The sequence below is a fragment of the Eleutherodactylus coqui genome, chromosome 3, assembly GCF_035609145.1.
Source record: "Eleutherodactylus coqui strain aEleCoq1 chromosome 3, aEleCoq1.hap1, whole genome shotgun sequence".
Classification (NCBI taxonomy): Eukaryota; Metazoa; Chordata; class Amphibia; order Anura; family Eleutherodactylidae; genus Eleutherodactylus; species Eleutherodactylus coqui.
In genome coordinates, this window is record NC_089839.1 from 219489983 (window position 1) to 219562071 (window position 72089).

Consider the following 72089-nt stretch of genomic DNA (forward strand, 5'->3'; position numbering starts at 1 on the left):
ATATTAACACATGTTCCTGTATTTCCTATAAACAGGCAATAAATCATCTAAAGGGAAGGAAAAGGATGATAATAAAGGGGAAAATACAAGCATTAACATCAATGAAGAGAGAGAAGAGTGTAGATTGGAGGAGTCAAGCAGTGAGAGCGGTTCTCTAGAAGAGGAGCTCCACAAAACCATCAAAACCTCCCAAAGCGGCAGTAGTGACAAAAGATCTAATTTCTGCTTGCAAGATGAGGAGACACCAGAGGAGCTCCACAAATCTACTAACACCTCTCAGAGCGGCAGTAGCCATGATGAGGAACCCTCCACAAGCAACATGTGTATGGAGAAAACCAAACAACCTGGCCAGGAAACACCTGCCACGGTACCCCTAACATTACAGTCCTTTACTTTCCATCGGAAACTGGGAAAAGGAGGCTTTGGAGAAGCATATTTGGCAAGAGATATAATCCGCAAGGAATGTGTTGCCATTAAAGTGATGAAGAAACAGTATTTCACGAGGCGTGGGCGCAATTTCGTGGAGCGCAATATCTTAGAACTATCCCACGAGAGCCCTCACCTGATTCACGGCCTGGGTGCCTTCCACACAAAAAAATGTGTCTATTATGTGATGGAATTGGCCACCAGAGGGGACCTGCATGATTTCATGCGCAACAACTATCGTCTTTATCACCCCTCAATTCAATTCATCATATCAGAAGTTATCTGTGGCACACAGTTCCTGCACAAAAAAGGCATCATACACCGGGACCTGAAACCAGGAAACATCCTTGTGTGTACAGATGGCCATGTCAAAATAGCAGACTTCGGTCTTGCTACAATGGATGTAAATGAAAGGAACAAAAGACGATGTGTAGGTACAGTTGACTATATGGCCCCAGAAATGGTGAGGCGCCAGAAACATGGAGAAGGGGTAGATTATTTTGCCATAGGCGTGATACTGTATGAGATGTACACATCTAAGCTTCCTTTTACTGGACAAAATGCCAATGATGTTAAGCTTGCCATCCTCCTCTATACTCCACAATACTCAGAGTTCCTGACTCGTGACACAGTGAACATCTTACGAGGACTGCTGCATAAAAATCAACACCATCGGCTGGGAGTAGAAGGAGATGTGAGGAAACATCCATATTTTTCCAATGTCAATTGGGAAGATGTAGAAGCCAGGAGAGTCATACCCCCGCCAGTCATGACAGCAGCTTCTGTTGACCAGAATATGGACCAAACTCTGGACTATGTAGAAAAAGCAAACAAAATAAGATCTAAACACGAACATATATTCAAAGAATTCAGTTTTATATGTCCGGAATGGTCTCATCAATATCATCCTATTGACAACATCGAGACCAGATCTTGGATGGCCAAATTGTTTTCCAGGAGCCATTCAAGAAAAAAGCAAACTAAGTGCTTAATTTAGTGGTATATAGGATTTTCCTATATACCGGACTTCACAACACCATCGACCTGAACGTAACATCCAGGTAGATTCGAGCGTCAACAACCCAGGGACTCAAACCGATCGCCAAATTTGGGGTCAGGGAGGAATTTTCTCCCCCAATATGAGGACAAAATAACAATCCTCAGGGTTTTTTTTCGCCTTCCTCTGGGACAAAACAGCAAGTAATTACAGGTTGAAATCGAAGGACTTCTTTCAACCTTACTTGTTATGTAACCATCTGGACATCTCATCTACAATGTGGTGATGACAACAGAAGGAAGCTGCTAAGGAAGAAAGTAGCTCCTTCACCCACTGGACATGACAAATAGAAGGCCCAAAGGCTGAACATGGCATATTGTAGAAATCCAGGAATGCGTCACCTATGTGTGATCCAGACCTGCATTTCCAAAAACACAAAAGTAAGCCAAGGCTTCACCCACTGGACATGACAAATAGAAGGCCCAAAGGCTGAACATGGCATATTGTAGAAATCCAGGAATGCGTCGCCTATGTGTGATCCAGACCTGCATTTCCAAAAACACAAAAGTAAGCCAAGGCTTCACCCACTGGACATGACAAATAGAAGGCCCAAAGGCTGAACATGGCATATTGTAGAAATCCAGGAATGCGTCACCTATGTGTGATCCAGACCTGCATTTCCAAAAACACAAAAGTAAGCCAAGGCCTGAAGAGCAGAATCACCATCATCTGCTCCTTTCTAATTGCTGTATGATAATGACATCTATCATGCATTAATAATAAATATCTAAAAACATCTATAGAGAATTTGTCTTAATTATTTCCCTATACAGTTAGAGAGGTTTGGTTGGAAACATATCTTGTCTTTATTATTTCCCCTATACAGTTAGATATGTTTGGTTGGACGCATATCTAAAGGCTCAGGGGCTCGGGGTGCAAAGGTTTAGCTCGGGCGTCCTCTCCCACCTTTTACATGAAAAGTAGTTTGTAGCACTTTAGGAAAGGCTCCTAAAAATGTATTACACATGTGCTATACACGCTTGTGATACGCAGGCAATCAAATACATTGCCATATGCAGTGCTCCTCACATTTGTGAGTAAGAATTGTGTAATATGCGAGCGCAAAAAAAGAATGCAGCATGTTCTATGTTACATTGTATTACGCGCAACAGAGCCCATTGTTCTCTGTGGGCGCGTGTAATCAACGCCGCCCATACCCAAAATTGCATATGGGCAGTGTATATATGCGCCACTGTAAAATACAGACAACAAAACAGTACAATTTTGCTGTCATACAGGTTGATAGACCGACTCACTAGCTGCTCTACAGCGGTAAAAGAGAATGATCAACTTTGAATAAAGGATTATGCTTTGCATGAATTGCAAAAATTATTGATTATCTTAATTACGATACATTAATCTATGAACCAGTAAAAGGGTGGGGGAAAGGTTCATCATCTTGGTTAGATTTGAAGAGTTTCTAATCTGGAGACTTGTTATTTATTAATTGTGGGCATATGTTTCAAAGACTGTTTGAAAGGCCTCAAGTGTTTGGGTGGGAACTATGTTAGATGGTGAGGGAGATTGAGTCTAGATAGTGTATATTGCCGTCATTCATAGAATTCAATGAATGGCCAAGCCCTGCCTGTGATTGGCTTAGTGCTGTGACCAATCACAGGCAGCACTTGGCTGTCATTCAATGAATGACTGAGAGCTGCCTGTGATTATCTGAGCGCTCAGCCAATCAGATGCAGCCCTTTTAGCAGGCGGGGATTTTAAATCCTCACCTGCTGAAAGAGCTTCAGAGCAGTGCAGGGAGAAGACAGGGTAGACACGCCTGAGCCCCGGAAGTTGAGGAGAGGTGAGTATATATATATATATATATATATATATATATTTTTAACACATTCTAGGGATGATTTTTAGGGAAGGGCTTATATTTAAGGCCCTTCCCCGAAAATCCCTGCAGTGCTTGCCAGCAACCCATTGCTTTCAATGGGACTGCAGAAGTGCCGGTCCCATTGAAAGCAATGGGCGAACATTGCGATCCTCTGTCACAGCTGTCACACCTGTTACAGCTGTGGCAGGGGACTCTTTTCTCCTCGCAGGGATGAAGAAATTCTTTGCCGTAGCTGTGACAGCTGTGACAGCTGTGGTGAGGGATTCTTTACTCCCCGCAGAAATGAAGAAATGCTCTGCCACAGCTGTGTCAGGTGATTCTTTACTCCCTGCGGGGAGTTCTTTCAGTGTTCAGTGTTCAGTGACAAGGGAACTCAACGTGGGGAATTTTTACAGGGCAGCGGTGGAGAGGTGAGTGTATGTATATATATTTTTTTTGTTTGTTTTCTTTTGTTTTTTTATTTTACACAAACAGGGATGATTTTCAGGGAAGGGCTTATATTGAAAGCCCTTCTCTGAAAATCACTGCAGGGGTTGCTGCCATCCCATTGTTTGCAATTGGGCTGTCGACAGCAGCAGCAGCCCTACATTCACGTGTGTTTGAGCACTTGCCTGGGTCACACTTTTGTGCGCACCTATGTACGACATACGCACATGCTTGTGTGAAGCCACCCTTAAGAGTGATTTGTATAGTTTTAAGGCTTCTAAGAAGTTAGGCTTATGGCAAGTGAGAAGGGGTTCAATTTGCTCTAATTTGGTGATTTTGGGGCCTTTTAGGATGTCCTGAATTGTCATAGACAATTTATTCCAGATGTGGGAGGCTGGTGAAGATTTTTTTCCCACGAGGAAAGGTATTAGGGAAGTTGGAGTGAGAGAGAAAAGTTTATCAGACTCTGTTCCCTTTTGACGTAATTCTTTTATTACTTTGATTGTAGCATAAGTAGCTGGGCTTATTAGCTTGTTACGTGTTTGTATTTTTTGGTTAGACCAGATGAGGTAGTGGTCATCTATGTTTAGGAGGTCGCTTTCCATGCGGAACGACTAGAGGTTTGTGCTTGGATCAACCAAGAAGATCTATCTAGCGATATGTATTGATACTTGATCCCAGAGGTGGGCCAATTAAAGGGTGAAAGATGTTTCATTGTGTGTAGGAGTCGTGTAGGAACGCTTCCATTTAGTGCTTCTGATTTGTTATCATTCATTTAAAATTAGAAAGTTTACCATAGTTGTTAAAGATATCTAAAATTGCTCGAAAAGCTCTCCTGAGATTGGTTGCTATTAGAAGTAGATCATCTGCAAATGCTGCGGTTGTGTGTGTGGTGCCTCCTGTTTTCAGGCCTTTTATGTCAGGCGAGTATCTAATTCCTTGGAGAAGTGTCTCCATCACCAAGGCAAATAAAGAGAGCTGGGGAGAGGGGGAACCCCTGTCTAGTGCCATTGCTAATTAAAAAATGTTTTGAGAATGTGCCATTTATTAAAATTCTTGCTGTGGGAGTGGAATAAAGTGTGAGGATGGCTGCTGTGATTTGTGGTGGAAATTCGAATCTGCATAGAACTGCTTCCATATACAATGGTACCGTGGGATGCGAACACCTCAGCTTGCGACAATTTTGACTTGCGAGCAGGCTCTCTCCCGAATTTTTACTCTGATTTACGAGCAAAAACGTGGGTTACGAGCCTGCTTGCAAGCCAAAACACTCGCAAGCTGAGGCTCAGGGGACGTCTATATTCACCTATCGGCGGTGTTTTGTCCTTGCGATGGTCTGCGGCGCTGCTGCAGGCTGTCGCACCCTCCTCCACACCGACAGAGCATTGCTTTCTGGATGCGGGGCTTGAATGCCCTACCCTTCAGCAAGCTTATCCTCTGATTGGTTAACTCAGCCATTGAATGGCTGTGATTGGTTAACCCAGCGCCAGCTTTCATTGGGTGATGTGGCACTGAGTTAATGAATCAGAGCATTAGCTTGCTAGAGGCAGGGCATTCAAGCCCAGCATCCACCAGAAAGCAAAGCTCTGTCAGCGTGGAGGAGGATGCGACAGCCTGCTGCAGCACCGCAGACCACAGCGGAACGCTGGAGGTAGGTGATCATTTATTTATTTAATTTTTTAATTAGTTTCCCCTTTGAAATGAATTGTAACGCATTAAAGCCATTTGAAATTCATTTCAATGGGGAAAAGTGCTTTGACATATAAGATTTTCGGCTTAAGAGCTCTGTCTCCTGAACAGATTCAACTCATATGTCAAGGCACCACTGTAAATCCAATTAACCCTATCAAATGCCTTTTTGGCATCAGTGCCAAGGAGGATGAGTGGTAGATTTTTAATCTATGTGTAGTGGATTGCATGGATGAAATGGGAGGTGTTATGTTTCCCTTCTCTTCCAGCAATGAATTCCACTTGGTCGAGGTGTATCCGTTTATCCGTTTGGGTTGGAGGGGGACATGCAGTGGGAAATAAGTTTTGCCCATGGCTTGAGATCTGTATTTAATAGAGATATGGGGAGATAATTACTACATTGTTCATGGTCTTTCTCTTCTTTCAGGATCAGTGTTATATAGGCTTCTGGGGCTTGATTGGACAGGTGGCATCCTTCCATTAATGAGTTGCAAAGATTAACAAAATGTGGTAGTAGGATTTCTGGGAATTTTTGTAGTAATTCGCAGGGAATCCATCCAGACCAGGGCTTTTGCCATTGGGTATAGATGTGAGTACTTGAGTCACTTCTCGAATTGTGAATGGTTTTATTAGTTGTGCTCTTTCCTCTATGGCAATTGAAGTGCCACTTGAGGCCAAGGTATATGTGCTATGAAACCATTTGTTATAATTGTATAATGGTAGCTTGGAGATGTGGTTGTATCTAAAGTGAGCTTCCTGGAGAAATATTATGTACGATTTAAGTTTCTTCATGATATTAAAAGTGGTGTCTTTTTGGGCAGTGTTCATCCCTATCGCATTGAAGGACGTGCATTAAATGTTGGCTATAATAATCATGAAAATGCGGATTGCAAAGTAGTTTGTCTCCAGATAGGCCTAGAAGAGTGAGGACTAGTAGGAAGAGAGTGGGGGAAGAACGTATATACAAACCCCATAGGCCTCTGAAGCAGCTTCGGGCTGCAAATGTCGGGGCTTGGGTTTGTTGCATTTTTGAACCACAATTTTTTTTAAAACACACCAAAAAACTGCAGCCAGTATTCAAAAACCCCATACGTGAAGAATCTGCAAACACTATTAAAAACCGCATGTGGATTTAAATAATACATGCAGGTTTTTGATGCATTTTTTAAATTTTGTAGAAAGTGTGCAATTATACACAGGAGATACCCAGGTTATAGCAGCACGGTCTATACCACTATATACAGGGAGGTGCATATACATCTTCTGTATATCGTGATAATGACCATGTTGGTGTAAGGTCGGGGGTTCCGTTATAGATGTGGCTCAAAATACTGGAAAAAATGCTCTGCATGCAACGCTTTTTCTTCTTTCCAAAAGCTGGGCAGATATCTGACGAACCCCATTATAGTCATTTGGATATGTTCGGCACTGTTTGGTTCCGTCCGGAGACATTCATCCACAGGGATTCCCAATCTGGGTATTGCCTGAATATAATTCTATATGTATAGCTGGTATAAGCTATACATCCTGTATATAGTGATATACAAGGTTATACCAGCATGACGACATCACTACATATAGGGGATGTATAGCTTATACCAGTAGAACATATATAATTATATACAGGAGATATCAAGGTCATGATATCAACATGGTCCATATCACTATGTACAGGAGATGCATAAATTATACTAGCTGTACATATAGAAAGCGCTGCGGAATAAGTTGACGCTATACAAATAAAGATATATATATATATATATATATATATATATATATATATATGATACCCAGGTTATACCAGCATGGTCCATAACACTATAAACAGGAGATGTATACCTTACACCAGCATTGTAAATATCACTATATACAGTATATGCATCTCCCTGCATATAGCTATATATTCCATGCTGGTATAACCTGGGTATCTACTGTATTTTTCAGAAACCTTCCTAGAAGAGATTTAATCATCTCTAAGCCAAACCTTGTGCTAGGGATGTAAGATTCCAGGTCACTGTCTTTGGCTGGGACATTTGGTGAGGACTACAAGTACGCTGTACACACAGCTCCGCTCTTTCTATATTCTGCGGGGAAAAGCAAAGGAAAGGGTGCATTAGATACAGCGAGTATCGGGCTGGAACACGCTATGCACAATTCTATAGGAATTTACACAAGATCATCATACAACCGGCTGTCACGGCTTTTTGCGCAACTCTTACAAAACTTTTTTTCGTTATGGAGGCGGCATCTTTGCCATTCTTCTGATTCTACATGGGGCAATATTTTTAAGTCCAAACTGTCGACTTCCTATTTGTACCAGGAACAGAAGTCGAGGGTGAGAGTAGGTAACAGAGAACCTGGAAGGTACACAAGTTGCAAATACCTACAGCAGACTGGAGATCAGTAGCAACAGAGATCACTGTAGAAGCAGCAGTCACAAGCTGTCATACTATTCTGAGCTAGTCCTGGTGGATCATCTTCTGCCCATACTCCTAGCAGCTTCATTACTAGGTCTGGGGTGGGACATGTGTGATCTGGCTCATGAATGACAGCAAACAATCTCCATTCCTCCTCCTGAGGCACTGTGAGTGAGAGGATATGGGCGGGAGTTGGAACATCTTTTTCAAGTTGTAAAGGTATCAGTCCGTCCGATTCGAAGGACACTTGGGCCTATAGTTTTCCCATCATATGCTGTCCCAATTTTGGTATTGAACAGTCCGGTGAATACAGGAATTGCTGAGTGACTTTGTCTCCCAAGGTGCATTGCTGTGGCACAATAATGTGATGCTTCCCGCCTTTTTCCAGTAGCTCCCACAATCTGGGCTGTTCTGTGTGAAAAAACGAATACGAATTCACTGAGTCAATAAAAAATCCAGACAGAAAATGCGCCCATGTGAATGGGTCCTTATACACAGGGAAACTGTCTGCTGGACTAGATGGCCTTTCCCTCCCTAATAAATAGGACTGGATGAATAATCCAAATAATTTGATTAATTCGCCTTTTCAATTAAGCAAAATGCAGATTTAATTCTGAACCGTAGAACTGATATTATCCGCGCCGCTGTAGGCAGAACAAATATCGGGGCCCAGGAACCACAGCCGGACAGGACAGAGAAGAACAGAAGAAGACTGGCGGCAGCACACAGTCTGGCACAGGTCATTTCATTGTGTCTGCCGTCCATCTGGAGTGAAGGGTGGCTCTGTTTATCTCTGGGTCCGTCCCCTGCAGGGCTCTGTACTAACAAATAATGACCGGACCGCTATTCACACGGGCTGCGCACATTATAGGTTATATCAGTCTACTGTCCCCCCATAGTATCACAATCATGCCATGATGTCTTGCATATTGGGTTGTAACTGCTTGCTTCCGTTGACCTATAAATGATGGCAGCATGAAGGGAGCGGGTTATGGGATATGGTCACGGTGCATATTCTGGTGGGATATATGGCACGCAATGAGCGCATACTGCGGACTCTGCATGCAGGGGTGATCGTTGAGCAGCCCCAGCCTTTGACGCGGTCCGCACATGCACCAACCACTTTGAGTTCAGTTCCAGCTGTTCCGGCACATATGCCGCTGTGTTTGAGGTGCCATTACAAGGAATCACGTGGAAACTTTTGGAGTGTATTTAACCCCTTAAGGACATGCCCTATTTTGGGGCTTAAGGAGGCAACAATCTTTTGGGGATTTTCATTTACACTTTTCAAGAGCCATAACTTTTAATTTTTCCGTCGACAGAGCCGTATAAGGGCTGGGCTTTTTGCGTGGCAAACTATAGTTTTTATTGGTACCCTTTTTGGGTGCATATAATGTATTGTAAAACATTTAGTATTTTTTGGAGAGCAGGGAGAGAAAACGCAGCAATTCTGTCATTGGCTTTTTAGTTTTGTTTTTTTTACAACCTCAATCAAACAGCATAAATGACACAATACATTTTTTCTGCGGGTCACTACAATACCAAAAACATTATAATTTTTTTAGATTTTTCCACTTTTGCACAAAACCCCTTTATTTGTTTTTTAAAATTATAATTATTTTTGCAACTTTACATTCAAATTCGCATAAGTTTTTTATATTTCCATGGACGGAGCTCTGTGGGGGCTTGTTTTTTGTGTCACAAGCTGTAGTTTTTATTTGTACTATTTTTGGGGACAAATGGCTATTTTGATAGCTTTAATAACACTTTTTTTTAGGTAAAATGAATAAAATAAGCATTTTGCCTCTGTCTTTTTTACATTTTTTGTTGCACAGGATAATTACTATGTTCAAATTATAGTACAGGTCATTATGGACACGATGATACCACATATGTGGTGTTTTTCTTAAAATTTTAATTCTTTTCAGGCTGTTTGCAATGGGAGTGGGTGGGATGGAGCTTAGCTTCTCCCTCATCCCGCCCCCTCCCATTGCAAACAACCGGAGTGGAGGAGAGAGGCAGAGAGCTAGTGAGCGGGAGGGAAACTGCTCAGATGGAAGCGTATATCGGCTGGCCGTGAAAATGCCGGCCGATATATGCTCGTGGGAATAAGCCCTCATACAAATGAGTGAAATGAGCAAAAAAAGGTTTTTTTTAAGTTTGTTTTTTTTTTACACTATTTCTTTTTTTTTCTTACGCTGTTTATGTTCCGGAAGGGGACCTGTTCCATAGCAACTATGATCGCTATGGTAATGCATTGCAGAACTTCTATCCTGGTTATAGCGAAGATATACAACGGCAAAACAGGACGGGGATTCAATGACGCTACAGAGAGAGCATGATCCCTCTGTGAACCCTTTGCACACTGCAATCTACATAAGTACGACATGCAAGGGGTTAACAGCAGGGGCCATTGTGCCGATGCATCCCCGCTGTTGCAGCGTGGGGCCGGCTATCAGTACCACCCTGTCATGACGTAACCTTACGTCATGTGGTGGGAAGGGGTTAAAGATGGTGGGAACGCCGCATAATACACTCCTGAGAGCTCTTACCCACTTGCATTTTTTTAACGCTGCGATATCACTGAGTTTTGTTAGTGCAATTGTCAATGGGACTTTCTAATGTTAAAAATATATTGCAAGTTTCTGCTTTGCGACTTTTGTGCGACGCGTTTTTAACATAAAAAAAGGCCCATTGACAATCGTGTAAAAAGAAAAAGCAGCGATATTGCAGCGTTAAAAAAATGCAAGTGGGTAAGAGCTCTGAGAAATATGTGAAACGTGCGCCGTGAGGCACCGCTGCCCAGTGGTAGGTCAATTGGGATTAATTTACCCTGCGGTGATAATGGCCCGCGGGGAGCGCAATGCACACTTTCCATAGAGTTGCTATGAAAAGTGCAGCCCGCCTGTCCACGAGCAGAGAATCATAGCGATTCTCCACCTGCAGCTGGCAAATCGCAGCATGCTGCGAATTGCCACAATTTTCTGCTCGCGATATCGCAGCGTTAAAAAAACGCAAGTGGGTAAGAGCTCTGAGGAAGATGTGAAACGTGCGCCGTGAGGCACCGCTGCCCAGTGGTAGGTCAATTGGGATTCATTTACAACCTTACTGCCTCTCTGTGGCACTTGCAACCCTGTAATTGAGCGACATGTTGTGACTTTTGCTTATGAACATCCAGTAATGCAGAACACGATAGATCCAAAAGGCAACATACTATCATAGATCTAGCAAACACACATAAACATATAAAGGCTCATCTGATACCACAATGCATATGGAAACCAGGAGCCGTAACCTCCGCACACGAATAATCTTTCCATGTAGTTAAACTGGCACTGGACTCCTGAAAGCCAACTTGGTGCTCTGGTTCTAGCGCTACTCATTAGGTGATACTGACTGGTAATAATGTCTGCATTAACCTACCGCACAGCCTCACACGACCACGGAGCGACCATCTACCACACAGCCTCACACCAGCACTGAGCCACCATCTACCACACAGCCTCACACCAGAACCATTCTATTATGACATCATGCAGCTCAGAACTACTACTACCAGGCTGCCATTTTAACTCCTTAGTGACGGCCCAATAGTGTTTTTACGTCCTGCCATTGCAGGACGTGTATGGAGGGAGATAGCGCTGCTATCTCCCTCCATACAGTGCGGACTTCAGCTGTTTATTACAGCTGACACCTGCGAGCAATAGCTGCAATCATCCGATTGCAGCTATTAACCCTTTAAATGCCGCTGTCAATTCTGACAGCGGCATTGAAATTCCCCGAACACTGTTCGGGGGTCCCGTACGCCCCCCCCTACCGCGGTGAGATCGGGGGAGCTGTGCAGGTGTCATGACAGCCGGCGGCCTTCTGAAAGGCCCCAGGGCTGCCTTAGGAGACTGCCTATCAAGCTATCCCCGTGGGGTGGCTTGATAGACTGCATGTCAAAAAGCAGTATGACGTAATGCTATAGCATTACATCATACTGCAGGAGCGATCAAAGCAACACTGGTTGTGGTCCCCCATAGGGACTAAAAGAAAGTGTAAAAAAAAAACAATAAAGTTTAACTAATTAAAAAAAAAAAGGAATAAAAGTTTTAAAAAAAAAACCTTTTGCCATATTTGCAATAAAAGAATCTAAATAATAAAGCAAAACTATGTATTTGGTATTGCTGCATCTGTAAAAGTCCGATCTAGCAAAGTAATGCATTATTTACCACGCACGGTGAACGTCGTCCAAAAAAATAAAAATAAAGAACGCCAGGAATGCGTTTTTTTGGTCACCCTGTCTCCAAGAAAAAATGTAATAAAAAGTGATCAAAAAGTCATTTGTATACAAAACAGAAACGTCAGGACGTACCGCACAAAATGAGCCCTCACACAACTATGTCGCCAAAAGAATGAAAAAGGTATTGTGCGCAGAAAATAGAGACAGAAAAAAATTTAGAAAAATTAAATATCTTTTAAAAAAATACAAGTAGTACAGCAAAAAAAAAACTATACAAGTTTGGTATCATAGTAATCATATTGACCCGTAGAATAAAGTTATCATGTCATTTTTGTTGCAGTTTGTGCGCCGTAGATACAGGACGCACCGAAAGATGGCTGAATGTCATTTTTTTTTATTTCTCTCCACTTAGAATTTTTTAAACGTTTTTCAGTACATTATATGGTACATTAAATAGTACCATTCAAAAATACAACTTGTCCCGCAAAAAACAAGCCCTCATACAGCGATGTAGATGTATAAATAAAGGAGTTACGATTTTTTAAAAGGGGAGAGAAAAAAATGAAAAGGGAAAAAAGCAAAAAAGCTCCATCACTAAGAGGTTAATCTACCACACAGCCTCACACCAGAACCATTCTATTATGACATCATGCAGCTCAGAACCACTACTACCAGAGCACGGCTGCCATGTTAAATTAGTCCTTACCGGAATTGCACTTGAGCAGACGTTTTTTATTTCACGATCTAATCTAATGCTGCCTAAGCAGAGGCGTTATTTGAATTGCGTTCCCCGTGGTGATAATGGGCCGCGGGGAGCGCAATGCACACTTTCCATAGAGTTGCTATGAAAAGTGCAGCCCCCCTGTCCACGAGCAGAGAATCATAGCGATTCTCCACCTGCAGCCGGCAAATGGCAGCATGCTGCGAATTGCCACAATTTTCTGCTCGCGATATTGCAGCGTTAAAAAAAAAACGCAAGTGGGTAAGAGCTCTGAGGAGGATGTGAAACGTGCGCTGTGAGGCACCGCTGCCCAGTGGTAGGTCAATTGGGATTAATTTACAACCTTACTGCCTCTCTGTGGCACTTGCAACCCTGTAATTGAGCGACATGTTGTGACTTTTGCTTATGAACATCCAGTAATGCAGAACACGATAGATCCAAAAGGCAACATACTATCATAGATCTAGCAAACACACATAAACATATAAAGGCTCATCTGATACCACAATGCATATGGAAACCAGGAGCCATCACCTACGGCCACGAATAATCTTTCCATGTAGTTAAACTGGCACTGGACTCCTGAAAGCCAACTGTGTGCTCTGGTTCTAGCGCTACTCATTAGGTGATACTGACTGGTAATAATGTCTGCATTAACCTACCGCACAGCCTCACACGACCACGGAGCCACCATCTACCACACAGCCTCACACCAGCACTGAGCCACCATCTACCACACAGCCTCACACGACCACGGAGCCACCATCTACCACACAGCCTCACACCAGCACTGAGCCACCATCTACCACACAGCCTCACACCAGCACTGTGCCACCATCTACCACACAGCCTCACACCAGCACTGAGCCACCATCTACCACACAGCCTCACACCAGCACTGAGCCACCATCTACCACACAGCCTCACACCAGAACCATTCTATTATGACATCATGCAGCTCAGAACTACTACTACCAGAGCGCGGCTGCCATTTTAACCCCTTAGTGACGGCCCAATAGTGTTTTTACGTCCTGCCATTGCAGGACGTGTATGGAGGGAGATAGCGCCGCTATCTCCCTCCATACAGCGCGGACTTCAGCTGTTTATTACAGCTGACACCCACGGGCAATAGCTGCAATCATCCGATTGCAGCTATTAACCCTTTAAATGCCGCTGTTAATTCTGACAGCGGCATTTAAATTCCCTGAACACTGTTTCTGGTCCCGTACCCCCCCCCCCCCCCTTATGGTACAACAGGGTACTAGAGCCTCCATGCCCACCTGTATCACATCTTGCATCCAAGCTAGAGGCAGTACAAAAGGGTACTAGAGCCTCCATTTCCGGCAGTAGTAATTGTAACTGCTATATTGTCTCCAGTAGTGATAGTGACCCCTACTGTGGCCTCAATAGTAGTAGTGTCACAAATATTGGTTCCAGTATTAATATAGACCCCCACAGTGGCCTCAATAGTAGTAGTGTCCCCCAACAGAGGCCTCAATAGCAATAGTGCTTCCCACAGTGGACCTAGTAACAATAGTGACCCCCACAGTAGCTTTTAGTAGTAATATTGACCCCACAGTAGCCCTAGTAACAATAATAACCCCACAGTAGCCCCAGTAATAATAATAACTCCCTCAGTAGCAATGTTAACCCCCTCAGTAGCCCCGGTAGTAATATTAACCCCTCAGTAGCCCCAGTAGTAATAGCCCCCCAACCCATATACTTACCTCCTACTTGCAGTCAGTGCTGCTGCTCCTCTTCTTGGCGCTGAACTGGGTGCATGCTGACAGTAGTGGTGAGCCCTGAAGGTTTCCTCCCTTGTCCTTCCTAGTTAGTCACTGCTCACTATTCAATGTTGTCTATATCTTTTTGAATCGTCTCTCTCTGCTCTAGTGTTAGCTACTAGAGATGAGCGAGAATGTTCGTTTAAGGCTGATGCTCGAGCGAGCATCGATCTTTTCGGTGAGCTGCAGTTATACTTGAGCCATGAAGATGACTCGTGTCGCAAATTCGGCCTTGTAATAAATGCATCAAAAACCAAGGTCCTGAAACAACCTGCAGGAGCCACATCTATGGGAGATAATACACTTCTCCTCGACAACAAAGTGATAGGAGAAGTATCGACATTCCGATATCTTGGAAGCTTGGTATGTAGCGAAAATCGTCTCGAGTCGGAAATCTCTTCATGTACTGCCAAGGCTGCTGCTGCCTTTGGCAAGCTCAATCAAAGAGTTTGGAAATCGCATGACCTCAAACTACAAACTAAACTCCTGATTTATAAGGTAATTATATTACGTATACTGCTCTATGCATCTCAAATGTGGTGCCTTTATAAAGGTGTATTTGGACATTTTCCACATGAAGTGTCTTCGGCTATCCTTTGTGTGAGCTGATAGGATCATGTGCCAAACACTGAAATATTGTGTTGAACCAAGTTGGCCGGCATGGGATGGAGGCTTGTGCAGGGACAACGTGGATGGTGTGGACATGTGGTGCAGATGGACTCTTCAAGACTGCCCAAAGCTATGTTCTTTTTGGAACCTTCCTGCAGAAAATGCAGAAAGGGAGGCCAATACTTTAGATATAAAAATGTCTTGAAGTGGCATCTTAAGTTCTGTGGCTTTTCACATGACACTTGGGAGGAGCTTGCTCAGTGAAGCCCAGAATGACAAAATGATGTCAAAACAGCCACTTATGTCTTTGAACAATCCCGCCTTGAAGAACTTCATGCCAAACGCCAAATTCGGAAAACTTACTCAAAGCCCTCCTATAATTACACCTACAATTCTAGTGGATTACTATACTGTGCCACCTGTGACTGGACCTTTAAGACCAAGTTCAGTTTTGCACCACACATTCGAATGCATGCCAGAAGCTAGGATGTCGCCATCGATGGACAGGTTGTGGAAAACATCATCATCATCATCATCACCACTATAAGGTCACTGGATATTGGTTATATTGGCTGTATTGGTATATTATTGGTGCTCATATAGTGGTAGCGCACACTTGTAACTGACCATGCAACTAGGTTTTTATATGCTGCACTTTTAGTTTCCTCCCCATGTTGATGGTAGGTTTTATGTAATTCTTCATTAACTTGTCAAACAACCTATATACATCTATAACTTCCTATATACTTTGACGACTAGAAAAATGCAAATCACTTCATTTGCCTAAAATTACATTTTTGTTTTGAACAATCCCTCTAAGGTGATGGCCACTGGGGGTCTACCTCCCTTCTAATTTGCTGTTCACTGCATGTTGTCATGTGAAGTTCATCTCTAGTAACACAGACACTGAAATGGATTAAAATAGGTAGAGGAGGGGGCTGTCTAATACGGTCCATAGAAGTTTAGGGGAGAAGAGAAGGGAGACAGAAACAGAGATTCTTACACACGCTGCTGGAGCTAATAGCAGGGTTTTTTCTGCGTTACAGCTATTTGAATCACATCTACACTGCTCAGTACTGGTATATAATGTCTTCCTTAAAGATGTTATTTAGGAGGGTATGCTACACTAATTGTTAAGAAACAAAATTTGCCGTTTTCTCCCCGTACAGTGTAGATATCATAGCAGCAGTCTACATACACACCTGCTCAGAGAGAACAGAAAATCACAGACATAGCCAGATGAGGGGAAAACTGGTGATGAATGCAGGATACAAGTTCTATAATGGCCAGAAATTGTGTTAGCTACCTGTACACACACATAGGAGCTGATTCTGCAAAGTCATTTGAAAATTCAGATACACTTTAAGAGAGTGCCAAGGGGCGTCACCAAATAAAGCTAAATTGCCAGTTTTCACCTTCCCTATTTTTTATGCAATATAGAAAGTAGAGTAACCAGTTCAGATAGTGGAAGTCTATTGCAGAACCTTCTGTGCTCTACACCATGGCCAGAGCTCCGGTCTGTGCTGTCATTGTTGTACTCAGCATGTGGGGATTGTATCATGGAGGCGGTGAGTTACAGAATATTAGATAGACTGAAACATAAAGTAAGGTTCTCGTAATATTGATGGATCTGTTACATTGATTCTTCCAGGAATGGAAACATTTGCTGCCATTTATATGTATCTGCTATCTATTTTTATTGACTATGTTTTTGTTCATGTATAAATAGATAGATAGATAGATAGATATGAGACTGATGGAAATGTAGAGAGATATGAGATAGATATTTACTTTACTGAACATTTTCTTCTTGATAGGTGCATTGAGTCCTCCAAGAATTGAGAATTACACCCGACCAGGTAAGAATATAAGGGGAAATCTCTGTCATGAGATTTATGTTGCCTGACCAGGAACCTGAGACAGGGATGCCTATTGCCCCTGTGGGTGTTTTATTCTGAAACACTGCAGCATTTCAGAATAAATACATTTTGAAGTTTGACTCATGGGAGGTGGGCCGCTCTGGCCTCTCATTGTCGTGCAAAGAAATGGTGGGCCAATATGTAACAGTAACAATTCCAGGACAAGAGGCGCATTTAGTCATCATTGAAGTCCAAGTCTTTGGATTTCCTAAAGATGGTTCAGGTGTGTTATATGATAGAGCAAAGATATAGAAAACATCAAAATGTCCAAATAATCAATTCTTCTCAATGTCTTTCATTTCAGAGGATGTGGCTGTTCCAAAAAACCTAAAGGCACCAAATGGAGGTAACATCTACTATAATGAACACGTAGACTTTACCAACCTCAAGAGACACTCATGGAAGGGGCTGAGCCTTTATGTGGAGTGCAGGGCATCATCCCACCCATTGAGTTTGCTCTTGGCACCTTTATGGCAGTTAAGGTGGCCATACACTTTACATTAAAGGGGTTGTCTCGCGCCGAAACGGGTTTTTTTTTTTCCATAGGCCCCCCGTTCGGCGCAGGACACCTGCAAAGGATGTGTTAAAAAAATTTTTTATTACTTACCGGAATCCCCACTCTGCGACGTCTTCCTTCTTCCTTCTTCTTCCTTCACCAAGATGGCCGCCGGAATCTTCACCCACGATGCACCGTGGGCTCTGTGCGGTCCATTGCCGATTCCAGCCTCCTGATTGGCTGGAATCGGCACACGTGACGGGGCGGAGCTACGAGGACCAGCTCTCCGGCACGAGCGGCTCCATTCACCAGGAAGAAGACCGCACAGCGCAAGCGCGTCTAAAAAAGCAAGAAGACATCAGAATTAGACGGATCCATGGCGACGGGGATGCTAGCAACGGAGCAGGTAAGTGAATAACTTCTGTATGGCTCATATTTAATGCACGATGTACATTACAAAGTGCATTAATATTGCCATACAGAAGTGTATAACCCCACTTACTGCCGCGAGACAACCCCTTTAATGTTAGACAACCCATAGATTTTGGTAGCACCTGCGAACTATCTAATGTGTATGAAGGTGTCCAGATTCTCCTTGATGGTAGATAGGAAGAAAGAAATCAGCATTTCAACATGCCCCATCCTTTGTTCTCAAGGGAGACAATCCACCACCAGAGGAGTCTAGAGGGGGGACAGTGGGGTCTGGAGGAGTCCGGTGTTTGTTGTCCTCCAGGACCTTTGCCCCCTCAGAGAGATCTTGAAGAGACAAGTGTCTGAGGCTCTATGCACATGGACACATTTACCATGTGAGTTCTGAGATGGACAGAACTTGCACAGAAAAATAATTCATTCATTTAAATGGGTTCATTCACACTTGCAAAGTTTTACTCAAATCAATAGCCTAAGTTCAAAAAATTACTGTGTATCCATTCTGGTCCGATTCTCAGATGACATTAGGATATGCAAATGTGCATTGTCCCTCAGATCAGACAACACACAGAGAGAGTGTCCGTGTGCTGTCCCATGCGAGTTGCAATCAAAAATCTAGGGCACAACTTGCTCTCGGCCATGTGAATACGGCCTCAAGAGGCAAAGGAGTCTGGACGGTAAACAGGAGTCTGAGGCGAAGCAGAAGTGTCTTGTGAGGAGACATTGGGGTCTGAAGGGCTGGCATAAGTGTCTGTAAAGATCAGAGGGGTCTACGAGGGGGACAGAAGATTTTGAAGGTGGACAGAGATGTCTGGAGGTGAAAGAAGGGTCTACAGAGAACAGAGGATTCTGAAGGGGGAGCAGAGATGCCTGAAGGATACAGAGGTGCTTTGAGGGGGGCAGAGGGGTTTGGAGAGTGGAGAGATGTGTCAAGAGGCAACAGTTCTGGAGGAGGAAACAGTAGAGTCTGGAGTGGGACAGAGGCGTTTGAAAGAGCCAGAGAGGTATGGAGAGAAGACAGATGTCTAGAAGAGACAAAAGTGTCTGGAGGATGACAGAGGAGTCTGAAGGGGAGCAGAGATATTTGGAGAGGACAGAGGGTTTAGATGGAGGCAGAATAGTCTGGATGTAGCTCATTCTCTACTCCCCATTGAAAACACATGCATGCTTGCTTGACCAAACCCAGCACACATGTATGGAGGGATGAGAGGAATGGCCCCCTTTTAGAACTAAAGTAATTTGTACCTCTCCTTAAAGGGGTTTTCCCATAACTTAAAATTGCTTTCTCATCACTCTGTCCGTCCTTGTTGCTGTTGCTGATAAAAAATCTATCAGCAACTCATTGCAGCAGTAGTCCTACTCCACTGCATTAGGAGATTGAAAAAGCTAAACCTGACCCCTTGAGTAGCCCTGTCCTATCAGCTCTCTGATGAAGTGAATGAGCATTACAGCTGCTTTACTTTACAATCAGGCTCCCCGAAGGTCAGACCCCCTCTGATAAGGCATTGATGGCTGCTCTTAGCATTTAACTTCTGAAGAGGTCCTTAATTGTTTTTTTCCCCTGTTTTAGCAAATAACCTTGCAAAGTTCTGTAGCTTATACTTTGTGTATCAGTCAATTTTAGTCTTCAAGACCTCTGCTTTTAGTCATTGAATAGAAACCTTCATTATTGCTTCCAGTGGATAAAGATTTGTCCTGGTGATATGATGGTCATAGGGCTGCAGGGCTCATTGCAGCACAGTTTTAAACACTCTTTCTTGTAATGAACGCTGCATCTGTATAATGCTTCTCTTCAAAATTCCCACTGAATGATGTTTAGTGGGTGATATCAAGGCCCGGATCTCAGTTCTTGCATTATGGAGCTGTGATACCTTGTTCCCTTGAGTGCATCTTTAAGAGAACTGTAGTGCATAGTAGGCAATTGTGGCATGTGGTGGACAATTGTGATGTATTGTGACCAGTTGTGGTGTGTGGTGACCATGTTTTATTTGTGCTGGCCAACTATAGTTGTGGTGGCCAATTGTGGTGCTTTGTGGCCAACTGTGATGTGTGGTGGCAAATTGTGATCCACGGTGGCTAGTTGTATTGTGCTGTCTTCAAATGCGTTGTGTAGTGGCTATCTTTGGTGTTTTGTGTGTAACTGTGGTGTGCAGGGAACAAGTGAGATGTACTGTAACCAGTTGTGGTGTGTGCTAGTCATCTGTTTTGTATGGTGACCAATGGCGGTATGTGGTGGCTTTTTTTGTGCGTGGTGGCTTACAATAGTTTGTGCTGGTCAACTGTGGTGTTGAAGTGTAATATGCTGTCTAAAATACATTACACAACATTATCTTCATTTGGTTAGTACCGTGTTTCCCCGAAAATAAAACAGTCTTGTATTAATTTTTGCCCCAAAAGAGGCACAGTGTCTCTGTGGGCGGGGGGGCTTAAACACACCTGGTCCGCATCATCCCGGTGCCTTGCGCTGCTGGTCACCGGTGGTGATGCGGACGTCTGCAGTGTCCTCCACGCTGAGATATTCTTTTCTTTCTGATGATGGGGCTTTGAATACCCCGCCTCCAGCAATGCGAGTGCTGTGATTGTATCGAGCGCCAGACAATTACAGCCAGCGCTCATTGTTTTTTCTTTGTGCACTTTAGCTAGGGCTTATTTTTTAGGGGAGGGCTTATATCTCACACCTTGGCCCAAAGCTGGGGTAGGGCTTACTTTTGGGGTGGGTCTTACGTTCGGGGAAAAACGGTAGGTAGTATTTACCCTGGTTTAGATCGATGAGCCAATCGCAGCCATTGAGTGATGTCATTCACTGAATGGCTGTGAATGATCGAGCGCCGACTCTGATTGGCTGGTGCTTGATCCAATGGTCAGTTCTGGTGTGTGGTGGTCAATTGTGGTGTGTGGTGGTCATCTATGTGTAGTGGCTTACGATAGTTTGTGGTGGCCAATTGTGGTGTGTGGTGACTATGGTGGTTGATAGCCAACTGACATGAGCCGATGCTGCATATTGATTTCTTGATCTTGACCTTTCTGTATGATGATTTTGCAGCTCCAAATGTGGCTCCTAAAGGCATCGTCCAACAATCCAGTCTGTACAACATGTATGGAGAACCGAAAAATGACATTGATGGGTCTCTAGACAACAACTACCTGTACATCCAGTGTGCAGGAACATCTGAACAGAAAGACCCGTGGATGGTTGACCTAAAGTCAAAACATAACATCTTCACAGTTGCAATCACAAACAGAGGAAACTGCTGCGCTGAGAAAATAAACGGAGGAGAAATCAGGATTGGGAACTACGGTGAAAATGGAGGCATCAAAAACCCCATGTAAATCACTTTATGTCTCTGTCCTCCATTATAGAGGCTTCTTGTAAAGGTGTGAGGTCCTCCAGGCTGAGAGTGAGACTCAGTTAGGAAAGTCTCTTTATTTAGTAATTCCATACCCTGATCCCACATGCACATGTACTAAGTCTGTCAATGTCAGGGTCCAGCTACAGCAGTTCTATATCTTGTATTAGACCCCTACAACTATCTGTGGGTGGGGAGGAGATGAGTTATGGATGTTTCTTCTCATTACTCTGCTTTTCTATTCTCTTCAGATGTGGAGTAATTACATCCATGAGCAGTGGCCAGACTCTTGCATTTGATTGTGACGGTATGGTGGGTCAGTATGTGACCATTCATATACCTAGAGCTGAACGTTCTGTGACCATATGTGAAGTTCAAGTCTTTGGACTTCCAAGTGATGATGCTGGTAAGAATATCTATCAACATTATTATTCTCATATCTCTCTATCTTTCCATCAGTCTCACATCTTTCTCTCTCTAATCTCTATCTTTCTCTCTATCTTTCTATCAGTCTCCTCTATCACCAACAGACTCAGAGACCTGAGATTGCACAACATGGCTAGATGCAACAATTAATCACTTCCTTCTCATATTTTTGCAGCAACTTCCATGAAGCCAGAAACCAAACCACGCAAGGCATTCATACACCGTCCACCAGAGAGTAAATATCTTTATTATTACAAAATGTATGAAAATTATTTTTATAAAAAAGACATTCAAATATATTACAAAACCACACATTTTAGTACCGCAGTTCACCAATGGATAAATGAAATTGATGTTTAATTAAACATTAGCATATAGCTATCATAAAAGGGGCATGCATAAAAGAGGCCTCACCGTGTATCCCGGAATTTGTTATTATAAAACACACAAAATGTAATTCACTACACTAAAAGAATGCCAGAATATGGATGTCTACAAACAGATCTGTAGTGCCGCCGGGTCTCGGAGGGGTTTGGTGACAGCAGTGGCAGCAGTAGTGGCTCCACTACTCCCACTATCACAAACAGCGACTGTGGAAAATGCTGCAGTGTGAATGGTATCATTTCTTAAGTGCTACCCATTAGTGAGACTGTGGAACTCTCTGCCTGAGGATGTGGTGATGGCAAAAACCATAGAGGAGTTTAAAAAGAGACTTGATGTCTTTCTAGAGCGGAAGGATATTATAGGATATAAATCTTAGGTCAATTGTTAATCCGGGTATACAGGCAGGTACGAACTATTAGGGGTTGATCCAGGGATTAGTCTGATTGCCATTAGGGAGTCGGGAAGGAATTTTCTCCCAAATGGGCTAATTGGCTCCTGAGCCTCGTTTTTTTTTTTTTGCCTTCCTCTGGATCAACAACATAGGAGGATCAACAGGCTGAACTAAATGGACATTGTCTTCATTCAGCCTTACATAATATGTTACCATTAGGACAAGAAGGGTTTGGTGGTAAAGTTGTCCAGTTTGTGACACCAGTCTGTATATGGGTGAAACTAGCTTCAGACAAAATAATAAAAAAATGAATGAATTAAAATAAAAAATGGGGGTTGTAGTCCTTTTCCCTGGAGGGTGGTGTGGTACCTCAGTACAGATGGTGATGTTGGTGAGGAAGGTCTCCAGGAGTCAGGATGAAATGTTAAAACAGTGGAACAATTTATTTCTTAGAGAAGAATCTTTAGTAACTAATCTTTACAAAATGAACACTACTTCAGGGCTCGATGTAGACTTTACAAGTCAGTACAGGGACACACATCTGCACACATGCAGACAATAAGTACAGGAATCTCATCTGTATGCTTTAGCGAGGAAAGTACAGGAATCTCATCTATACACTAGGCTTTGCCATTCAGCTTCTCCGTTCCTCTTTTACTTTAAATATAAACCTTCTTTATTCTTCTGCTACTCAGACTGTTTCTTTCTTCTTCTATCATTACATAAACTGATTTCTTATTTCCTTTTCTCTGTCTATCTCGGATATAACCCCCTTTTTGTGGTACTCATACTTCTTTCTTCTCACCGCACTGGCTTTTCTCTTTCTTCTGTTCTTGCTTCTGCTCTCATTTCCTGCTAAGCTCCAACTCTAACTGCTGCTGTGACTGGATTTAGCTAGCCAACCCATGCAGAGGGCTAATCCTCCAATCTCTCATTCCTGACTGTCCTGTCCTCCAATCACTAAGCTGCTGTTGGGTTTTACCCAGACCAATGGGAACAAAGGGATGGGCAGCCAATCAAGAACACCGTATGCTGTCAGGCTGAATATGCATTAAAGACAAACAAAATATGCACATCTTAAAGTCATACACACACTTTTGGAAAGTGGCCACATTACTTATGTAGTGTCCAACTCTGGGACATTACAGTTCCATGTGAGCCCCACAAACACATTCTTTGCCCACATGCATAGAACCCTATGCATGCATGTAAGCTAGCAGTATTAAATATCAGTAAAAACCCAACATAAATATGCTTGTGGAATGTAAATAAAGGCGTCACATGCATTCCAGCCAAACAGCCCCAAAGGATTTATTTCCTCCACCTTTCCAGCTCATGGCAAAGTGTATATATAATAGAATATTTTCAAAAAGTTGACACACTGCTTGTGTGTGAAGATCCTTAGCCTTTATTTTTAAAGTGTCAATACATAACAGTCAAACAGAGAGGACGTGTTTTGGTATGCAACAGACCTTGGTCACCTAATCTCTATAAAAAGTTCACTTCCTTTTAAATCCAATACAACTAAACCCAATTAAAAACACAAATGACAGCTGACAGTTAACTCCTATGTTGCTGATATAGAAAAGGTTGTGCAGCTTGCAATCTATAGACACGATTGCTAAATTTACATAGGTAACATTTGTTATATCCACCATTATCGTGGATTTAATTTCCAGCCCATGTTAAAGGGGTTGTCCCGCGAAAGCAAGTGGGTCTATACACTTCTGTATGGCCATATTAATGCACTTTGTAATGTACATTGTGCATTAATTATGAGCCATACAGAAGTTATTAGAAGTTATTCACTTACCTGCTCCGTTGCTAGCGTCCTCGTCTCCATGGTGCCATCTAATTTTCAGCGTCTAATCGCCAGATTAGACGCGCTTGCACAGTCCGGGTCTTCTTCTTCTCTGAATGGGGCCGCTCGTGCCGGAGAACGGCTCCTTGTAGCTCCGCCCCGCCACGTGCCGCTTCCAGCCAATCAGGAGGCTGGAATCGGCAATGGACCGCACAGAAGCCCTGCGGTCCACCGAGGGAGAAAATCCCGGCGGTCATCTTCAGCAGGTAAGTAAGAAGTCACCGGAGCGCGGGGATTCAGGTAAGCGCTGTGCGTTTTTTTTTTTAAGTCCCTGCATCGGGTTTGTCTCGCGCCGAACGGGGGGGCTGTTGAAAAGAAAAAAAACCCGTTTCGGCGCGGGACAACCCCTTTAAGAGAGAATAAATAAATAAATATCATGATTGGAAAAATATGACAATAAATATAAATATAAGCATCGAATATACGAGACATGCAGAGTATGCCGAATATGAATAGAGGTTATTCTGCTTTTTGAAAGTTGACAGCTGCTAGACACAAACTACATCAATAAATGCCCTAGATATATGCTTTCATTTCATTGGCAGGTCCAGGGAAAATTCGATCCATACTGAATAAAATGTATTACTAAATCAATTCATAATACATTTTGCCAAATAATATTTAAAAATAAATTACCACATTACCACCAAAATGAAATTCTGGCTTATAGCAAAAAAAAAAAATTACTTTTTTTTCCCCTTCTTTTTCCTTTCCCTTCTTCTATATATATAAAATTGAATGTATGTCTGTCTGCGTGCGTGCGTGTCTGCGTGCGTGTCTGTTTGTCCTTTATGCGCTACTACACCATTCATCCGATCGCCATGAAACTTTGGGAAGTTGTTAAGTACACTCCTGGGAAGATTATAGGCATAGTACAAATATCCTACGATAAATGGCGCGCGAGCGTCGTCGAAAGTTACGCCCCCCCCCCCCCACGTAGATCGAATAAGTAAGCCACCTGCTATTGTGATGTCATCACTGATGTCATCAACATCGGACGCCCTTGAACATGCCCCAACATGTTCTATAAAGCTGCATTGTGATGTCATTAAGGCTCTATTATGACACGTACAGCTTGGAACCACTAGAGCACGCCAGCCAATTACCATTGGAGTTGGAAGTGGGTAAACAAGTACTAGGATATCTTCCTAAGAAGCCACAGCAGCCGGATAAATTGTATGTTCCACCCAACGGCTATTTTATTTAGCCCGCAAGGGGGAAGCAGCGGCCTACAAAATCTCATTCTCTCATTTCCTGATGTCATAGATAGATAGATAGACTGTATGCAATAACCCTGATAGATAGATAAATAGATAGACTGTATGCAATAACCCTGATAGATAGATAAATAGATAGATAGATAGATAGACTGTATGCAATAACCCTGATAGATAGATAGATAGATAGATAGATAGATAGATAGATAGATATGAGATAGATAGATAGACTGTATGCAATGACACGTACAGCTTGAAACCATAAATACTAGAGCACGCCAGCCATTTACAGTCAGTCTCCATTGGAGTTGGAAGTGGGCAAACATGTACTAGGCCAGTGATGGCGAACCTTTTAGGGACCGAGTGCCCAAACTACAACCCAAAACCCACTTATGTATCGCAAAGTGCCAACACGTCAGGGGGCGGGGCTTATCACAACGTATGATTTTACCCCCGTCGTTCTAAAAAGGACAAGGCTGTTTCAGAATAGACCAGGTGCAGATTCTGACTGCTTTTTGGACGCGGAAATACTGCAGAATGTCCTCAGCGGAGATTTCTGTGGAAAATTCTGCAGCATTTCCGCATCTAAAAAGCAGTCAAAATCTGCACCCGGTCTATTCTGAAAGAGCCCTGCCCATTTCTGCCACATGTACACATACCCCAGCGGTAATAGTGACACCTTCACCCCAGCGATAATAGTGACATCCCACAGCAGTAATAATAGTGACACTCCCCCTATTAGTAATAAGAGTGACATACCCCAGCGGTCCCCCAGCAGTAATAATGCCCGCTCCCCCCCCCCCAGCGGTTCCCCCAGCAGTCATAACACCCCCCCCCAGTGGTCCACCAGCAGTCACAATGCCACCCCCAGCTGTCCGCCAGCAATAATGCCCCCCTCCCCCCAAGTGGTTCCCCCAGTAGTCATAATGGCTCCCCCCCAGCGGTTCTCCTGGCAGTCATCATGCCCCCCTTCCCCCACAGAGATTTTCTTGGCAGTCACCATGCCCCCTCCCCCCAACGATTCTCCCAGCAGTCATGCCTCCGCTCCCCCGCCAGCGATTCTCCCAGCAGTCAGAATGTCTCCCACCCCCCCCCCAGCGATTCTCCCAGCAGTCAGAATGTCTCCGATCCCCCCCCCCCCAGCGATTCTCCCAGCAGTCAGAATGTCTCCCATTCCCCCCAGCGATTATCCCAGCAGTCAGAATGTCTCCCATCCCCCCCCAGCAATTCTCCCAGCAGTAAGAATGTCTCCCCCCCCCCCCCCAGCAATTCTCCCAGCAGTAAGAATGTCTCCCCCCCCCCAGCGATTCTCACACAACGGCTATTTTATTCAGCCTGGAAGGGGGAAGCAGCGGCCTACAAAACCTCAGTGGTTGCTGCTGCCGTCATCTAGATATATAAAAGCGAAGTATGTATGTATGTCTGTCTTCGCAGCAACGCGCGACGGGTAAGCTAGTCTTCAATAAATTTCACTATAATTTTTTCTACTATAATAATATGTTTCATATTCTCCTGTAGAATCTATAATAAATGTATAAAAGATCTGATCTGTAATTCAAACCTTTGGGGAATCTAGTTCCGAGTTTCAATATCCAGAACGCCTCTCGCTTGTATACTTGTTCCTGATTAATCTTACATTTTCTCTCACTATGTACCCGTTCTATGCCATAGAATAACAATGTGTCTATGTTTCTATCATGTTTTTCCACAAAATGTTTTGCGGCGCCCGAACTCCCCAGATCACCCTGTTTAATATAGCGTAGATGTTCCATGATTCTCATTTTCAGTTTACGAGTGGTGCATCCAATATACCTCTTATTACATGTAGTACACTCAATGGCATAAATTACATTGGTGCTTTCACAGTTAAAGTAACTATTGATGAAAAAATACTTAGATTTGTTATTGTTACTAAAACTGAGGGTTTTTTGTTCTATCGCATGCCCCACAACGGATTTGCCACAACTGAATGAATCTTTGTGTTCCAACCATTGTGATTGTTTTTTCAGGCTTGGGGACAGAATATTGCTAAGGTTCCTACTTTTTTTTGGACGCATGAAATGCCTTTCCTTAGTATATCATTAAGTACATCATTATGTTGAAGAATTGGCAAGTGTCAGAGGAATAATTTTTTTAATCTCTTGAAATTTTTTCTATAGGCTGTAGAAAAGGTTAATCCTCTTTGACATTCAGATTGCGTTGGATTATAGGTATTACTGAGGAGCTCTGTTCTATCCCTTTGTTGTACTTTACCAACTGCTTTTTTTAGTATGTTCTTTTTATATCCTCGCTTACTTAATCTTTGACATTAGATTTTTGTATATTTCTAAGTACTGGTCATTGGAGCATGATCTTTTAGCCCTCACCAGTTCACTCAAAGGTATGGCATTTATAGTATGTTTGGGGTGGGCGCTAGACCCGTGTAGTATTGTATTGCCAGATGTAAGTTTTCTGTAAATACATACATCAATTGTGTGTGTCAAATTATTGCCTTTTAATAGCAAATCCAAGAAAGGTGTCTCTATCTTGTGAGTGATCATAGTAAAAGTTAAATTGAACTCATTGTTAGTAATGTAGTTTACAAAGTTGTTCAAAACATCATCCGTAGGACCTTCATTTGGGATGTCATTCATATTATCACAATATCATCTATATATCTATTATACCGCACCATGTGGCCACAAAATAGATTACTATCAGAAAAAAAAATTCCTCCCACTAACTCATCATCCAATTGGTGATGGTGAGGGAGTATCTGGAGCCCATTGGGGCCCCCGACACCTGTAAATTATATTTATTATCGAACATAAAAAAATTATGCTTCAAAAGAAAAAATACTCTCCAAAATAAAATCCTTAAGGTGTATGTCATAATCACTATATTTGTTGAGATGGAATTTTATAGGTTCCATGGCCACATGGTGCGGTATACTAGAATAAAGATCCCTCACCTCACACAGCAACCACCTGAACTCTGGTCACCATGTCATGTTCTGCATCAACTGAATTACATTTTTGCTATCAACAAGATGACCGGGTGTCCTCCGAACCAGTGGTTGTAGGGATCGATCCACTCACGAGCTAAGTCGTTCACTTATTTGCCATAAAATAAAAAAAAACTCACAGTTTCAGTAAGGGTGAACACCCACTGGCGTTTTTTTCTCCACTGCGCTGCGAGAGTAAAGGTAAAGTCTCACAGCGCAGTGTGAGAAAAATACCGGCATCACGCCGGGATAACGCCAGTCTTTTCAATAGGGCCAGCGGCAGCAGCGCTAGCCCCATTGAAAAGAGATGGAGAATGCCGCGGCCTTCTGCCACAGTTGGGCTATCTGTCATTGGCTTAGCGCTCAGCCAATAGCTAAGCACTAGCTACTATTGGCTGAGCCCTCAGCCAATCAGCACAGCTCTTTCAGGAGGCGGGGATGAAGGAAACTCCTGCCACAGCTGTCACAGCTGTGGCAGAAGTCTGTGGCGTTCTCCATCTCTTTTCAATGGGGCTAGTGCTGTTGCCGCTGGCCCGATTGAAAGCACTAGCGATATGCCGGTTCTATTCCGGCGTCTTTCTTGCGCTGTGAGGCGAGAGTTTTCTCGTGCTCTCGCAGCGCAAGAAAGAAAATATCGCCAGTGAGTGTCCAATCTAACAGTGACAAATCTAAGTATTTTTCCATTAATAGTTACATTAACTGTAAAAGCACCATTGTAATTTATGCCATTGAGTGTACTACATGTGACATGAAGTATATTGGATGCACCACTCATAAACTGAAAATAAGAATTATGGAACATCTACGCTATATTAAACAGGGTGATCTGGGGAGTTCGGGCGCCGCAAAACATTTTGTTGAAAAACATGATAGAAACATAGACACATTGTTATTCTATGGCATAAAACGCGTGCGTTTTTTTTTTTGCTATAAGCCAGAATTTCATTTTGGTGGTAATGTGGTAATATATTTTTAAATATTACTTGGCAAAACGTATTATGAATTGATTTAATTGATTTGGTTTCCCTGGCCTACCATCAAGGCTGTGGGAGCTACCATTTTTTTTATTTTACTCTCTCTCTTTAAGCTACTTATATCTAATGGGGATATTTTTTCTAGCTTCGATGGTCCAGCTTTTTTGACCCAGCACTGAGCTATTCAGACAGCAACTGTACTCTTTATTGAAAGGGTTTTTGGATAGGAGGATAATCCTCTCCTTCAGGTCCACGCTACCTATACACAGCCTGACTATCTGATTAATGTCAGAAATCTAAAAGCTGCGGTATCCATGCGTAGGACTTTAGGCCATGAGTACTAATTTTGTCTGATACCCCTAACAGTCCTTTTTCACTCAGCTTTATATACTGACAAGCTTCAACATTAAAAGAACTCAGTCTAGCTCTGAGGACAGCTCTAACAATTGAGCTATTCTCGTCTTTTCTCTATATTCTCTGAATCTTTTTAGAGATTATATATTGGGTTTGGAGACCAGATGGGCTTCTGTATTAGCTAGAACCCATCAGTGTACCAGACAGGGTTAGGACATGATCCGCACCCCAGCTAGTATCTAAGTTCATCCCCTTATAGCTTTGAGAGAATCTTGAAAGTAGATGCTCAACATTGGACGAACATTGCTTCGATTTTGATTCTACCTTGTTCTAAGCTCTATTCGACTAAAACTCTTCTTTAGCTGCTCTGTATATCTAAAATACGAATCCTCCTGAAGAGCCACACACATGGAGTGGCGAAACGCGTAGAGTCGAAACCGTTTATAGTTGTAGTAAACGAGCAGACTTATATACTAAAGAGTTTAACCACACAGCATATACAATCTGTACGAAGTTTTTAATGAGCTGGTCACCTACAGAGACATTCTCCATTGAAATTCATTACTCAGGAATAACATACTTACCTTTACATACCATTGGGGTACTTGGAGACACACTCTCTGTAGCATTCTATTTGAAAATAAGACCGTAGATTCAGTCTTTTTAGAAATTAAAACACTTCTATCCGAGGTCCCACCAGCCCAGGCACTCTCTATAAACAAGACCCTATCAATTTCTACTGAATGAATTTCACAAAGGGTCTTTAGTCTGAGTGAAAGACTTTAAGCGTGGAGGCCATAAACGAGTTGTTAAGCCCGTATTGGCATTTCTTCTAATTCACCAATAGGCCTCTCCGCAGCCTACTGTCGGACCCTCAGTTCATCCGACACATTATTAATAACCTCTAGCCAGTGGGGCTCAGACCGTATGTGTGAATGTTTGTCCAAGTGTAGTAGGTGCGCCACTTCCTCCTGTCTTGGCGACACCATTTGTGTGTGTTATATGTTGTGCCCTAAGTGTAGTTTTTAATGAAACTTCAATAAAATTTATCTCTTTTACGTTCGTCTTTTCTGTGACAGGGGAAAAAATTATAGTTACATTTATTGAAGAAGAAGGGAAAGAAAAGAGAAGGGGGGAAAGACAGTGATAGTTTTCATGCTGACTGAAAGTAAGCGATAACGACAAGTGAACGTATAGTGAGCAATTGTTTTGCATTTACACGTAACCATTATCACTGAAATTTGCTTTTTTGAACAAATTATGAGCGATAATCGTGACATGTAAATAGCCCATTATAAGGATACAATCACATCAACAGACACAGGCAGTTCAATTATCCCAGCAGAACAACACAAAGAACTACTTTATGGGATAAAGAAGATAGCACTACATAGTATGAACATAACCATTTAGTGAACTGAACTCCGGCACCAAACACCCCAACACCCGTTTCGTATTTCTTCCTCAGGGGAATGTGTGCCGGACTATCCTGAGCTCCTTTTAATTTCACCAAATATGAAGCTGTTTTAAGTTGTATTGTTTTCGATCCCAGGTGATAATTTGGCTTCCAGAGGAATCACCTCTCAGTCCAGCACCTATGATCATCTTGGAGCTTCTAAAAATGCCATAGACGGCTCCCCCAGTGCTATATACTCGTCCGGACACTGCTCTCACACGGACGTGGAGCCCTGGTGGAGGGTGGACCTCATGAGCACCTTCAACGTCACCAAAGTGAAAATTACAAATCGAGGCTGCTGTTGTCCAGAGAGGTTCAACGGAGCAGAAATTAGAATTGGAAATATTCCAGAAGATGGCGGAACCCAGAATACCATGTAAGAGGAATTGTCCTGGTTGTATGTAAAAGTGATAATAGAGGCCAGGGATTCAGATAATGTCAGCTCCACCTTTCTCACAGATGTGTCAAGATTGAATCACTGGGTCGTGGAAAGGAGGGGGAATACGTTTGCGGGATGGTGGGTCGGTATGTAACCATCACCATCCCGGGCAGAATTGAATACCTGACTCTGTGTGAGGTGAAGGTCTATGGCAATAACGTTTCAGAAGGGTACGCAGGTAAGAAATGACTGTAGATGTCCAACATTCAGGTTCCAGAATTTGAGGAATGTATGATGACACCTGATTTCAAGGGGTTATTTACTACCCTCAGGATGGGTCATCAATAGTAGATTAGCTGTGGTCCGTTGCTTGGGACCTCTGCTGATCAGCTGTTTTCCAGGCCAGATGCTTACAGACACTTTTTGCAAATCGTCTTACCAAGAGGCGGTCCTTATAGGAAAATGCGGCGGGGCCTAAATGCGTCATTGTGCATTAAAGATTGTGCCGAATTTTGGCACAATTTTTTAGCCTTAACTAAGCCAACTAATAGATGGTATAAAGTTTGGCTCTACAATCTATGGATTCAACAGATTTATCTTTCAGCATGAGTGACTATGATAAATTTGGCACATTTTTAGACTGTCTAGTCTAAGTTTGCACTGTCTTACTACTAGACAAAAATAGTAAACCTGCTCAATTCTGTTTTTCTGCAGCCACTACAAGAGGAAGCTCAGTACTACATACAAATATTCACAGCCTCCAAAATAGATCTATATGTAGATATATGCAGCCACCACTAAGGGAAGCTCACTACATACAGATCTTTACAGCCACCACTAGGGGGAGCTCTCTGAATACATATTTACATAGTCACCACTAGGGTGAGCTAACTGTATAGAGATTATACATACACCAATAGAGAGAGCTCAGTAGCTACAGATATTTGCTACCACCACTAAGTTGAGCTCAATGCATACAGCTACATACTGTCACAAATAGACGGAGCTCACTACATGCAGATCTATACAGCCACCACTAGGGGGAACTCAGCAGCTTAGTTTATACTGATATATTATTCAGTTCTGTGCATATACAGTGAGCTCCCTCTAGTGGTGGATGCAGGTAGGAAGGATGCTACTTTTGCCTGTGCAGGGGATTTGGAGCTTTACTTCAAAAAACTATTCTCAAATCTTTCTTCATTTCCATGAGTCTCATATCTATCTGTCTACCTCTTAGTTCAGGTGAAACTCAACAGATATCATAGCCTTATTAATCAGGTATGCCGTATTAGTCAATGCATCGGAGAAGAAAATATGAAAAAGGCAGGTGATGTTTCCAAGATCTTATTCTGAAGGACATTTATTAAGTCTATTACTATGGGGAAATATTAGACAATTCTATATAACTTTAAGAATCTTTTGATCTAGCTTCTATAACAAACAAACATTACAAACAGTACAGACATTGTCTATTCATTCACACAAAATACACTGATTGATAATTCAGTAAGTGAAATAGAAACAGAGGATTGTACTATTTCTCAAGACAGCAGAAAGAAACAAAGCACATGTAAGATTCAAGGGTCTTATTGCCCGCAGCTTTGTGCTTGTCTGGTGTCTACCGTCCAAAGATCTTAACAATCCTTAGAACATTCCACATATTCGCATATTCTCCACCAAGATGTTGGAGTAATCACTTAATTTAGGTGATACTCAATGGGTATCGTAGCCGTATCAATCAGGTATGCCTAATTATTAGTGGATACATCGGAGAAAAAAACGTGAAACAGTCAGATGATATTTCCAAGCTCTTCTTCTAGAGAACTTTTATTAAGTACATCTTATATAGTTAAGTTCATGAGCTGATCACGAGCTCATCTCGCTCCATCAGCATCCAGTCAAACTATAATAAGCAATTCACAGCGAATCATAGTAAGATTAAATAGATGATTAAATTAATTACACATTAGTATATAGCTGTCATCAATGTGTCTGTGGCATAAAAGACGCCTCACTGTGTATCCCGGAATTTGTTATAATAAAATACACAAAATGTAATTCACTAAAGCGATGCCAGAATATGGATGTCCACAGACAGATCCATGCGAGCCCCACATACACATTGCTAGCCCATATGAATAGATCCCACAACATGCATGTAGGCCAGCAGTATTAGATATCAGTAAAAAGCCATCATAAATATGCTTCTGGCATGCAAATAAAGGCACCCCATGTATTCCAGCCAAACAGCCCCAAATTATTTATTCTGCGCAAAAATGGAGAATGCTATGATTTTTCTTCGGTGATCGCATCCACGGTTGATTTCCGCTCATGTGCAGGAAAAATCGTTTTCTTATAGCATGTTATGGGCAGTATTTGCTACAGATCCGCGGTGCAGACACCTGCCATGGATTCTGCAGCAAAAATCCGCCTGAGTGCAGCTGTCCTAAAGGCACCACATGGATTCCAGCCAAAGAGCTCCAAAGGATTTATTTCCTCTACCTTTCTAGTTCATGGCACAGTGTATATAATATATAACAGTACACTGCAGTGGTGACTAGAAGTGCATGCCACAAACACATCCAAATAAACTCCACAAAGCATATATATGACGGCTTCTAGCAGTGATTAACCCAATAATCTATATGTCAAAGAGCAGCATTATAACACACTGCCCTTATAAAGATACAATCACATCAACAGACACGGGTAGTTCAATTATCCCTGCAGAGAAACACAAATAACTATTTTTGCACAATCTTGTCTCTAAGCTCTACAGGCAGTTCTTTTCTCCTCATAGCTTGGTTTTGGCTCTGATATGCATTGTGAGCTCTAAGACCTTATATAGACGGGTGAAGGTGGGGGTGGGGGTCTTTTAAAAATTATGTCCGACTGAATTCACCGCAGGTCATTTCAATCAGGATGTAGAAACATCTCAAAGATTATCAAGAGAAATGGGAGACCCCAGCGCTAATTTTTAAGTGTCATACCAAAGGGTGCAAATACTTATGTCAATGCAAAATGGTAGTTTTTCACTTTTAAAAACGTTTACAAAGATTTCTAACATTCTGTTGTCACTTTGTCATTATCGGGTATTGAGTGCAGAATGATGAGGAAAAACTGGACATTTTTTAATTTTCAAAAGGCTACAACATAACAAAATGTAAATAAAGTGACAAGGTCTGATGACTTTCTGGACGCAATGTATATAACAGGAATATAGCTGGGGCTGGTGTGACATATGCCCGCTGCTCTCCAACAAACCATTCTGCCATTTATATACAAGGTGAGGACAATAAATCTCTGCCCCTAGCCAACAGAAAAACTAGCTATATCCCTGTGTATTGTATTGCAATGGAGACAAGTGGGAGGTCCTGGAGAATTACAGCGGAGGTCTTCTAGAAGTGCAGAGTATTTCAGAAGATGGGCTGATCTTGTGGGAGCAATGACCTGTCCACTGATGTGATGATAGTGAGTTGGCAGTGTGGGGGATCATATCAGAAGGGAGATAAGTGAGATGTCACAGACCGAAATACAAAAAAATTAGGAGGGTCACTTCAGCAGCACAGAGGGTTTCAGGATATCAGAATGACACTATAATCTTTTTATCTTACAGTTACACAACTGGGTGCAGATGTTCCTTCAAAGACGAGTAAGTAAGTCCGGTTTCACATCTGCGTTGGAGCCTATGGATGGAGGTTCAGTCACAGATCCGGCTCAAAATGCCGGAAGAAAAACTCTGCATGCAGCGCTTTTTCTTCCATCCGGAAGCTGGCCTGCTGATTGCAAACCGAATGGACCCAATTATAGATAGTGGGGTGCATTGGCGCTGCTTGGTTCAATCCTGAGACAGACCTGTTTGTCCATGGGGATTCAAGGCGCAAGTGTGAAACCACCCTAACACAAGTCTGACATTGACCTCTCCATTCGCAGATTTCTCCCGAGTGTCATGTAATGATTAGTGTTTTTTTAGATCTTACAGGAAGACATTTCCTTTTCCCGAAGGAGAGTATCACAGATTACATCGTACTGACTCCAGCTCAGCCGATGAGATTGAACTCCTTTACGCTCTGCATGAATTTGGCTTTGAACGTCTCGGAGAACAGAGAGACCATCTTGTTTACTTATCGCACCTTATATTATGATGCGCTGACCTTATGGCAGGAACTTAATGGGAATGTCGGGTTCTACATGAGCGGGGAGGGAATAATGTTCCCCAACCTCGACAAATGTAACACGTGGAATCACATCTGTCTGACTTGGGAATCTGAGCACGGCAGCTGTGAACTGTGGGTAAATGGCAGAAGAACCGGAACCAAGCTTTACCGTAAGAATAGCACCGTGCAGCCAGGTGGCACTGTTATTTTAGGCCAAGACTACGACAGTTACAATGGTGGCTTCGATGAAAAGCAGAGCTTCGTTGGAAAGATCAAAGATCTAAACATGTGGAACAAAGTTCTTTCACTAAGGTCCATTCGATCCGTATTTAGAGGGAAAGTAAAACAAAAGGGCGATATTTTCGATTGGAGTGACTTGTCCTACTCCATAAAGGGAAATGTAAAACTGGTTTAAGAGATCAATGATTATAACAACCATAAATAGTGAAGAATGTCTCCATCATTCTGCTGATATGTAGAAGCTGGACAATAAATCCATTCATACAATTCAGTGTGTGCTCATCTGTACCGGATCCTGAGATATCACCATGTACAAAAAAGGTCAAGCCTACGGCAAACGTATAAAGAACTATACCAAATACTTCATTGGGCAGTAATGATTAGAAAAGAGTGGGGTGCATCAAAAGGGGTACTATGGTTGTAGCTCCTTCTTAACTTCAGGGTCACCAGTTATCATCCATTGCTTACATGCACATATCTCCCAACTTTTAAAGCATTAAAAGAGGAACTCTGTGGCAAACAATTCTCGTTAAGCCCCTAGTAATGCCCTGCACATAATAAGATGCACCATCATAGTAAAGATGCCCCCTTTGTGCCCCACACACTTTCACAAAACATTCTTTGTGTGGCACACAATAATATGCCCCCTCTCATTAGTAATACCTCCTGAGTGCCACAAATACAGTAATGATGCCCCTATAACCTCCATCAACATAACAATGCCTCCTTAATGTTACTTCTGCTGGGCGCACCTCGCCGTAGCATGGACGTGGAAGTGATATAGCGTTCCCACAGGATGCGCAGCTGAAGCACCAAAAGGACAGTGAATAGTATACTGCACTCAAGGAGAGACATAACATAGGACAAATGACCAACACACTCACCAAACATCCCCGCACAAATAAACATGGAATTGCTGTAATAAATACGAGGTATGAGTTTGTGCATTGGCCAATGAACTTAAGCTGCGAACCCAACTTCAAGGTTCCTTGTGTCTTGCGGTCCCTACTCTAACGAGACAACATGAACCAGATCGCCTCGATAAAGGCAGCCCTGCGCTGGAACCTAATGGCCACACCAGCCTAGAGATGATACATGATCCAGAAGCACAGGACACAGTTCACACTCCAACACACTAGGGCTAGCATGCAAAACAGAACCAAAACTGAACAGGACTGTCCCCACCTGATGTCTGGCCACTTGCACTGACACTGGACAAGACACTGTTCACACACCTAACACATATACAGGCATGCAAGACAACAAGCCCTAGAGTGAAGGGATACCGGCTTCCTCTTGCAGAGGGGCTGGTGAATATATATGCAGAAGACCCGTGGGGATTGGCTGGCAGGAGGAACTCCACACCCAGGCAGCTCAATTACCCCACACCTGTGAAGGTGTGCTCCTGGAACACTGTAATACAACAGATCTCAGCAGCACAACCTGACACTTAATTCTCTGCTTGCAGAGGATGCCCCCTTAGTGAGCCCACCACAGTATAATGAAGCCTTAATAGCACCCACAGCAAAGATGCTCTCTTAGTGCTGCCAGTGATGCCCCACGCACAGTAAAGATTTTCCCCAAGTGCACTCACACAGAAAAAGTGCTTCTTATATTGTATGATGCCCCCAGATAGTAAATGCCTCGGGCACAGTTTGAGGCCCCCTTCGTATCCATAAAGATGCCCCTTTAGTGTCCCCCATTCACTATAAGGCCCTCCATACTGATACCCCTTAGTCTTATCCTCTATGATAATGATGGGGAAGAACATCATGAGGAGGATTAATCCTTAATACTGATGAAGCCAGAAGCTTGGTGCATGTCCTGTTATCATCTTTATCTGGCCCTTCCCCTCTGGTCTCTGCAGCCACCGCCCTGGGTGCTAACACTGACCTTATGTTCACTAAAAACACAATGCCTGGGCACTCTTAGATGCCGAAGATCAGAGGTGACAGTTTTGAGATCACAACGGGACATGTGCCAGTAGTCACGGGAAGGTGGACAGTGCCCAAAATCTAGGGCTGGATCCGGGACGGTTGAGAGGACTGCTTTTAACAGTAATGTCTGATGGGTGTCATTGTTCTTGTGGTAAAACCGATAACACATTAAGGTAATTTAGATAATTAATGTTTTTAACACTTCTGGGTACTAATAATCTACAGGCACCATATGCCGGTATTATTGTACCTTGACGCCACCGGAAATGGTAGGTGTAGCCAAGAGTTTGGGATCTTGACAAGCAGGTCAGGCCCTCAGTGGCTGATTGACTGCACACAACCCTCCAGCGCTATTTATTCTGCTGGCCTACACTGAATTGTCCTCGGCAGCAGCTGTGAGTAAGGACTGCGCTGTAGATTGTCCTCGCCTCCTGCTCTCTTCCCTTAAGGTGTGCAGGCCTCCCAGGTGCAGCGACTCATCCCCCTTTCTGCCTCAGTAGCAGACAGCTCAGTTTCATTAGCTGGGGGTGGGCCTTCAGACGTCAGGGAACATTAGCTCACATGGGCGGCAAGGTGCTGGTTCTGAATGCAGGGGAAGGTCCGAAGCGCATGCACTGACTTTTGCAGTGGGATTGAGGGTTAGGGTTAGGCGTAGTTTCACAGTTAGGCTTACATTATTAGGTGTCAATGCTTCCATTTAAATGCCGGTGGGCACTCACATGGAACCATTTACAGCTAATAATGTAAGCCTAACACTGAAATTACCCCTAACCCTTACCCTCCATCCCATGGCAATACTCTTTCCATGCTGCTGTCGGCTCTCTGAGCTGTGATGGGTCGCCAGCCAATTAGAAGCTAGGGGTGTGACAGGAGCGGTCCTCCAGCTAAGCTGTCACACCCCTAGCTTCTGGTGGCGTCAAGATACAATAATAGCCCATATGCCTTGGGGGGAGTAACACTGAGAGAGTCCCATGTACAGAGGAATCTGGGTGTAGATCACAGACTAAATAAAAGCACAATGTCAGTCAGCTGCATCTAAGGCCTGTGAGATAATTTTACCAGCCTATAAATCATTAATGCCACCTTAGCTATAATATGCAGTTCAGTTCTGGGCACTGGATGTCCAGGACTTAGAAAAGGTACAAAAGTAGAGAAACTAAACTGATAGGGAACATGGAAGATCTCAGGCGCTGATCACTGCATGTTTTTATACCCCTTAATATTAGCATTTTATATATAACCCCTTAACACCACAGGATCTACAGTTATATCCAGGGTGTGCAGGGTTTATGTGGAGCGGGAATGCTTCAGATAAACCTGCACACCCAGGACGTTGTTATCGCTCTAAGGGCTTATTCAGACGACCGTATATTGGCTGGGTTTTCACGCCGAGCTGATATACGGTGTCCTTATCTGCAGGGGGTAGGGATTGGAAGAGACAGGAGCAGGAACTGAGCTCCCGCCCCCTCTCCACCCTTTGCCACTATTTGCAATAGGAGGGGGTGGGGCTAAGTGACACCATTTAGCTCCGCCCCTGTCCCACCCATCCCATTGCAAATAGTGGTGAGGGGCGGGGAAGGGGCAGGAGCTCAGTTCCTGCTCCTGGCTCTTCCAACCCCTACCCCCTGCAGACAAGGACACCGTATATCGGCTCAGCGTGAAAACAGCCGATATACGGTCATCTGAATAAGCCCTAAATGCCATAGTCAATTCTGACAGCGGTATTTAAATGCCCCAATTGTTTTTCAGTTGCCAAGGCAGCTGGGAGCTTTCTGAAGGCCCCCAGGGCTGCCACAAATAAAGGCGGTATAATGTAATATTGCGATATTACATATATTCTGTATTAGCTATCAAACAATTGCAAAATATGGCATTACATCATACTGCAGGAGCGATCAAAGCATTGCTAGTTTTTGTCCCCCCTGGGGACTAAAAAAAAAAGTAAAAGTAAGAAAAACGTTTTACCAATTGTTGAAAAATAGTCCTAAAAGTTCACTAAATGAGCCCTCGCACAACTACGTCGACGAAAAAATTAAAAGTTATTGTGCACAGAAGATAGCGACAGAAAAAAAAATGTCTTTGAAAAAAATAAAAGTAGTACAGCAAAAAAAATAACTATATAAGTTTGGCATCGTAGTAATTACAGATGAGCGAGTACCAAAATGCTCGGGTGCTCGTTACTCGAGTCGAACTTCCCGCGATGCTCGAGGGTTCGTTTCGAGTAACGAACCACATTGAAGTCAATGGGCGACCCGAGCATTTTTGTATGGGACCTATGCTCCGCTAAGGTTTTCATTTGTGAAAATCTGGGAAATTCAAGAAAGTGATGGGAACGACACAGAAACGGATAGGGCATGTAAGGGGCTACCTGTTGGGCTGCATCTCAAGTTCCCAGGTCCCACTATTAAGCCACAATAGCAGCAAGAGTGCCCCCCCCCCCAACAATTTTTACTTCTGAAAAACCCTAATTAGCAGCAAGGCATACCTTAGCTAAGCACCACACTACCTCCAACAAAGCACAATCACCGCCTGCATGACACTCCGCTGCCACTTCTCCTGGGTAACATGCTGCCCAACCGCCCATTTCAGTAATAGTAGCAGTCAAGACAGGCCCCGGTAACAATTCCGAAGCAGCAGTATAGGGGGAGCACAGTATTAGTTCCATTTCAGTAGTAGTAGCAGTCAAGACAGGCCCCGGTAACAATTCCGAAGCAGCAGTATAGGGGGAGCACAGTATTAGTTCCATTTCAGTAGTAGTTGCAGTCTGGACAGGCCCTAGTAACATATCACTAGCAGCAGTATAGGGGGAGCACAGTATTAGTTCCATTTCAGTAGTAGTAGCAGTCTAGACAGGCCCCAGTAACATATCACTAGCAGCAGTATAGGTGGAGCACAGTATTACTTCCATTTCAGTAGTAGTAGCAGTCTAGACAGGCCCTAGTAACATATCACTAGCAGCAGTATAGGGGGAGCACAGTATTAGTTCCATTTCAGTAGTAGTAGCAGTCTGGACAGGCCACAGTAACATATCACTAGCAGCAGTATAGGGGGAGCACAGTATTAGTTCCATTTCAGTAGTAGTAGCAGTCTAGACAGGCCCCAGTAACATATCACTAGCAGCAGTATTGGGGGAGCACAGTATAGGGGGATCATGTAACGGACACAGCAGAGCCAGGAAACAATTATGCGCAAGCCTGTAGTCAGACCTAGGTGCGTATGACTGAGCTACTGGAATTCACAGGGCAGAACCAGTCAAGTGGCCAAAGGCCAGTGGTAGGCCTTAAGTATTTTGCTTCAATTTTTTAAAATGGTAAGGTGAAAAACCAGACAGACACCGTATGCAGCGTATATATGTATACTCTTTCCCTCTGGCGGGATGACGGCGATCATGTAACGGACACAGCAGAGCCAGGAAACAATTATGCACAAGCCTGCTGTAACGCTTAGCTGGGTAATAATGAGCGACTATTACCCCCAGCAGACACGCAGTAAACTGTACACGGTCACAGGCTTGGCTGGGTAATAATGAGCGACTACTACCCCCAGCAGACATGCAGTAAACTGAAGACGGTCACAGGCAGCCCAAATATAGTATTTTTTTCCAATTTTGGGGAAAAAGCCCACTCCCTTTATAGCCTGTATATGGATTTCCCTGTTGGAGGATGACTGTGGTTATTGAAAGCACAGTGCAGCCAGAAAAAATTATGCACAAGGCTGGGTATTAATGAGCGACTACTACCCCCAGCAGACACGCAGTAAACTGAAGACGGTCACAGGCAGCCCAAATATAGTATTTTTTTCCAATTTTTGGGAAAAAGCCCACTGCCTATACAGATAGTCCCCGACTTGCGAACATTCGACTTACGAATTTCGCTAGATACGAACTATCTGTCCTGCACAGTATGATGCTATGGCATTACATCATACTGTGCAGGGACCGGACAAGCTTCTATCAAGCCTGATAGAAGCCTCTCCAGTCAGATCGCGGGACACTGAGGTTGCTAGGCAGCCGGGGGCCTTCTGAAAGGCACTAGGGCTGTCTATGCAGAGCGCCTATCAAGCCGTGTGCTTGATGGGCACTCTGCATAGGCAGCCCTGGGGCCTTTCAGGAGGTCCCCGGCAGCCTAGCAACCACACAGCGTCCCGTGATCTCATCGTGGGACGCTGTACGGGCCCCCTGAACGTTGGGTGTCGGCTGTTCTTACAGCGGGCAACCGGCGGCAGCAGTTCCAACGAGCTGCGCCGCTCGTCAGAACTGTTAACACTCTAAATACCGCTGTCAGAGCGGTATTTAAAGTGTTAACAGTTCCGACGAGCGGCGCGGCTCGTCGGAACTGCTGCCGCCGGGTGCCCGCTGTAAGAACAGCCGGTATCCGACGTCGTATGGAGCGGGATTCACCCGCGATCCCGATCCATACAACAATTTGTTCGGACTTGCGAACAAATCGACTTGCGAACAGGCTCCTGGAACAGAACCTGTTCGCAAGTAGGGGACTAACTGTATAGCCTGTATATGGATTTCCCTATTGGAGGATGACTGTGGTTATTGAAAGCACAGTGCAGCCAGAAAAAATTATGCGCAAGGCTGGGTATTAATGAGCGACTACTACCCCCAGCAGACACGCAGTAAACTGTAGACGGTCACAGGCTTAGCAGGGTAATAATGAGCGACTACTACCCCCAGCACACACGCAGTAAACTGAAGACGGTCACAGGTAGCCCAAATATAGTATTTTTTCCAATTTTTGGGAAAAAGACCACTGCCTATATAGCCTGTATATGGCTTTCCCTGTTGGAGGATGACTGTGGTTATTGAAAGCACAGTGCAGCCAGAAAAAATCCTGAGCAAGGCTGCAGTAACACCTAGCTGGGTATTAATGAGCGACTACTACCCCCAGCAGACATGCAGTAAACTGAACACGGTCACAGGCAGCCCAAAGATTTTTTTTTCCAATTTTTTTTAAAAAGCCCAATGCCAATATAGCCAGTATATCTCTTTCCCTGTACCACTGTCCCTGCCTCACCAGTACTGCCCCTATACTCAGTAAAATGACTGCAGACTGAGGACGCTATGGTCTGCACGCCTGATATACAAAAAAAAAAAAAAATTTGCAAAACTGCTAAAAGCAGCCTCAACAGTACTGCACATGGTCAGATGTCGGCCTAAGAAGGACCGTTGGGGTTCTTGAAGACGAAGATAACAGCCTAACACTCTTCCTATAGCAGCTACAGCAAGACGGCACTTTCCCTAATGTCTCTCAGCGTGCATCTGTGGCGAGCCGCGGCCGGCCCCAGTTTAGTTACTCGGGTGTCACCTGATCTCCCCAGCCACTCACTGCAGGGGGGTGGAATAGGGCTGGAACTTCACAGGTGAAAGTTGTAATGCCTTCCCTGTGTTTCTATTGGCCAGAAAACGTCGCAAAATTTTCTGGGAAGAAAATGGAAGTGACTCGAACACCGCGTGGTGCTCGTCTCGAGTAACGAGCATCTCGAGTACCCTAATACTCGAACGAGCATCAAGCAGGGACGAGTACGCTCGCTCATCTCTAGTAGTAATCATACTGATCCACATGATAAAGTTATTATGTCATTTTTGTTGCAGCTTGTGTGTCGTAGAAACAAGACGCACCGAATGAAGGCGGAAGTTCATTTTTTTTCATTTTACTCCACTTGAAACTTTTTAAAAGTTTTTCAGTACATTGCATGGTACACTGACAGTACCATTGAAAAATACAACTTGTCCCACAAAAAACAAGCCCTCATACAGCTATGTTAAATAATAATTAAAAGAGTTACAATTTTTTTAAAAGGGGGGAAGAAAATGGAAAAAAGGGCAGCGTAATTAAGGGGTTAAAGGTATAATGTAAATAATTAGGCATCTATAGAACAATATAACTTGGAAATAATAATAGACAATATGAGGGTACCTACACAAGAGGGAGCACAATCTCGGGCCGACATGGCGCTTACCAGCATGCGTTTTCAAAACCACCTCCCAACACTTCTGTGAAGTAGTGGTCCTCTTGGGTGGCTGGAGTCATACACATGAGCAATGTTTTATCTCACAGTGATTCTGTAAGGTAAAAAAAGCACCTTGCATCAATGCCATTGATATATGACATTTGACAGGACAATACAGGATCTTCTGAGGAAATGTTTATTTTATGTGCACACAGACCCTGGTGGACTGATCATCCCAAAAACCAGAGTGAGTATGAGAAAAAGATTCTAACACCCTTATACAGTGTGGGCGGGCTTAATAACAGATTCATAACTATTGGTTAACACTGTACAGGGAGAACGTAAGGGAGAAAGAACTTATCACTTTCTACAAGCAGAGTAGTAAGGGGGGTTGCTTTGCAAAAGGCCAATTTTGGTATCTAATTACAACAGTGTGAACAGAGAAGACTTACAATATACTCCAGTTGTCTGGCTGATAACAGAGAGGCAATAGCAGTTAAAGTACATTAATTTGTATATGTCCTCATACCACATTTCTCTCGCTTTGATAGCTATCACTGGCTTATAGCCTATCATCCTCATTTAGGGGTTTATGCCCCCATAGACTTGAGTATAGCCTGTGCTTCGCATGCTCCATCAGTGTCTATCCATGTTTTAGAGGGAGAATATACTGGATTATAGCATATCATCTGTAGACCATGTTCACACATGTAGTAGGTGGTCTTATTGTATGCACAGCCCCCTACTTGTCTCCCCTTACCCATGTAGTAAGTATGGTACACTAATGTCCTTGTGATACATGTACCCATTCTAGCTTCTTGCATACATTTATCACAATTATTGACGCAAGTCCAAATTTTCTGTATAGCGTAATCCCACCAAACCCAACACAGTCTTCATTCTTCTTGCTGTCTTGCAGCTGTAGCTCTCCCCTCTCCTAGGTGTTTGAGAGAAAAACAATGTTTCTGTGCGAATAACAACTGTCTCTGTAAAGAAAACACTGTCTCTATATAGTAAACACTGTCAGCTGATGCCTCCTTGGCTTCCAGGAGGGGGCAAGGTCCTTGTCTGGTCCAAGGCACTTCTGGAGGTTTTTAAGGTGAGCTTCAGGGGATCCGTCGGGTGTGGTAAGCAGACTCGGTCAGTGTAGGCCACTTTGACTCTGGTCTGGTGAATTCAAGGTCCCATCTCAACAACTTTAATAACAGTCGTGGTAGACGGGATAATGGTGTATGGACCCTTCCACCTAGGTTTGCGAGGCCCTATGGTGCCAATCTTTCACCCAGACTTTTTCCCCTGGAATTAAAAAGAAGTACACAGCAGTATCCTGACATATGGGTAACATTTGCAGAGCAATATTCAAACAAGTAGATAACCTTTCTCCTGCTCTTTTGGCGATGGTTGCCATTGTTTTACCCAGGGCAAGCATCTGCAAATGATTTATCATCTCTCCCACTACTTTGTTGTCTGCTCTAATCCCCAAAACTACCTGTCTAGGCCTACCTTACATCATCTTAAGAGGGGAAAAAACAGCTCTTTTGGTGCGAGCAGATCTGATTCTGAGCTGAGCAATGGGTAGGACTTGTGGCCATTTTAGTTGAGTCTCCTGACAGAGCTTCCCTAAGGCAAGTTTTAAAGTTCAGTTCATGTGTTCAACCTTTCCTGAGATCTGAGGTCTGTAAGGAGAGTACAATTTTCATCTGATAGTGAGGCAGCTGGCTAGCTCTTGTTTGATCTCTGCAGCAAACGCTGGTCCATTGTCTGACCCAATCCACACCAGTAGGCCATGTCTTGGAATTATGTCTCTCAGTAGTGCTCTGGCCACTTCGGTCAATTTCTCAGTCCTAGTGGGGTAGGCCTCCAACCACTCCGTGTAAGTGCAGACAAGGACCAGGAGATACTTCCATCTGTCAGCTGCAAGCATTCGAGTAAAGTCTACTAGTACATATTGGAGCTCCTCCATAAGATTGTATCCCTGGAGTTTTTAGAGGACTTTGTCTGGGACTATTTTCAGTGCAAATGACACATTGTTTGGTGCTCCCCTAGTAAATGTTGGGATGTACAGCGCATCTTGGATTAGATCTTCCATAGTGGTGGACCCATAGTGTGTCCTCATGCACTTTCTTGACAATCTCCGTTGCTAGTGCTGTTGTGACCACACTTCTTCCATCCGTTAGGATGAACCAGCCCTGTGTGTATATTCCATCTTCTGTCTTTAGCCATTCTTGTTCATCTCGATTGTAGCAGGGGTTCCAGTTACTGAGGGGAACCAGGAAAAAGGCTTGTAGCTTGATCGTAACTTTCAGCGTCTCAGAGAGTGGCAGCTCGCTTGGCATCAGCATCTGTCTCTCTGTTTCCCTGTGCAAAGAATGAGTCTCCTATATTCCTTTACAGTGAATGAGCAACGCCTTTTCTGACAGTTCCGCAATGAGAGGAACGTGCTTCACTTCTTGACCCGCTGAAAAGATAGACTCTTCTTTTCTTAGGACCCCATGAACATGAAGTGTGAGGAAGGTATACTTTGAGTCAGTGAAGATATTGACTTTCACCCCAGCTGCCAGCTGTAGTGCTTATGGTAAGTGCAATACGTTCTGCCTTTTGAGCAGAAGTTTCTTCGGGCAGTAGTTGTGCTTTTGTAGCAGTCTGTAGGGTGACCACTGCATATTAAACATAGCATATACCATCATCCATGAGGCTGCTACTATCTGTGTGCTATTCAATATCAGGGCTTCAAGTGGTGTATGTCATAGATCAGGATGGCTGCTAAAGATTTCAGCCATCACCTCACAGCAGTTATGGTCAGGGCTTCCAGTTCTGGTGGGTGACAAAGTTGCTGGATTTAAAATAGTATACAGTTCCAACTTCAGTCTTGGGTCTTCACATAGGAGGCCTTCATACTTGGTCATGCGAGCATTTGTCAGCCAGTGGTGACCTTTGGCGTCCATCAGAGTTAGGACAGAAGGTGGCACTCGTAAGATCTTGATCCAGGGTTAGCTTATCAGCTTCCGTAACCAAGGCCACAATTGCTGCCAGTCTTCTCAGACAGGGAGGCCATCCCATGGATACATTATCAAGTTGCTTGGACAGATAGGCAGCCGGTTGATGCCATGATCCTATCATCTGGGTGAAAACGCCAATCACCAATCCCATTTTTCTCATGAACATACAGAATAAGTTGTATTTCCAGATTAGGCAAGGCTAGTGCAGGTGCTTTTAAAAGAGCTTGCTTGATGTTGTCATAGGCCCTTGTATGTTCCTGCTTCCAGCAGAAGGGGGCATCTTCACCTCCCTTTGTGACTTCATAAAGGGGTTTGGCCATTTCAGCAAAGCCAGGTATCCATATTCTGCAGAATCCAACAGCTCCAATGACTTCTCTGACTTTTTCTTCTGGTGGTTAGTACAAGGATATTGCAGATGGCCAACTTTCTTTCAACTGCTAGTTGTACCTTCCCTTGTGCTAGCTTCCGGAGAAGGGAGTTTAGCAGCGTGACTGCTGAACTCCCTCCCCCTTATCTTCTCCTCTCTGCCCCTTGCTGCTTCTACTTTACCATGGACGGAGCGCTGTGAGGGCTTTTTTTTTGCGTGACCAACTGTAGATTGGTTCCATTTAGGGGTACATACAGCTATTTTGATCACTTTTATTGCATGTTTTGGGAGGCAATATGAAAAAAATACGCATCTTGCCTCAGTTTTTTAGGTTTTTTTGTTACACTTTTTGTCATTCAGTTTGTTGTACGAGTCGTTACGGATACGACGATACCAAATATGTGGGATTTAAATGTTTAAATTTTTTTTATACTAATAGGGGAAAAGCACAAAAAAGGGTTTTATTTAACGCTATTTTTATCATTTTTTTTTAACACGATTTATGTCCTTCTAGAGGACTTCTGTACTGCAATGCCTTATCGCTTGTAATAGTGATCATAGGCAATGGCAAAGCAGGATGCCCGTATCTGGTGCCTTGTTGCCATAGCAACCCGTCAGCCCTCCACGATTACATCACGAGGGTCCGATGACATCACAGAGGGAGTACCCTCTACATAAATCACAGCATGCAAGAGGTTAACAGTCGGGTTGCCTCGGAAGGCCGGCAATCGGTGACTGCTGGCTCCCGCTGCCGGATGGCGTAGGATCTCTTCTGATATTGCGCTATCCACAGGGCATAAGTTTACGCCCTGTTGCGTTCAGTACCCCGAAGCCGGGATGTACACTTACGCCCTGTGGTGTTAAGGGGTTAATAAAAGGCGACCAAAAAGCTGTGTGTACTCTAAAACGTTACCAATGGAAACTACAGGACATCATGCAAAAAACAATCCCTCCCACAACTGTTAATGAAAGAATAAAATAGTGATGGTGGACAGAAGATGGCGGCAGAAAATGTCTTCTCCAACGATGTTTAAGTTGTAAAGGACTATATTCAATTATAGCCAATTTATATTAGATCTGTTGTTTGAATTTAAACTGCGCAATAAACCATAACTAGGGGAAAGGTCATTACAGGCAGAGTAAGAATATATTAGATGTAATTTCTGTATATACCAAAGAGATATATGTCAAGATAAGATAAGAGAAGGTTCCACATTTGGCTTAGAAGCTCCACCAAGAATATCAGGATATAACCGATAAGCAGTGTCGATGCCTTTATTAACTAATAGAATAATGTAATAATGAAATGTAAAATAATCATGGACTGAATGTGTATGATGATGAGATTAGAACTATAAGAAATTTCTACTGCGCCACTTGGAACGTTGTCAAGAAAGTCAGAATGTATCCAATGAATGCCATGTGGTGTCTAAAGTAACCAATGAAATCATGGATTGTAAATTGTCCAATGATGTTGGGACACCCCGATGTAAGGGGGCTATAAATAAAAGCCACCTGACCCAGTGAAGGTAGGAATTCTTTGCTGAATCCATACCTGAGTGGGCTCTGTCATTTAATTCCTCCGTCATATGACGTCATTCACAAGGTTACACTCGGCTTTCCTTAAATGGCCACACATTTTACCATAACGAAGTAATACAGCGAATAGAAACATTCTATGAAATTTTGATATCGTTGTAATCATACTGGCCCACAGAATAAAGTTATCATGTCATTTTTGCTGCCGTATGTAAACGCAAGACGCCCCCCACCTCCACCCAAACAATGTCAAAATTGCTTTTTTCTCCATTTCATTACACTTTTTTCACTTTCATCAAAGTTTTTTCACTACATTATACAGTACATTGAATAGTGGTACTGAAAAATACAACACAAAAAACAAGCGAATGAGCCCTCAGGCAGATGGATAAATATAAGAGTTAAGATTTTTTGAAAGTGGGGAGAAAAAACTAAAATTGAAAAAAAAAAAAGCCTGCGCCCTTCATGGGTTAACAATTTACAGCATGTTAGATATCAGCAGTGTGCATATCTGTCCAGGTTTCCCTGCTGCTGATGCCAGACATGAGCCAATAAAGCCAACTCAGAACTAGTATTGCTAATGACATCACCTACTTGTCATTTGTGGTACTGCACCCTATGCAACTTTTATCTGAATACTTATATTTGTGCAGCTATGTTTTACCAAAGCATTTAGCAATAATTACTCTTCATTCATATCCAAACACTGTTGCATCCTACATAGCGTGCCTCATTGAAGCCTGGGAACAGCAGAATGCCCGGGGAAGAACTCAATCTGCTTTCTCACTCATTGCTCCCTTTCAATAGGAGCAAAAGATTTCACTGTCTATTAAAGGGGTTGTCCCGAGGCAGCAAGTGGGTCTATACACTTCTGCATGGCCATAATAATGCACTTTGTAATGTACATTGTGCATTAATTATGAGCCATACAGAAGTTATAAAAAGTTTTATACTTACCTGCTCCGTTGCTGGCGTCCTCGTCTCCATGGTGCCGACTAATTTTCGCCCTCCGATGGCCAAATTAGCCGCGCTTGCGCAGTCCGGGTCTTCTCCTCTTCTCTATGGGGCTCCGTGTAGCTCCGCCCCGTCACGTGCCGATTCCAGCCAATCAGGAGGCTGGAATCGGCAATGGACCGCACAGAAGCCCTGCGGTCCATGAAGACAGAGGATCCCGGCGGCCATCTTCAGCAGGTGAGTATGAAGACGCCGGACCGCCGGGATTCAGGTAAGCGCTGTGCGGGTGGTTTTTTTAACCCCTGCATCGGGGTTGTCTCGCGCCGAACGGGGGGGGGTTTAAAAAAAAAAAAAAACTCGTTTCGGCGCGGGACATCTCCTTTAAGACTGAACGATTTACAGAAGCTGCTGCGGTAATTTATCATGCCGGCACCCACCTCCTATCATCTTAAGAAGTTGGAGGTGTGTAAGTGCTTTAACTAAACCGTGACAAGTAGAGATGAGCAAACGTACTCGTCCGAGCTTGATGCTCGCTCGAGTATTAGGGTACTCAAGATGCTCGTTACTCGAGACGAGCACCATGCGTTACTCGAGTCAATTCCATTTCCTTCCCTGCATGTTTAGCGCCATTTTCTGGCCAATAGACATGCAGTGCAGGGAAGGCATTACAACTTCCTCATGTGACCCCCTGCAGTGAGTGGCTGGTGAGATCAAGTGATTGCCGCGTATATAAAGCAGTCCCGCCCGCTGCCCGCCTCAGACACACGCTGGCAGAGATTAGGGAGAGTGCTGCTGCTGTTATAGGGAAAGTGTTAGCGTCTTCAAGAACCCCAACGGTCCTTCTTAGGGCCACATCTGACCGTGTGCATTACTGTTGTGGCTGCTGGGAGCAGTTTTGCACAATTTTTTTGTTTTCATCTTGAGCTATGCAGACTATTGCGTTGTCAGTCTGCAGGAATTATACAGAGTATAGGGGCAGTACTGGTCAGGCAGGGACAGTGGTAGTGTAGAATCCTGTCAAGAAGTACCCCAACAGTCCTTCTTAGGGCTACCTCTAACCGTGTGCATTATTGTTGTGGCAGCTGGGAGCAGTTTTGCACTTTTTTTTTCATCTTGGGCTATGCAGACTATTGCGCTCTCAGTCTGCAGCCAATTATACAGAGCATAGGGGCAGTATTGGTCAGGCAGGAACAGTGGTAGTGTAGAACCCTGTCAACAAGTACCCCAAAAAAGCTCCTCCTTAGGGCTACCTGTGAGCGTGTGCATGACTGTTGTAGTGGCTCACTATTAGCCAGCTAGGCCTTTCTGCAGCCCAGCGTATAATTTTTTTGGCCTACAGTGTGCGCTACATAACCGCTGTGACCCTCCAAGTGCAGGCCAATAATTGCCTAATTTTTTACACCGCTCTGTGCATCCCGTCAACTTCACACACAGCGTACGCCCACAGCCGCTGATAGAGGGAAAGACATATACACGCTATCTAGGTTCCTCCTGTTGCGTGCCAGCCCTATCCCACCCCCCTGCAGTGAGTGGCTGCCGAGATCAAGTGACCGGCTCATCTCTAGTGACAAGTAATTCGGATGCGGCGCCCTCCTTCCTCCTGCTGCACCATCTGTTAGCTTGAACACACATCTTTTTGACAAATGATTTTTGTTAGCTGCAAATTTGAAGTTTTTAAGCCAGACGCCCATTTCAGCTGCATCATAGCGAGGAGGAAATCACCTTTTCAGCAGTGCAACAACAAAACAACCTCATTAAAATCTTACTGCGCGAGCAGATAATTAGTGATCTTGGCAAGCAGAACGTTGCTTAATAGCCACAAATCATGGCTGATGTCATTTCGAGGATCTCTGCACTATGGAATGACTTGTGTTCCCCTGAGTGGCTTATTATTTCTGCGTACCAGCCAACGTTGTATGATGCATCTGTTACTACATTGTATTATAGATCATATTTGAATATTTGTATCTTCACCAAAAAAAACATAAGTCAATCTTTTTTTTTTGTCTCCACTCTAATTCTGGCCTCTGTAGATACATAACTGCGAGCAGCAAGTAGTGGACGGCTGCAATTCTACAAGCCTGCAAAACAGCAAAATGTCTCTGGGCACAATTATCAGCATATTGTCTCTGGGTGTAATTGTCAGCTCGTGGTGCGAGCGGATAGATGTGGTAGGCTGCCACCAGGTGGCCAAAGCTGGAAATACATTTCAAAAAATCGTGAACCATTGGAATGTAAAAAAGGAAAAAGTTTGGTAGTGTGTTGGCCCGCAGAGCAAAATGTAATTGTTCTAGTAATATGTTTTCTTGCGATGCAAGAGCCAGTGATTTGCAGCGCTAACAAAACTCTGCAATATCGCTCATTGTTTATAATGGGGTCAGCAGCAGCAGCACCAGCCCCATTGAAAACATAGGGAGTACATTGCGGACTTCTGCCACAACTGTGACAGCTATGGCAGGGGATTCCTTCATCGCCACGGGAACTGCTGGATAAAGGAATTCTCTGCCACAGGTGTCACGGCTGTGGTAAAAGTCCGCAATGCTATCCCATTGCTTTCAATCGAGTCAGCACTACTGCGGCCCCATTAAAAGCAGTGGGTTGCAGGCACCCCCCGCAGTGATGATTTTCAGACAAGGGATTGAAATATAAGCCCTTCCCTGAAAAATATCCCTAGCTGCAAAAAAAAGTTTAAAAATTTTTTACTCGCCTGGAAGAGCCGTCCAGCTCTTCTCATCGGACCCGGCAGTTGTCTTCTGTCTTCTGAAGGCCAGGGATTGAAAAATCCCCGCCCCCAGAAAGCGCTGTTCTGAATGACAGCTGAGCATTGCCTGTGATTGGTCACAGCGCTCAGCCAATCATATAGAAAATAGAATCGCTAGTGGGTAGGCGCCCTTATGTCGGGCTCACACGGGCAGACCAGATTTCGCAGGTGTGAGGCCCGCTGGGAATTCGGGCCGTGAGCCCGGCTGGCCACCCTTCTGCGTACCTGAATTTTCTGAAATAAGGATGACTTAGGTGGCTTAACGTCGGCCATGCTCAGTACAGTTTTTTTTTTCAATATTTATATTTCCCACGCTGCAAATGTTATTTGCATTAGGGCTGCTGGTCAGACGGCCTCCGCTGACTTTTGAGATGTTGATGCCTGTCTCGAGTGTCAACGATTGTTATAAACTTGTACTCCCAAATTTTTCTATGATGTTGAGAATTGAAGTTGCTTTTTATGGCTCCGTCAGGCTAGTTTCGCATGAGCAATCGGAAAAAAAAAAAAAAAAAAAAAAAAAATCGCTGTAAAATTATGACTTTGTTCCCTGCGATTTTTGAGCATCGGCGATGCCTTTTTCTAGAACAATCTCGCAATTTTTTATCGCAGAAGTTAATAGGACTTTCTAATGTTTAAATCGCATCTAAAGATGAGCGAACGTGCTCGGCCACGCCCCTTTTTCGCCCGAATACCGCGATTTTCGAGTACTTCCGTACTCGGGCGGAAAAATTCGAGGGTCGCCGTGGCGGCGCGGGGGGTTGCAGCGGGGAGTGGGGGGGGAGAGGAAGAGAGAGAGGGCTCCCCCCTGTTCCCTGCTGCTACCCCCCCGCGCCGCCACGCCTCTCCCCACCCCCCGGCGCACCCGAGTACTTTTCGCTCGAGTAGTGAAGTACTCGAAAATCGCGGTGCTCGATTGCGAAATCGCCCTTACTGAGTACGTTTGCTCATCTCTAATCGCATCGCATGTTTGTTGCAATGCGATAAAAAAGAAGGCTACATAGAGAAATATGAGAAATTTAAAAAAAAAAAGTTTTTTCAATCGCACATCGCAGAATCATAGCGCACACTGCAATTTTTTGATTTCTCAACATTGCACCAGTGGAAACATCGCAGATGGGAAGAAAACCATTGTAAATCATTAGTTTCATATTTACACTTGCGAGAAAAATCGCACACTTTTTTGAGCGATGCGAGTGTGAGTTAAATTGCAGAACATGAAACCAATGATTTTTAGTGGTTTACTCCCCATCTGAAATGTTTCACTGATGCAATGCAGCATGGGAAAAAAAAAAATCGCATCATGTCCTATCCTTCTGAGTTTTGCAATTTTTTAGCTCCCATGTTTCCCTTTTTATCACATTCGTGCAATGCGTTTTCAAAATTAGAAACCCCTATTGTCTATCACAAGAAAAACGTGATAAAATCACATGGCAAAAATAGTCCCTAATATAGTAACCTTCACATATTCTTTGCTGTGTCCTTGGATAGAAAAATACTCGGCCGCAGGTAAGTCGGTCTTTCTTTCTTAGGTTGAGATCTCATCCTCGCTCACAGTTTTTGTCCTATTCCTCCAAAATAAAGGGCCAAAACAGGACATTTACTGCAGCGGATCAGGTACACAACACTGGACGTCCCAGGATCGGGGACCAGATATTCTAGCTTCTGCATGCCGTAGCAACCCATTGGGGACCTAAGGATCACAGCAGACTGCATAATTGTTCCAGTCTAAAAAACGGAAGCAAAATGAAATAGAAGCAGACTGAAAGCCATCCGATTTCTTGAAAACCTATTGAAGTCAAAGAGGGAACAACTGATCAATTCAGTTTTACATCCCCCAAAAACTGACCCAATATTCTTGTACATAGGGGGCAGTATTACAGTAGTTATATTCATAAACATAGGGAGCAGTATTATAGTAGTTATATTCTTGTACATAGGGGGCAGTATTAGAGTAGTTATATTCTTGTACATATGAGCAGTATTATAGTAGTTATAATCTTGTACATAGGAGGCAGTATTATAGTAGTTATATTCTTCTACATAGGGGGCAGAATTATAGTAGTTATATTCTTGTACATAGGGGGCAGTATTATAGTAGTTATATTCTTATACATAGGAGGCAGTTATATAGTAGTTATATTCTTATACATAGGGGCAGTATTATAGTAGTTATATTCTTGTACATAGGGGGTAGTATTATAGTAGTTATATTCTTGTACATAGGAGGCAGTATTATAGTAGTTATATTCTTATACATAGGGGCAGTATTATTGTAGTTATATTCTTGTACATAGGCGGTAGTATTATAAAAGTTATACTCTTGTACATAGGGTCAGTATTATAGTAGTTATAATCTGTACATAGGGGGGAGTATGATAGTAGTTATATTCTTGTACATAGGAGGCAGTATTCTAGTAGTTATATTCTTGTACATAGAAGGCAGTATTATAGTAGGTATATTCTTGTACATAGGAACAGTATTATAGTAGTTATATTCTTATGCATAGGAGGCATTATTATAGTAGTTATATACTTGTACATGGGGGAGCAGTATTATAGTAGTTATAATCTTGTACATAGGGTTAGTATTGTAGTAGTTATATTCTTGTACATAGGGGGTAGTATTATAGTAGTTATATTCTTGTACATAGGGACCAGTATTATAGTAGTTATATTCTTGTACATAGGAGGCAGTATTATAGTAGTTATGTTATTGTACATAGGGGGCAGTATTATAGTAGTTATATTATTGTACAATAGGTGTCGAGGGTTAATTTGTTCAAACAGACTGGTCAGTTATGTTGTCGGTTCCAAATTGACCTAAGCAGGAGGAGCGCTCCTTTGAGAGACCATGCACAGACCTATACACACAGTATATGGTTTGAAACAAGTGACTCTATTTTATTATCTGCATCTCTTGGTATTTATAGAAGATCGCCCACGCAGGGATGCGACCTCTGGTAATACAAGGAATAACCTCATGATACATACATTCATCTGATAAAAACACATGACTTCTATATCTTACAATGACATAATTATTCAATAAACTTTAGACGTGTGATATATGACTCAGACAAACACATCTTTAAGAAATTGCTGATTTCACATGACTTTCAGACAACATATTAATTTTAGACAGAGAGAGATGAAAACTCTTTGCGGTTAGGCCCTGTCTTGCTACATCCCGAGACATCTGGCCTTAGAACTTCCTGATTCCACTTAGATCAGACGTACTTCCTTAAAAAAAAACAGTCATGACTTCTGTTACACATACAATATATTGCTAAAATATTCTTTTTGCTAAAATAGATTGATAAGCATATATACTATTTTTGATAAGCGACATTTATTAATTTCTTTACAGCCCCCATTGGCCCTTATCATTCCCCCATTTTGGACATCAGGAAGCTACACACAGGGTCCAGTTCTATTTTGAACAGTCATAGTCGAGGTAGGTCCCATTGGTCGACTAGCCCATATAAGGTGTCTCTAGTATGATGTTACAATACTAGTAGCGTGCATAGGTACGCACGGCAGGGGATTCCCTAATCTTCACCCACACCAATGTCCCTCCTGGAGATAGTCCTAGTGGTGAACACGTCCAGGTCGCGTTACCCTGACCCTACACTACCTAGTGACAAGACTGGAAGGAACCGCCGTATGTTCTGCCTTCATCCAGCAGGGGTCGGCCTACACAGGGGCTGTAAAGGCTTTTGCCGTACATTTGTTCACACAAGAGATTATGACTTTGATTATTATATATATACACAACAGCATGACAATTATCTGTAATATACTTTGTAGGATTCCCATGAACCATCCTCCCAGACCAGAAAACCAATTTGCAGGGTTAAGAAAACTAAACCATCCCTGGTCTTTATCCTGTTTTATGCTAGTAGCTATTTTTCCCAAGGTATTGATCTTTTGGTGAATGGATTCTGAGTGATCAGAGAGGTTGAAACAACACATCCCCTCAAATTCCTCACATCCGTGGTTTACTGCGAGCAACAGGTAATCTATGGCGGCTCTATTTTGTAAAGCTGCTTTCCTGACTCCTTGTATGTCTAGTAGGAGGAGGTCCAAGGCCTGTGATGTCGCATTCAGGCCCTTTACCATATCGCATGCTAATCCATTGATTACTCTTGTGTTATATTGTGCCAACCCGGGAACACCCACAATACTGACTGCCAGTGCTGTATGTTCTGAGTAGCTAAGTAGAGTGGGTGGTCCTTCACAGTTGCTATCCAGTCCTTCTACCTCCCTCTTTTGTCTGTTGGTGAGTTGTGGGCTGCTAGGTTTTTGGTACATTAGTATACTTAATCTAGCTAGGGAGCAGGGACCTCCGGTCAGGTTAGCTGGAATATATGTGTAAGTCAGGTTACCGCAGGACAGGACCCAGCCTAATGGTAATTTGACGTGCCTAAAATGGCTGGGGCTTCGGACTGTGTGGTTACAAAGCATAGGAGTGTGTACCTTTCTACATTGCTGGACTGTGCGATTACATAGTCTCTGGGAATCACTAGTCACCCTGGTTCTCTGCGCACAGCCTCCCATATGTTCTTTATTACACGTGAAGTTATAGCATACCTCAGCCGGAGCGACATTCCTGACCCGGAAACGAGTCATATTAGACCAAAGTGTATGTTCGACCGCATCACAGTGGAACAATATTCATATACATTAAGAAAGGTATTTTCCTGAATAACATGGCTCTCTTCCACATCACTATCGTTATGCACTATTGAATATATATCGCGAAGTGTCTTTATTGGAGTGGGGATAGACAGTAAGCAAGTCCGTAAAATATCTTCCCCACTCCGAAGGTTGGGCATGCACATGTGGGAAATATTCAGTACGTCTTTTGCAAAGTATTCCCACATGTTGGGGTGTCCTTCCGCCCAAACAGTCCATCTTCTTCTTACATTGACAGTTGATGAAGAATTGTCCCGAAAAGAGAGTAGTCCAAGAAAACAAAGGGTAAATAATACACCTATCCAGACTATCAATGCTGGTGTCCAGGTTGCCATCGCCCTCCCCCACCCTGGGTTGGGCTTACTCTCCACCCCCCTCGTGGTGCTGAGGCGTTGGAACTTTCTTGCAGTGTGAGGCATGGATCCAAGTGGGTTTGCCTTCTAGCTTGACCGAGGTGGGAGTGGTTAACAGCACTTGGTATGGTCCGTCAAAGCGAGGTTCCAAAGTCTGTCTGACGTGTCTCTTTACCACCACCCAATCTCCGGGATTCAGAGAGTGGGATCCTTCCAAACTATCAGGGTCTGGAATAGAAGAGAAGACTAGGTCGTGTGTTATTTTTAGCTTTTGGCATAAGTCCTGCACAAAGGAAGTAACTTTATCATGACCCAGGGATAGAGCTTGGGGGTGATACAGTCCTAACCTGGGCACGGAGCCAAAGAGAATCTCATAAGGAGACAGTCCTGTTTTCCTATTTGGTGTGGTTCGTACTGAGTAGAGGGCCAGAGGTAGGCACTCGGGCCAAGGTTTTCCTGTTTCAACCATGGCTTTCTGTATCTTAAGTTTGAGGGTGCCATTGAGCCTTTCTACTTTTCCGGAGCTCTGCGGATGATAGGGGGTGTGAAAGGCCTGTTCTACTCCTAAGGCGGACATGACTTCCTTCATTTCCTTTTACTGCCCCTGCACTTGCCCAGCGCTCCTGCTCTTGCCCTGAGGGGAGTAGGTCCACCTCCTTCTGTGGTGGGACAGAGAGGGTCTGGTCCTCGGCAGGGGGATCAGGATCCTCCTCCGCTGGGCAGGACCTGGTCTGAACTCTGCACACGGGTGCCCTCCAGTCCAGCAGGGCTGCAGCCTTTGCTGCTCCGTCTGCCTTCTCGTTGCCTCTGCTTTCCAAGGAGTCCCCTCGGGTGTGTGCCTTTACCTTTATTATGGCTACCTGCTTCGGGAGCATGATAGCTGACATTAAATTACTTACTGCCTCACCATTCTTTATCGGTCTGCCTTGAGCTGTTAGGAAGCTCCGCGCGCGCCAAATCGGCCCATAGTCATGCGCAACGCCAAACGCGTACCTGGAGTCCGTGTAGATATTAGCAGTGACTCCCCGGGCTAACTTGCAGGCCTCGGTCAGAGCGCACAGCTCCGCTTCCTGTGCTGACATATGTGGGGGCATGGCGCGGCCTATCAGTACTTCATTCATTGATACTACAGCAAACCCTGTCACAAATCTGCCCATCTCATTCTGGTATCGTGATCCATCCACAAACATTTCAAGGTGGGGGTTCAGGAGAGGCTTATCTGTGACATGAGCAAATCCAGCTGTCTCCTGCTCCATCAGAGCAGCACAGTCATGCTGGTGCTCGGTGTCAAAAGCTTCCTCTTCGCCTAGGGAATTGACAAAAAGTTGATCCCCTGTGCTTACTCCCCCTTTTGAATCAGTGTCACCTAATGGCAGTAAGGTGGCCGGATTCAAAGTTGTGCAACGTTGAAATGAGACATTGGATGAAGAGTGTACTGCAAGTTCCATTTTGACCTGTCTAGCAAGAGAAAGATGTCTACGGCTCACCTGTGTCAGAATTCCATGTACGTCATGGGGCGTGAGGACCACAAGAGGGTAGTCTAGGACCACCTCAGAAGCTTTCTCAAGTAGTGCTTGTACAGCCAGAACTGCTCTTACACAGGAGGGTGAACCCCTGGCTACTGCATCAAGATGTGCACTGTAGTATGCTACAGGGCGCTTTTTGTCACCATGCTCTTGTGTGAGGACGGCAGTAGCATGTCCCGCCATCTCAGTCACGAACATCTGGAAGGGTTTATCATAGTCAGGCAGACCCAGTGCTGGAGCACTGGTAATCTGTATTTTCAGCTGATGAAAAGCTGACTCGGCTTCCAGAGACAAAGCAAATGGCTTGGAACTCAGGCAGTCGTACAGAGGCTGCATGGTCATGGAGGCAGAGCGAATCCACGGCCGACAATATGAAACTAACCCCAGAAATGTCCGCAACTGAGCATGGGAGGTAGGGAGTGGCATGTCCTCCACCACCTTGGTACGTTCTGGCGTGAGGTGTTTTGTACCAGGACCTAGGCAGTGACCAAGAAACACAACATGAGATTTGCAAAACTGTAATTTGTCTTTACTGGCTTTACACCCACTGTCTGCAAGAAAACAAAGGAGGCTGAGTGAGGCCGCAACACAGGTAGGTCTGTCCGGTACACAGAGTAGGAGATCATCAACATACTGAAGCAGGGCCACACCTGGTGGGACCGTCCATGCATCAAGTACAAGCCTCATACATCGGGTGAATTGATTTGGGCTGTTTTGTGCCCCTTGTGGTAGAACAGTCCAGCAGTACTGTTTTCCTCGGAACGTGAAGGCGAACAGGTACTGGCAATCGGGGTGGATCGGGACGGACATAAATGCATTGGCGAGATCGATCAAGGTGTACCAACAGGTTCCGGAAGGTATGCTGGACAACAGAGTGTAAGGGTTGGGGACCAAAGGTGTTTCTAGGATGGTCACCTTATTGATTTCTCTTAGATCGTGAACCATCCGGTAGGTATCAGGTTCACCTTTCTTCCCTTTCTTTTTAACCGGGAAGAGTGGCGTGTTAGCGGGTGAGACGCAAGGTTTTAAAGCATTCAAGGCACATAACTCTGTAATAGTGGAGGCTATTGCGTCTTCCTGTGCCATGGCTAGGGGATATTGGCGGATCATGGGGGCTTTTTCCCCATCTTTGAGATATACCATGACTGGGGGTACGTGGAGATGGCCCAAGTCTGTCTTCCCTTTTGCCCATAGGGTCTCTGGCACTGCTGAGAGAACCTGTGTATCTTCTGGGGTCAACACATATACAGTACAAGAAGGAGGCGGAGTGACCAAGTCTGCTGCCATGAGACAGAATACTTGGTGGTCGGCCGCAGAGGTACTGACATGAGCCTCACCGGAAGGATGGAGCTGAATACAGCACCCCAGGGGTCCCATCACATCGGTTCCCATGATGCAATCCCCAGCGGGTGACACCAGGAAGCGAGTGAGGACTCGTGACCCTTGAAAGGAGACTTCTATGGGCTCGGTCTCACGCATGGGTGTTGGTTCACCGGACACTCCAACGGCTATGGCTATGGAGTCTGAGAGGGGAATACTAAGGTCATTGACTTGTGAGGTACTGACACATGATTTAGTAGCCCCTGTGTCAATTAAAAAGGGCACCTCCTTCCCCTGGATTTTTAGAGGCTGAAAAATTTGTGGCCCACGTGCGTCAGTAACTATAAGGGACACGGGGGAAGGAGTGCCAGACCTTCATTGGTAATTGGTATACCCGTTGTTTCCCTGTGGGCGGGATGATGTGGTATTGGCCGTACTTCCCTGTTGCCCCCTTTCGTCTGACGTGTTCTGTCTAGGGCGTTTAGGGGCTCTACAATTACGGGCCAAGTGTCCAGTCTTCCCGCAGTTATAACACTTACGGGTCTCCCGCCTGGGGTCGTTAAGTCGGACTGTGTCCCCCTCCATGGTGTAATGTTTAACCATAACACCCTTTGCGTGGTCTTCTGTATCCATGACAAATCCTACAGCTTTCTTATATAGATCACGCGGTTTGGCCTGTCGCCAATCGGGGGTACATGCTTTAACGCGTTCAGACAGGCGCTTATCTATTCCTTGCATAAAGGCTTCACAAAAAGCAGCATTACGTATTGCTTTTGGACAATCATATAAACCCAGATCTCTGCCAACTTCCTCTAAACGGCCAAAGTAACATTCAATAGACTCGCCCTTGTTCTGTCTACACTGGGTTAGGGCTGTACGTCTCTCTTGGGCTTTGTCCTTAAACCAGGTTTTAACTTTGTCAACATATTGAGTACCACTAGGTAATGTCTGGGGGTCATCTGGGCGATCTTCAAGACCACAAAATTGAGCAATACTATTGTAAAGGCCCAGAGGACATTTTACATTCATAAGACATTCCATATCTGTCCAAGTGGCAGAGTAGTTTTTCTGTATGACTTCCAACTTTCTATGGAAAGCTGCTGGCTCTGTCTGGGGATCGGGCAGTTGCTGACACAGTGCCATCTGGTCTGTGGCGCTCCAGGGTCGCCATGTAGTGACTGTAGACCCGGGAGTTGGTCTATGTGCGTCCGTAGGTCTGTCATTAGAAGACGATGGTCTGTCAGTGTCCTCTTGTCTGACCGTGCCCAATGGTGGACTCGGTCTGTTTGGTTCTCTATAATGGGTAGTGGAGGTTGTAACTGGGAATAAGGGAATCGGTTGTCTACACTGATCCCTGGGACGTGGAGTCCCACATACTGTACAGAGTTCTTTAAAACAGGCATTCTGTTGACCACAACGTGGACAATCCCAAGCCGGACCTCTATTTACTTCAGGGCCCGGGGATCTTGATTGAGGGCTGTAGGGAGGTGTATCCATCTGGGCAGTAGCCTGTGGATACGTAGGAGGCAGGGGTGGCAAATTGGGATACAGAGAATTAAAGGGATTATTAGGAGACATTGGTGGAACGGCCGGGACGACAGGAGAGACTAATGGAACCGTAGGGGTTTCCATGGGAACGTCTATTGGTGGCCGGGGCATAGGACAATAAACTAAAATGCCCTCGCCTCGGGACTCGGAGTCCCAGTGTTCGTCTTCTGCTGTTTTAGAGCAGTCCAGAATAGCCTTCATGCCTTTTTCCAAACCCTTATTTCTTATTTCCTTTCTATGCTTATCCTCATATTGTGACCAAAATTCATAATTGAATGTTCCCGCCTTCTTAAGGCCTATACGTTTGTAAACTTTATAGGCTTGTCTGCAAATGTCCTCCCCTTCTCTATCTTTAATTATCTCAATAGGAGTCTGATATATCTTAGATTGTTCAGACCCCATCTTGACCACTTCCAACTATTCTTCACTAAGTATACAGGACGTATATTTCACACAGTAAACTAAGATAATCACTGAGACTATCTGGGAACACACAGTTCCCTGTCCCGGAATAGATTTACAGAACTAAAACGTGGTCAACTTCAAACACTAGGATTCAGGGGAGACCAGACTTCGCCTCTTAGGGAACTTTTAGTAATATTATAACAGATCCAGAGTAACAATATGACTGCCAGAAATGAGACTATAACAATAACAATTATTTCAATCTCCAATACAGACAACATGACTCTTTAAGTCCCAATGAGTGAGTTCTTCCGTCTAGGACAGTTAAATGAACTTATTCACTCTAAAATATGGACGGGGCAGAAAATATAGGAAACAGGCAACAACATACCTCTAGTCCGTTAGAGACACACAGATCAAAAGAATCCAGACTGTATAATAGTAAGATAAGCTCTTACCTGTACACCGGTGTTTTAGTCTGGGGTCTCCGAATCCAATATCCACGTCAACGGGCCAGGAGTTTGTTTCAGTCTACTGGTTGCGATGTCCCGTAAAGGTAAGCCCCGCCCCCTTAGTTGGGCGCCAAGAACTGTCGAGGGTTAATTTGTTCAAACAGACTGGTCAGTTATGTTGTCGGTTCCAAATTGACCTAAGCAGGAGGAGCGCTCCTTTGAGAGACCATGCACAGACCTATACACACAGTATATGGTTTGAAACAAGTGACTCTATTTTATTATCTGCATCTCTTGGTATTTATAGAAGATCGCCCACGCAGGGATGCGACCTCTGGTAATACAAGGAATAACCTCATGATACATACATTCATCTGATAAAAACACATGACTTCTATATCTTACAATGACATAATTATTCAATAAACTTTAGACGTGTGATATATGACTCAGACAAACACATCTTTAAGAAATTGCTGATTTCACATGACTTTCAGACAACATATTAATTTTAGACAGAGAGAGATGAAAACTCTTTGCGGTTAGGCCCTGTCTTGCTACATCCCGAGACATCTGGCCTTAGAACTTCCTGATTCCACTTAGATCAGATGTACTTCCTTAAAAAAAAACAGTCATGACTTCTGTTACACATACAATATATTGCTAAAATATTCTTTTTGCTAAAATAGATTGATAAGCATATATACTATTTTTGATAAGCGACATTTATTAATTTCTTTACAGCCCCCATTGGCCCTTATCATAGGCGACAGTTTTATAGTAGTTATATTCTTATACATAGCAGGCAGTATTATAGTAGCTATATTCTTGTACATAGGGAAGCAGTGTTATAGAAGTTATATTCTTGTACATAGGAGGCAGTATTATAGTAGTTATATTATTGTACATATGGGCAGTATTATAGTAGTTATATTCTTATACATAGGAGACAGTATTATAGTAGTTATATTATTGTACATATGGGCAGTATTATAGTAGTTATATTCTTATACATAGGAGGCAGTATTATAGTAGTTATATTCTTATACATAGGAGGCAGTATTACAGTAGTTATATTCTTGTACATAGGAGGCAATATTATAGTAGTTATATTCTTGTACATAGGAGACAGTATTATAGTAGTTATATTCTTGTACATAGGCGGCAGTATTATAAAAGTTATACTCTTGTACATAGGGGGTAGTATTATAGTAGTTATATTCTTGTTCATAGGGGGCAGTATTATAGTAGTTATAATCTGTACATAGGGTCAGTATTATAGTAGTTATATTCTTGTACATAGGGGGTAGTATTACAGTAGTTATATTCTTGTACATAGGAGGCAATATACTAGCAGTTATATTCTTATACATAGAAGGCAGTATTATAGTAGGTATATTCTTGTACATAGGAGCAGTATTATAGTAGTTATATTCTTGTACATAGGGGGCAGTATTATAGTAGTTATATTCTTGCACAAAGGGGGCAGTATTATAGTAGTTATATACTTGTACATAGGGGAGCAGTATTATAGTAGTTGTATTCTTGTACATAGGAGGCAGTATTATAGTAGTTATATTCTTATACATAGGAGGCAGTTATATAGTAGTTATATTCTTATACATAGGGGCAGTATTATTGTAGTTATATTCTTGTACATAGGCGGCAGTATTATAAAAGTTATATTCTTGTACATAGGGGGTAGTATTATAGTAGTTATATTTTTGTTCATAGGGGGGCAGTATTATAGTAGTTATAATCTGTACATAGGGTCAGTATTATAGTAGTTATATGCTTGTACATAGGGGGTAGTATTATAGTAGTTATATTCTTGTACATAGGAGGCAGTATTCTAGTAGTTATATTCTTATACATAGAAGGCAGTATTATAGTAGGTATATTCTTGTACATAGGAGCAGTATTATAGTAGTTATATTCTTATGCATAGGAGGCATTATTATAGTAGTTATATACTTGTACATGGGGGAGCAGTATTATAGTAGTTATAATCTTGTACATAGGGTTAGTATTGTAGTAGTTATATTCTTGTACATAGGGGGTAGTATTATAGTAGTTATATTCTTGTACATAGGGACCAGTATTATAGTAGTTATATTCTTGTACATAGGAGGCAGTATTATAGTAGTTATGTTATTGTACATAGGGGGCAGTATTATAGTAGTTATATTATTGTACAATAGGCGACAGTATTATAGTAGTTATATTCTTATACATAGGAGGCAGTATTATAGTAGCTATATTCTTGTACATAGGGAAGCAGTGTTATAGTAGTTATATTCTTGTACATAGGAGGCAGTATTATAGTAGTTATATTATTGTACATATGGGCAGTATTATAGTAGTTATATTCTTATACATAGGAGGCAGTATTATAGTAGTTATATTATTGTACATATGGGCAGTATTATAGTAGTTATATTCTTATACATAGGAGGCAGTATTATAGTAGTTATATTCTTATACATAGGAGGCAGTATTACAGTAGTTATATTCTTGTACATAGGAGGCAATATTATAGTAGTTATATTCTTGTACATAGGAGACAGTATTATAGTAGTTATATTCTTATACATGGGAGGCAGTATTACAGTAGTTATATTCTTGTACATAGGTGGCAGTATTATAGTAGTTATATTCTTGTACATAGGGGGGCAGTATTATAGTAGTTATATACTTGTACATAGGGCAGCAGTATTATAGTAGTTGTATTCTTGTACATAGGAGGCAGTATTATAGTAGTTATGTTATTGTACATAGGGGGCAGTATTATAGTAGTTATATTATTGTACAATAGGCGACAGTATTATAGTAGTTATATTCTTATACATAGGAGGCAGTATTATAGTAGCTATATTCTTGTACATAGGGAAGCAGTGTTATAGTAGTTATATTCTTGTACATAGGAGGCAGTATTATAGTAGTTATATTATTGTACATATGGGCAGTATTATAGTAGTTATATTCTTATACATAGGAGGCAGTATTATAGTAGTTATATTATTGTACATATGGGCAGTATTATAGTAGTTACATTCTTATACATAGGAGGCAGTATTATAGTAGTTATATTCTTATACATAGGAGGCAGTATTACAGTAGTTATATTCTTGTACATAGGAGGCAATATTATAGTAGTTATATTCTTGTACATAGGTGGCAGTATTATAGTAGTTATATTCTTGTACATAGGGGGCAGTATTATAGTAGTTATATACTTGTACATAGGGCAGCAGTATTAGAGTAGTTGTATTCTTGTACATAGGAGGCAGTATTAGAGTAGTTATATTCTTGTACATATGAGCAGTATTATAGTAGTTATATTCTTATACATAGGAGGCAGTTATATAGTAGTTATATTCTTATACATAGGGGCAGTATTATTGTAGTTATATTCTTATACATAGGAGGCAGTTATATAGTAGTTATATTCTTATACATAGGGGCAGTATTATTGTAGTTATATTCTTGTACATAGGGGGTAGTATTATAGTAGTTATATTCTTGTACATAGGAGGCAGTATTCTAGTAGTTATATTCTTATACATAGAAGGCAGTATTATAGTAGGTATATTCTTGTACATAGGAGCAGTATTATAGTAGTTATATTCTTATACATAGGAGGCAGTTATATAGTAGTTATATTCTTATACATAGGGGCAGTATTATTGTAGTTATATTCTTGTACATAGGGGGTAGTATTATAGTAGTTATATTTTTGTACATAGGAGCCAGTATTCTAGTAGTTATATTCTTATACATAGGGGAGCAGTATTATAGTAGTTGTATTCTTGTACATAGGAGGCAGTATTATAGTAGTTATATTCTTCTTATACATAGGAGGCAGTTATATAGTAGTTATATTCTTATACATAGGAGGCAGTATTACAGTAGTTATATTCTTGTACATAGGTGGCAGTATTATAGTAGTTATATTCTTGTACATAGGGGGCTGTATTATAGTAGTTATATACTTGTACATAGGGGAGCAGTATTATAGTAGTTGTATTCTTGTACATGGGAGGCAGTATTATAGTAGTTATATTCTTGTACATAGGAGCAGTATTATACCAGTTATATTCTTATAAATAGGAGGCAGTATTATAGTAGTTATATTCTTGCACATAGGAGGCAGTATTATAGTAATTATATTCTTGTACGTAGGGGGCAGTATTATAGTATATTCTTGTACCTTGGAGAAGTCTGATATTAAAAAATCTCTCTCTCTCTACCCCCGGCTAACACCCCCCAAGCTTGCTCGGACCAGTAAGCAGTTACTCGAGAAGAGCGATGCTCACTCGAGTAACTGCTTTATCCAAGCGTGCTTGCTCATCTCTAATCGTGTGTGATGGGACATATGCCAGAAACTGTAGTACCGATCCTAGTTTCCCCTACTATCTTTCATAGTTTTACTAGTTCTAATCTTGGCTTCACATTCCCCTCAAAAGGAGAGAAAGAAAAACTGAAAGAGAGCAACACAAATACTTGTTAGATTTTCTGTAAACGGAACCCTGTGTGGAAGTTAATTGTTTTGTTTTTATTGTGAAATTTATTTATTGCATTACCGCGAGGGGAATTTCTAACTGATTAGTATGTAATAATTTGTTTATTTTTTTCTTAATAAAATAAGTTGAAATTAAAAAAAGTGCAGCAAAACCAGTTTTGTTCACACGATTTTTGAGCATCAGCGGTGCTTTTTCCTAAAAATAATCTTGCATCGCTGTAGCCTGCAATTTTCTTGCACGCAAGGCAATAGAAGTTTCTAATGTTAAAAAAACGCATTGCACAAACATCGCAACTTTAAGCGTTGCAATTAAAGGCTTTATAGCGAAACATGAGCGAGGAAAAGAAGGGAAAAAAACAAAAGCAAAACACAGAAAGATATGGTAGGCAACAATTTTCAAATCTCACAAAATCGCAGGACAGAAAACATCCCAAATGAGAATGAAATCGTTGAAAAGTACCCGATTTTCTCACAAGTGTGAAGGCACCCTAAACCATACAGCCTGCAGTTATCTGCACCTACACCCATACGTAAACCGTACAGCCTGCAGTCATCTGTACTTGTACCCATACATAAACCATACAACCTGCAGTCATCTGTACTTGTACCCATACATAAACCATACAACCTGCAGTCATCTGTACTTGTACCCATACTTAAAAGGGTTGTCTCGCGGCAGCAAGTGGGGTTATACACTTCTGTATGGCCATATTAATGCACTTTGTAATGTACATCGTGTATTAAATATGAGCCATACAGAAGTTATTCACTTACCTGCTCCGTTGCTAGCGTCCCCGTCGCCATGGATCCGTCTAAATTCGCTGTCTTCTGGCGTTTTTAGACGCGCTTGCGCTGTGCGGTCTTCTCCCCTTCAGCTCGGTCCAGGCACGAGCGGCGTTCTGGCTCCTCCCCCTTCTACGCATCATCGCGTAGCTCCGCCCCGTCACGTGTGCCGATTCCAGCCAATCAGGAGGCTGGAATCGGCAATGGACCGCACAGAGCCCACGGTGCACCATGGGAGAAGACCCGCGGTGCATCGTGGGTGAAGATCCCGGCGGCCATCTTGGTGAAGGAAGAAGTAAGAAGAAGGAAGACGTCGCAAAGCGGGGATTCAAGTAAGTAATAAAAAATTTTTTTTTAACACATCCCTTGGGGTTGTCCTGCGCCGAACGGGGGGCCTATGGAAAAAAAAACAAACGTTTTGGCGCGAGACAACCCCTTTAAACCATACAGCCAGCAGTCATCTGCACCTGTACCCATACTTAAACCATACAGCCTGCAGTCATCTGCACCTGTACCCATACTTAAACCATACAGCCTGCAGTCATCTGCACCTGTACCCATACTTAAACCATACAGCCAGCAGTCATCTGCACCTGTACCCATACTTAAACCATACAGCCTGCAGTCATCTGCACCTGTACCCATACTTAAACCATACAGCCTGCAGTCATCTGCACCTGTACCCATACTTAAACCATACAGCCTGCAGTCATCTGCACCTGTACCCATACTTAAACCATACAGCCTGCAGTCATCTGCACCTGTACCCATACTTAAACCATACAGCCTGCAGTCATCTGCACCTGTACCCATACTTAAACCATACAGCCAGCAGTCATCTGCACCTGTACCCATACTTAAACCATACAGCCTGCAGTCATCTGCACCTGTACCCATACTTAAACCATACAGCCTGCAGTCATCTGCACCTGTACCCATACTTAAACCATACAGCCTGCATACATCTGCACTTTGTGGGTGTTGATAAATGTAGGCGCAAATTACATTCTCCATTTTAACATTTGGACACATTTGGACGTCTCGCAGCGAGGGGCACAGTATTAAACTTAGCATTCAAAAGGAGTGGGAACTAACTCACCGAAGCAAGAACAAACTTATGAACTCCAATCACTTACATTCCAGTGGCTAGCCTGGTCTTAGTAGTTCGCAGGAGGACAATGATATTATGCCGGCCAAAAGTAGTGTTGCAACTGTTAGAAATTTCTCTCAAATTCCCAGCTGTGAGCCAGGAACTTCCGCCATCTCTGGCCCAAATTATTCCCAGTGACCGAAAACACTTCCTCCATCCAGTGGCCTGGTTCAGGGATCCAACCACACGTACGGTGGAGACACTTGTGGTCTTGTTTCTCTGATTAAGGGTGGACACCCACTGGCGTTTTTTTCTCCACTGCACTGCGAGACTAAAGTTAAAGTCTCGCATCGCAGTGCGAGAAAAAAGCCAGCATCACGCCGGGATATCGGCATATCGCCAGTCTTTTCAATGGGGCCAGCGGCAGCAGCGCTAGCCCCATTGAAAAGAGAAGCAGAATGCCGGGGGCTTCTGCCACAGCTGTGACAGCTGTGGCAGAAGTCCCCGTCATTCTATCCCATTGCTTTTAATGGGATCGGCACTGCTGCCGATCCCATTGAAAGCAATGGTTTCTGCCAAGCCCCACGGAATGATTATATTTCAAGCCCTTCCCTGATAATCTGCAAAAAGTGTGTAAAAAAATTTTTAAAAAATTTACTTACCTTTCCGGCGCTCAGACGCGCCCTCCTGGTGGCTCCCCTGCACTGCTATTAAGCTCTTTCAGCAGTCGGGGATTTAAAAATCTGTGCAGATTGGCTGAGGGCTCAGCCAATAGCAGCTACTGCTTAGCTATTGGCTGAGCGCTCAGCCAATGACACATTGCCCTTAGCTATTCATTCATGAGTGCTGTGACACCATTTTTTTTAGGGCAGCCGCCCAGGGCTCTCAGGGGCCAGGACCACCTAGATTTCAACTGCAGCAGCTGCTCACAATCTCTGCCATGTAGTAGGCTGCAATAACAGCTGGAAAAAGAGGATCACGTGTGCCCAACAGCAATGCCTGCTTTCCATTTAAGATCATGCCTCTGCTTTCCTCCTGCTGCAACTCCCCCACACAGAGGTTGGATGTTCTCTCCACAGGTGGTGGTGCAAGTATGGATCTATGTGTTAAAATGTAATATGTCTGTGTATGCCCCGGTGTATGTATGTGAAATATATGTGTTTTGCTTGCATGTGTTGTGATAACTTGTGGGCTGTTAGCTCATCAGATTGCTATCTTTCCTCCACCAGATGGATGGTCGCACACCAGTGAACTACGCCCAGGCCAGAAGTTTAGTACAAATTAGTAAATCCCTCCTTTATTGTTCAAGGGTCACTAGAGGGCCTGTACCAGGATGCGCTGACAGCGCCATGTTTGTCTGAGGTGAGGAGGAGTAATGTAGCTACTAAAATTATTTGTGGATTTCTATGGTGCAGATTTTGATGTTAATTGTTATGTGGAAATGCTGCGAAATTTTCAGATTGTATCTGACCCATGTGAGCATCACCAAAAATGATTTTTTTTTAATATATATATATATATATATATATATATATATATATATATATATATATATATATATATATATATATGGGGAAAGTGTTTTTTTTTACTTTTATAACCATTTATTTTTTATTTTTTTAAATAATTTATAAAACTCTTGTAAACTGATTTTTACATTTTTTAGTGACGAAAGGGGACATAAACTTGCGGTGGTTTGATCCCTCATGCAGTGTGACGTAAAACAATAGTATTACACTATATATATAAGCAATCTGCAATGGCAGCTTTGGGGACTTTCAGAAGGCCCCCGATGGCCATGACAACCAAATTGCACCCCTCAATCTCATAGCACACGCGGAAGGATGGGGGTACTTTAGTGACCCCTGAATTCTGATTGGAGCATTTAAAGGGTTAACAGCCGCGATCAGCAGGAGTGCTGATTCCAGCTATTGCGGCCAGGTTCAGCTGTAAGAAATAGTTGGCTCCCGATCCCCTCAATACAAAGCCTCAACCTTTATGTATGTCTTGGAGTGTTTAGGGGTTAAAATACGCTTTGCAAGTCAATTGAAGTGCCATTCACATTGATTGAACTGATATATGCTACTCATTTTCCATACATAAATCTACATAGAAAAATGTTCAGCGTATGCACTGCATGTGGACATGCACTAAGCCCCCTTCACAAGGGTGTATTTCCATGTGCAATAGACAGTGAATAGAACATATTGATTTCAATGGGTTCGTTCACATGCGCATATTTTACTTGCACACTTTGGTCACTCGAAAAAAACAGCATACTCTGTTTTCCTGCACATTTGCGCACCCAAAGTCCCATAGAAGTCAATGGGGATGTGCAAATGCACATGCAATATGTTCAGATGTGTGAAACACTGTAATTGCATAGAAAAAAAGAACATATCTGGAACTCAGACTAATTAGTCAACTAAATTGATGCATCTTTGTTTGCTGTGTGCAAATAAACATGCTTTGTGGGTGCAAAAAGTATAGAAAAATAATCAAACGCATGCAAAAATGGCTTGTACCTGGTGCAAATAAGTTGTGCTGAAGCACGTGCAAATGCACGTATACTCGAGTGAAGGTCCCCTTATACTGCAAATTGGTTGCAACTTGCTGCAAATTTTCCCAGTTGAGTTCCATGGGAATTTAAAAATCCACAACAAAGTCAAA

General features: G+C 43.1%; 2 protein-coding genes and 1 long non-coding RNA gene across 3 annotated transcripts; all 3 read left to right on the forward strand.

Moving 5' to 3' along the window:
- Positions 1–16945: 16945 nt before the first annotated feature.
- LOC136621438 (uncharacterized) lies at positions 16946–21217 on the forward strand. The gene is made up of 3 exons (XR_010791237.1): positions 16946–17053; positions 17418–17459; positions 21082–21217. It is a non-coding gene; the product is annotated as an uncharacterized lncRNA (long non-coding RNA).
- Positions 21218–21227: 10 nt separating this feature from the next.
- On the forward strand, positions 21228–31661 carry LOC136620242 (pentraxin fusion protein-like; the record flags this gene model as incomplete). The annotated part of the gene is made up of 4 exons (XM_066594948.1): positions 21228–21364; positions 21637–21791; positions 21987–22046; positions 31528–31661. Coding segments are annotated over exons 1-4 (486 nt in total), but the record flags the coding sequence as incomplete, so codon positions are not given.
- On the forward strand, positions 31659–36474 carry LOC136621436 (pentraxin fusion protein-like). The gene is made up of 4 exons (XM_066596937.1): positions 31659–31807; positions 31891–32048; positions 35427–35462; positions 35784–36474. The coding sequence occupies exons 1-4, from the start codon at positions 31683–31685 to the stop codon at positions 36380–36382; spliced, it is 918 nt and encodes a 305-aa protein (XP_066453034.1). The 5' UTR covers positions 31659–31682; the 3' UTR covers positions 36383–36474.
- The last annotated feature ends 35615 nt before the right edge of the window (positions 36475–72089 follow it).

What these genes read in the sequence shown, in the direction of transcription:
- LOC136621436 (XM_066596937.1), top strand. Translation starts at nt 31,683, where the DNA reads ATGAGCACCTTCAACGTCACCAAAGTGAAAATTACAAATCGAGGCTGC. An exon ending in CGTTTCAGAAGGGTACGCAG is followed by an intron (nt 32,049 to 35,426) that starts GTAAGAAATGAC and finishes TTTATCTTACAG; the next exon opens with TTACACAACTGGGTGCAGAT. An exon ending in AGATGTTCCTTCAAAGACGA is followed by an intron (nt 35,463 to 35,783) that starts GTAAGTAAGTCC and finishes GTGTTTTTTTAG; the next exon opens with ATCTTACAGGAAGACATTTC.